The 67,096-nt window shown below is 29.3% G+C and overlaps 4 protein-coding genes across 5 annotated transcripts; 2 read left to right on the top strand and 2 right to left on the bottom strand.

Annotated features, from left to right (window-relative positions):
* Positions 1-4,573: 4,573 nt before the first annotated feature.
* LOC8276919 lies at positions 4,574-8,549 on the bottom strand. Its single transcript, XM_015723411.3, has 6 exons — positions 8,363-8,549; positions 7,540-7,653; positions 7,193-7,445; positions 6,798-6,912; positions 6,498-6,647; positions 4,574-4,748 (listed from the first exon to the last, which is right to left on the bottom strand). The coding sequence occupies exons 1-6, from the start codon at positions 8,453-8,455 to the stop codon at positions 4,712-4,714; spliced, it is 762 nt and encodes a 253-aa protein (XP_015578897.1). The 5' UTR covers positions 8,456-8,549; the 3' UTR covers positions 4,574-4,711.
* Positions 8,550-12,849: 4,300 nt separating this feature from the next.
* On the top strand, positions 12,850-15,718 carry LOC8276918 (heat stress transcription factor A-4a). Its single transcript, XM_015723409.3, has 2 exons — positions 12,850-14,071; positions 14,304-15,718. The coding sequence occupies exons 1-2, from the start codon at positions 13,847-13,849 to the stop codon at positions 15,381-15,383; spliced, it is 1,305 nt and encodes a 434-aa protein (XP_015578895.2). The 5' UTR covers positions 12,850-13,846; the 3' UTR covers positions 15,384-15,718.
* A 17,923-nt stretch (positions 15,719-33,641) lies between these two features.
* On the top strand, positions 33,642-46,175 carry LOC8276917 (probable sugar phosphate/phosphate translocator At1g06470). 2 transcript variants are annotated; one of them, XM_048374429.1, is made up of 12 exons: positions 33,642-33,844; positions 34,082-34,878; positions 35,021-35,190; positions 37,248-37,333; positions 37,451-37,500; positions 41,157-41,224; positions 41,325-41,425; positions 41,593-41,605; positions 42,105-42,289; positions 43,614-43,700; positions 44,687-44,781; positions 45,561-46,175. In XM_048374429.1, the coding sequence occupies exons 2-12, from the start codon at positions 34,322-34,324 to the stop codon at positions 45,679-45,681; spliced, it is 1,533 nt and encodes a 510-aa protein (XP_048230386.1). In that variant the 5' UTR covers positions 33,642-33,844; positions 34,082-34,321; the 3' UTR covers positions 45,682-46,175. The 2 variants fall into 2 exon arrangements, with proteins under 2 accessions (XP_048230386.1, XP_002525884.2); XM_002525838.4 differs by having other exon boundaries at positions 33,647-33,844; positions 34,082-34,905.
* A 10,884-nt stretch (positions 46,176-57,059) lies between these two features.
* Positions 57,060-63,829, bottom strand: LOC8276916 (probable metal-nicotianamine transporter YSL7). Its single transcript, XM_002525837.3, has 6 exons — positions 63,097-63,829; positions 59,313-59,476; positions 58,932-59,029; positions 58,699-58,833; positions 58,342-58,531; positions 57,060-58,261 (listed from the first exon to the last, which is right to left on the bottom strand). The coding sequence occupies exons 1-6, from the start codon at positions 63,557-63,559 to the stop codon at positions 57,158-57,160; spliced, it is 2,154 nt and encodes a 717-aa protein (XP_002525883.1). The 5' UTR covers positions 63,560-63,829; the 3' UTR covers positions 57,060-57,157.
* Positions 63,830-67,096: the final 3,267 nt, after the last annotated feature.

The following is a 67,096-nucleotide window of genomic DNA, read 5'->3' as shown; positions in this document are numbered from 1 at the left end:
GCATAAAGCAAAATAAAAGTGCAAAAAATTAAATCTAGCTATTACAACCTTTCCTACAACTAAAACAAAAGAAAAAATCTAAATATTGAGTACAATGCATAAAATCACTAAAAGTACATCAAAAACTCAAAAATTATTTTAAACTACTTAGATTCATAACCCATTAAAATCAAGAACATTTTAAATAAAGAAATTCTAATATAATAATGCGAATCATGTTATTCATTCAAAAATAAACCTAATCATGTTTCTAGATTCATAAATGAACATAAAAAAACTAGTGGAGAAAATGGATATTGATGATGTGGATATAGAGGAACTCTTAGATTGTCATTGTTGGTTGTTATTCTGCGAGTCTCAGGAGACGAGAAAGCAGTTGAATCGAAAATAGGTTGAGAATCTAGTGTGGCTTGAGATTTAGAAAAACTATTCTCGTTATAAGAAAAAGGTTTCCTAATATCAGTTCTTTTTTAGTGACTTGCAAAAGAACTCTCTGGATATAGCAGCTAAATAATGAACTTAAATGAATGCCTAATAATTAAAGAGTGTAGTTTAAAGAATGCAGCTAACCCTAAACATCTGGTGGTCTCTAAAATCCTCGTCGCTAACGAAAATAGCGACCAAAAATTAAAGTAGTCGCTATTCAGAAAGTGGTCTCTAATCATCTATTCAAAAAGTTGTTTCTACTTGGTCTCCAATTGGTCGCTGATGCACTAATGTAGGAGACCACTTGGAAACCAATTAGCTTCTAATCAGCAACCACACGGCGTGGTAGCTATGTAGAAACTACTTATTAAATTTGTAACGACATAGAACCATATCACATATGAGATACTATCCGTTTTAGCCTTTACTGGCCTCGTGGTTTTATCTCCTTGGAGGATTAGAGAACTTCCCAAGAAGTCACACATCCTGAAATTTCTTCGAACTAAGCACATTTAATTTTGGAGTTCCTATAACTTCATATCTAAACAATCAAACAGCGCCTCATGTGATTAGTTCCAACTATTTATATATATTTTCCGCCCCATTAGACAATTTACTAAAATTTCTTTTCATTCTAGTTTTCTTTTATTTTGATTATTTTAATTTACCAATTTTTGAGGGTGAAAGAACTTTCCTAGCCCTTTTCTTTTTTATTCAGTCCTGTCTTTGAAGAGTATGAATGCTTATGAAGACAGTAGATTGATAGTGCTCCACAGAATTACTTGATATCAATTAATTATTTGAAGTGTCTACAAGGTTATGATGCAAACACCCAAAAGAACAAGCAAAAGGACTTTCAATGGTATGCCATTGGAGTCGGAGAGAAATGGAAATTAGTGTATAAACAGTGAATTATCAAGTCCAAAAGAAAATAACGGAAGTGAACCATCAGGTTTCTTTTTCCTCTTACAAGTCTAATTAGCCAAAACATCTTAAAGAAAAAAAACAGAGGATTATCCACTGTATGTTGTAGTGCTGGAGAAGAGTCTATCTTTCGCTCTGTCGCCATGTTCAGGGTCCTATTTTCTGCAAGTTATCTAGTTCTTCCTTTTTTTCTTTCTATTTTCTGTAACTTGCGGGGCTGAGAAAAACCAGTATCTCTGTGATATTCCACTTTCCTGTGGCAACTTCCAGAGCATTTCCTACCCCTTTGGATTAAAAGGGGGTCCAAAAAATTATGGCGACCCTAACTATCTTCTGACTTGTGAGAACAATAAGACGATATTGTACTGGCATTCAGGAAAATACTTGGTGCAGGAAATCAATCGCCAGAAGGAGACCATCCGTGTTGTCGATCGCCAGAAAATTCCTCACAGTTTTCAACTGGTTATATTTCATTTTTCTTTACACTTACCAACATGTAAAATGTCATATTAGTCTTTTTTCATTTTGATACTGCTGAAGGAATAGGACACCATAATAAAGTATATTTTATAAACAAAAGTACAAAAACTAAAATTGAAAATTTTTTTAAGTCTCTATTTCCACTGTAATTAAAAAATTGTATAAAAAAAATTAATTAACAAATATTAGTATAAATTAGAATTTGTAGAATACTACTAAAAAAATACTAAAATATTAAAGTATAGTAGTCAGCTTGACACCAATATAAAACGGATAGGACACTAAGATAGATGGAATCCAACACAGAATGAAAGCCAGAACATCATAATTACTAATATTAAAGGAAGTTTTATTAATAATTATCAAAATGAGTTTTAGAGCTAATAACTTTTCAATCCATTTTTATTTTTCATTAATACATATAACATTTTTATAGCATTTTATGATAATTTTTGGCCAAAGATGTCTAAAGCTTGCCACACGGCATTCTACTATTAGCTTTTGAGAAAATATTCAAGAAAATGCATACATTTTTATTTATTTTCTCTTAGCTTTTAGACTAAAAGAAATGTGTTTTTTTTTTTTTTGTAAATTGCATAGTCACTAATAGAAATAATCAAGTCCTTGTTAATGTTTATTAAATTAGTATTAATTATTTACCACAAACTACGTATAAAAAATATGTAAAAATAATATATAAAATAGATTAAAAAATTATTAGCCATTGAACTCATTTTAATTGCTAGTAACCAAATTCTTATTGCAATTAGTAACTCTAGTATTCTAACTTTACTTCATCAGCATAAGATTTTTCTCTACCTGAGTGTCTCAAATATTTTATTTTGGTGTTATGTTGAGTATTATACTTTGAAATATCGTTGTATCTTAATTCATATGCTTTGATGTTTTAGTATTTTTCAAAGTTCTATAAATTCTATTACTAATAATATAAATTTAAGTATACCAACTCAATTTAAAAGTAAATTTAATTTTTTTTCTTATTCTTTTATTATAGCTAATCATATTTATCATTTTTAAATAATTGTTTTAAAACTTACATTACTTGTTTATAATTCAATTTAGAAATAGTAATCTTTAATTACACTAGAATATTTTCTTTTACTTAATTCAAATTTATTTTTTACATCTTAATCTAAAGTATAAATTATGTTATCTTATTTAATTTAATGTTCATGTAAATCAATATAAAGTTTTTAAACATTTCTTATTATGTCTAATTTTACTCTCTTTTTTTTTAATTAATAAAATCTATAATTTTCTTTTTCATTTCAAAAGTTATAATTGATATGCTTTCTTAGTGAATTTCAATAACTAATGCACTTGACTTTCAATATTTGAACTCTTTATTACTCACAATTCAATTTAAATTTTTTAACATTGTACTATTTTAGAATTTCATAATATATAAAGTAGAATTAGTTCGTTTAAATTTTCTAGGAGACTGACATGCTCACTTGTAGTTTAAAATAAATTAAAAATAATTTTAATTTAAAATAAAATACAACTCACAAATTATAATAGTATATATGATATTTTAATCTAATTAACCTAATTTAAGTGAAGTACAAAATAAATAAATTGAAATACAATTCATAAATAAGTTTAAACTATATAAAATTCATAAATAGAAATACTTACATCATATTCAAAAAATTTACTTTAATTTTTCACGTTCATGTTATTTCAGCTAATAATTATTTGTATTTTTTATGTTTTAATAAAAAGCTTAATACCCAAATGAAGATACCAAAGATAAGTATTTGAAATTAATTAAATAGAATTATTGATCCACTCTTTATATAATTTTATTTTTATGTCATTTATATTATTTTCTTAATTTTAATTTTATCATAATAATTCTATTCTTTTTCTTATTTATTCTTTTCCGAACAGATACAAAAATTAAGAGAAGAATTTCATATATAAAATGAAATACATACAAATTAAATTGTAAATGAAATATTGTTTTTACTTATTATGACCTATTAGCAAGCCAATGCACCGTATCAAAAGTCTAAAGATTTGCCATCGAAGTTAAATTAAATTAAATGAGGTCAGTGGTTGATCTTTTTCTTTAATTGGATATGGTACGCAAGTCTTACTTGCTGCGTTAAAAATGTATTTAGAATTACCGTTCGACGTTGAAAAATCACATTTGTAATCTTTTATTAGTATTTTAATTTTTTATAAATTAATTTTCTCAAACCTATTTATCCACTCTTGAAAAAAGTATTATTGTAAAAATAATTTTTAAAATTCTAAAAATAAAATAAAATTAAATTAAAATTAAAACTGAAAATTTTGACTCTTTTTTTATCAAAGAAATTTAACTTTTCTGGTTGTTCCTTTAATAAGAAAATAATAATAAAATTACAAGTTATGAGGAATTTATAAAATTTTACTATTTTTAAGATAACTAAAAATGAGACTTCAAATTTAACAAAATTAAATTTTCAAAAATATAAGTTCAAATATATAAAAAAAACACTCTTAAAAACTTTTTAGTTTGGGACTTTATAAATATTATTCTAAATTTTTAAATGAAATTTTTAACTTTTATGGTCGTTTTTTATATGAAATTTTTAACTTTTTATTTGAATTGGATTTTTTAATATAATATTTAAAATTCTAAGAAATAAAAATTTAATAATTAAAATTAGCAACTTTTTAAATTGTTATCTGCCTATCTAAAATCACAATTGGCTATGCAGGCAAGCAAATGTTTTAGTTCAGATAAATTACTAGTTATTTAATTATATCAGTATATGATGAGTACATATACACAATGAGATTTTTATGGTACAAATCAGTATAATTTACCCTGCAGGCACAGTGAAGTAGTAGTGTATGCAGTGAATCCTCATACTTTAGGAATAATGATCTCTAAAATCCCATCCCTGCACCAATAGCAAAGAACAGATACACACATTAAGAAATCACAAGCATTCAAGATCAAGAAGCAAAAATTTAAAACCTTTAAATCTATTAAGTGAATTTTATTTTTTATATCAAAAGATAACTACTCGTATTGCAGCCCATATTTATTTATCTATCCATAAATAAATAAAAATAAAATAATTCCTCGACAATTAGAACCAAAAATAATTAGTAGAAAACTAATCAATACTGATCACATCAATGAATTGCCAAATGTATCTGATTTATATAATGGCAAATTACTTTTAGAACATGTTGATACAAATTTTTCCACCCTTGTGCATACCACTGAGTCTATTTTCTGATTCTAGAATGGTTCACATTTTCAAACAGCATAACTTTCTTTATCCACTAAGACACCAACTGCCTATTTGGAGGATAGAGTCAACCTTAATCAGCCAATCAACTTTCCATTCATGCAAGAAAATTTAACAAATCAAACCACAAAATGATTGGGAAAATACTCATCTTTTTCTTCCCTCAACAATTGCATGAAAGGCCTTTGAATTTCAAACCCTCTTCATCGAGTCATTGGACAATGGTCCATAAAGTCTAGTCAAGTGAGGGACATAAATATTGCAATATCTTCAGACCACCATTTAACCAAGTTGTTCAAGACTTCAAATTGACACATAATTAATTATATTCTCTTCCTTAAAATTTTCTCTTGTTATTTTGTCTTCTCTTTCTTTGAAAATTAGCAGGATTCACTATCATCTAGAAAGGGAACCAATAATTAAGGAAAACAACTATGAACTATGGAATGGATTTAAGGTAATGATTCAGAATGATGTTCACACAACATGGCAAATATTGAATCTCTTACCTTTTACTAGTAAAAGATTCCAATGCACAAAATTTTTCTAGATTGTATGGAACACCTTTTCCGGGTTCTTAATGTTTGCCATTCATATCAAAGCTGTGGAGTAACATAATCTTAGGATAAATTACTCCATTGATACTAAATCTTTGGGCTTCTTTGATTTTTTTTTTCTTTTTGGTATCAATATTTATATTTTTATTTCAATTTTAGAGTATTTATAACTTTTACAGTTTATTTTTGCTGACGTGACTATCAAAAATAGAAATTCTGAATTGATTTGCTACATCAGCAATATCAATTTATTAATAACATATCTTACTAAATACATGTGGTCCACTTCAAACGTGTGCAGTATAGAAAAAAATAAAGATAGACCCTAATTGTTTAGTTAGATAACTTATTAGTGAGTTAACATTACTAATGTGTCGAATCAATTAAAAACATATCATTTTTAAAGACTATGTCAACAAAAATAGACAGAAAAAAAAAATGATAGGTAACCTAAATTAAAATAAAATTAAAAATACTAATACCAAAGAAAATTAAGGTATTAATACCAATTGGTTATTAGGTCCAAAAGTTTGATGCTAACATTCCAATTCACCTTATAAACTTTACAATTGCCAATTAAAAAGTTGCTTAGTCCATATTCTCACTTGCAAATATTAGAAAGATCTTGAGTGCTTGCCTCCTAATAACAGTGAGTATCAAAATGCATATAAATAAATAACGATATCATATTTTCTAGCTGGCCATGCATCAAGCTTTAATGAAAAAAAAAATGTATTAACTTACATAAATCTATAAACAATCTAATAATAGATTATGCAGTGCTTGTAAGCATTGAAAGAATCAAGAAAATGGAATGATCTAAGGTGTGACTTACAGAAACTCAGCAGAGATCCTGTCCTTGTTGATATTGGAGGGAAGTGGCCACACAACCTGATAAGGCCCTTGTAAAATCTCTCTCTTATGATATGCTGAGATTGAATCGTTGGACCAGCTCTGAGTGGAGCGTTTCCCCATTATTGTTAAACTGACAGCAAGCCAAAATAGAAACCAAACAGGAAATGAAACTCATGATCAACTCCAGTTTAAGATGCTATAAAATAAAAAAGTATGAACAATCGACACATTTGAAAAAAAGAAAAGAAAAGAAAAGGTTAACTGTTTAGAAATAATTTACTTTTGGTCATTGACCTCCACTCTGATGTCATTGACATTAACTCCTGGAAGTTCGACTGTCACAACATAACTGCGTCCAGATTCTGCAACATCCATCCTTGGTGACCACTCAATTCCTGCATTTCTAAAGTTTTTAGTAAATAAATGACTGAAGTGGGGTAAGACAACCCAAATGCATATTTACTTTTTGTTTGATAGACTTGTAGTATAAGAGATCACAAGAGATAAAGAAGGAGCAAATGTTTTTACAGGTGAGTCTTTTTAGGTTAAGTAGTTAGTTGATATGGTATTAGAGCTTTTTTATTTGACCGACCTACTGATTAGTTATTTTAAATCCTTAAGCCAATAAGAATCAGAAGAATATATATCCTAATTAATTTTAATTAAACTACTGACCATTAGTCTGTGATGGGGAACATATTTTCTTCTTGGAATCAGATTGCTTCTTTCTGCCAATACATGTACTTGGTCTTGCAAAATTTGGAAGGTCACTGGACACAAATGACTTGCAAGCTTTAGCTGGAGACTGGATTGGTTCAGCATTTGACAAGTTTTGCCCCATCTTTGTTGGCCTAGAATAAAATGGTGCTTCTGAGGCAGAACAATTGAAGGGAATTCCTGGCTTTTCTGGGCTGCCCTGCTGGCTCAACTGTTAAAGCACAACAGAAATACTAAAAAATAACTCCTGAAAATAGGAACCCAGAAACATAATGGTATATACACATATAATTAAAGTCAGGCACCTGTTCAGTTGAAACTTGTCTCATAAAGAAAGCTTGAGAAGCAGAACCTTGACGTGCGAAATACATTCTATTATCATACCTTGGCATGACAAAATTCAAACTGCTGCTGCAGTTCTGAGATAACAAACACAAAACAAATTGGAAAAACTAAGTCAATTGGAGAAAGAATTAGGATATGAACTAATACTAGCTAATGTGTTTGGAAAATCAAAAACATGCAAGAATCCAGTTCAGTTGAATTTTATTTAGCTAAGTTTCAAGTTTGGAAAACTCATAGTTGCTGATGTTCAATGTTTCAACTTCAGAAACAAAAAAGAAATGAGAGAAACAAAATCTTGCCAGAAGTGGCATGATGTTGCAAGAAACCAAATTCAAAAACTCTTGCGTCTAATTTATTTCAGACAAAATTTGTATAAAGAGAGCCAGTGTTTTTTGAAGACTTTAATTTATGAATGCCTGGCAAGTTCACCAACACTAAATGCTATAACTTGCAGATTCTCATGGTGCAAATTTCTAACATGGTTTGCTTATCTGCTATACCGAAAGTCTTAAACTACACTTCAAATTTATCCAGTATATTCAAAACCCACCTCAGTTTTTACCTAACTCTTTATTTTCAATCAAGAACAAAATATTTAAATGCGTATAATTCTACAAACATACTGTTTAAGTCTCCAATATCACAAATATAAACTTTTGGCTAATAAAATGCTACCATCCATTAGTGATAAAGTTTTTAGTTACAAAGTAAATGAACTAATAATAATAATAATAAGGCTTAATTTGTTATAAAGAACTAAAAAATAAAGCTATATTAAGTTACCATGGGAAGGAGGTGAGTGGGAGACATATCTTCAGAAGGGGCAAAGTGGGCAGCAATCATGTTCATTCTTCTTCTCACTGCTTCAGTCTCCATTATTTTTCTTTATCTGTTATCTTTTGAAATGTTTTGGATGGACAAAGGAGTATGTGATGCAAGATATCAAAGTGGATTATGCAGTTTTAAAGTAGTGTAAGATTTTTTTTTTGAATATATATATGTGTTTGGGTAGGGAAAAAGGAACATTAGTAGTGGGACCAAAGAGCCCAAAATATCTTTAAGAAGATAATATTGATTGCCAGTGGCTTAACTTTCAATAAAAAATATCTGTTTGGGGTCTTGGTGCTGGATTCTGTAAAGTTTTTAGACCCAAACCTGCTATCAAGCCCATGAATGGCAGTTAATTAAAAAAAAAAAAAAAGTTTATAATTTGAAATATGAAATCATTCTTCAAACATGAAACAGGAAAAGAGGTAGTTGAGTCATAGGTAAACAAGAAGCTGCCAAAGACTTGGAGGCTGTCAATGCAAGGTTTTCTTTAAATAAAAAGGACTTCTCTATGATTGAGCTGCACAAAGTTTCCAATTTTATTTTTCTTATAATAATAATAATTGTACAACCAAGTTAACTCATCCTTAAAATCTTATTCAGAACAAGTAAATGAAGCACTTTGTAAAAAGGGTATGGATTGGACATGCATCTCAGTTGTTATTTGGAGGTTTATACTGAATTGTATTTAGTTCTTTTGAATTTGAATTATTAATTTATTTTGGAATTAAATATTTTGACAAGGGAAACCTCTTTTTTCTTAATCTTTTTGGAGAATTAAGAAAAATTGTACTTATCAAATGGTAAGAGATGCAACCTTTATGTAAGCTTCCTTAAAGAGGAGTGTAAGATATCCAAACTTTTATCATTGGGGCCCAAATGACAAATTTTCATTTATTCATTCATCAAAGAGTAAATATTGACAACACAAAGTAGACAGACACTACAAAAGCCAGTAAGCCCCAGGTTATACCTATTTGAAAGTCTTATAATAAGAACAAGGCTGAATATAAATAATAATAATAATAATAAAGCCATGATTGAGTTTCTGTTTTATTGTACTTTGAAAATTATAAATAAGAAATCAGGAAAAGCTTTTGTTATCTGAAGAAAACATGAAATTAGCTTTTTGGTTAATGGCCAATTAATTATCCAAACTCCACATACCAGTAGTGTCCTCAACTAATCAATGTATATTATTGACTGACTAAGGAAAATGACATACAGAAGCACCTCCAATATTTGGAGACTTGACTTTGTTTAATCATGCACCACTGTTAGTCCAATTAACTTTAGATATGAATCCTATATAAGTGATTTCCAATTTTAAACTCATATGCATACAGTATTTCATTGGAAACCTAGCTAAGACTGTCCATTATGATACCACTGTATAAGTATATCATAATTATCTCGAAGAATTATATATATATATAGCTTCTAATTATTTAGAAAATTTTAGAGATTTAATAATATATTTTTTACATATAATATAGTAAAAATAAGTGTTTATGCTTTTCCTTAAACTTTATTATATATTTTTAAGTAATATTAGTTAAAAGAGGGAAAATATAGAGAATAATACTTAAAAAGAAGTTTAATTGGACATGTTTGTGTCAAGTGTGAACTAACTATTTTACAAAGCCTAGCTGAAATTTATATGTCTAGGGGTAATTTAATTATTATGTATTATTATTAAAATTTATATTAAGAGTTATTATGAGATAATATTTGGTGGAGATAAGTATATCTATAGTCTTATCTATTAGATAGATTTATCTTTAGGGAGATTTATTTTGATGGAAGACTCTTATATATATATATATATATATATATATATATATATATATATATATATATATATATATATATATATATATATATATATATATCTGTAGATATAGATCTAAAAAAAAAGCAAAAGATATCTCTCTTATATGATTTCTGCTATATCTTCCATCCGCAACTATTTATTATTCATCTCTCTGCAATATTCTCTGCATTCTATACAAATAAAAATTTTATAAATGAAATTGACTGTGTAAATTCTTTCATTTTCTATTTTAATTTTAAAGATATATATATATATATATATATATATATATATATATATATATATATATCTGTAGATATAGATCTAAAAAAAAAAAGCAAAAGATATCTCTCTTATATGATTTCTGCTATATCTTCCATCTGCAACTATTTATTATTCATCTCTCTGCAATATTCTCTGCAGTTCATCCTCTCAAAACACTTTAGATTTAGTTTTGTTATTCTTTCAAGATTTAAGAAATTTTTTAAAAAGTAAAGAGTGAGAATCAATCGTCTTTTTAACTTGAAGAAAATTTTGGATTTAGAAATAACTATAATTTTTAGTTTTATTTTTATATTTTTCTATTTAATTATTATTGATCATTTGATTAAATATATTAAGCTAGTTTTCTTAAGTTTTTAGTTTAGCCTATTTACTTATATAAGAACTTTGTTATTTTTTTTAATGAGTGATTTATTTGCTTTCATATCTTTATTAGTTTTGATTATTATTATTGGTTAATCATTATATTAATTTAATAATAATTATTATTTTGAAAATATTTATGTTGAATGTATTAGAAACATCATATTTATTTCAATCATATTGGTATAAAAAACTTTAGTTGCATCATTAGTTTAAGCAATTAAAGGAAAATGAACATCAATATCTAATTCATTATATATATATTTAAGATTAAAATAAAGAGATTATGAAGTAATTGGCTAGGTTAATACTATCTTTTATCATGTAGATATTTACTTTACTAGTTTATTTTATTACTTTATAAACATCATATGCTCTTAAAATATTAGTTTAGAGAGTTTAGAATTTCTATTAGTGTTTTTGTATTGATAATTAATCTATATAATAATAATCTCATACTTATTTGAAAGATCAATCTCGATATGAATTTATAGTTTTACTATAAAAATAGTTCATGCACTTGCAAGTACTAAATTAGACACACTATTTTAAAATTTTTAATGCAGCTACATATCTAATAAAATTTGAACTTTAATTAAACTAGAAAATATTCTTATCATTTAATATATATGTATATAACAACAAATTCAAGAACGTATAGATGAGTTATTAAGAGTATTTTCTAGCATAATTAAGATATGAGTTTTATTAGATATGGAGTTGTATTAAAAATTTTGAAATAGTATTTTATCATTTGTAAGTGTTTTGCATATGATGCGCTCTAAATTATTTAAATTAACTCTCAATGTTGAATAAAAATAGAACATATATACATATATATATATATATATATATATATATATATATATATATATATATATATATATATATATAAAATGTCCGATTCCATGCCATATCGTTGAAGGTTTGGTATTGATAGCTTAAGCACATGCATCATGTTGCAAAATGACCAGGCTGCCTTGCTTCCCAAGGTAAATTTAAAAGTATTTTCTGTACATTGTATGTGTATATCTTCAAGGCATCTGATTCTGATGCATATATACACTTTTGACCATGTTTCCTTGAGGACAATAAAAGCAATAACCCAAGTTTTCAATAATAAAATCTCAATTCAAATCTTCATAGGTGAATAGAACAGGTTATTACAAAAGAGAATACTATCCTATCTCATGATCCAATTCCATTAACCATTTAACTTAAATTTCTTAAAATATATTATAATGAGTTTTACTGTCTATTTTATTGTTTTAAATTATATTGTTTCGATTATAATAATATACTAATATAATTTTTTTAATCATTTAACTTAAAATTCTTAAAAAAAGGTATATAAAATCTAACTGTCTATTTTATTATGTTAAATTACATTATCTCAAATCATAATAAGTGTCTAATAATTAATTTTTATGTATATAAATTTAAAGTGCATTATAAAATTTTAAAAAGTAAATTAAAAAAAAAATCGGATATATAGAATTATTAAAGATAAATAGAAATTGATTCCGAACACACATGAACTTTTTTTTATTTTTCATATAAATGATATAATAATAATAATAATTATTATTATTATTATTATTATTATAAAAGCATATGACATGATAATAATAAATAAAAATAAATTGAATTTTCTCGTGAAATCCATTAATAAGATCCGCCATCATTTCAGAACGGAGATGCCTCATACCAATATTTGAGTAAGGGAAAGAGAGAGGGAGCAGTATCTTTCATTATTGGTCCAACAGGATACCCCTCTATTCTATTTTAATAATCAATTTTTATTCTATATATGAATTAAGGAATTTCTTTTTTTAATTTGTTGTTCTTGAAATTTTTATTTTATTAGATGAATTATTTCTCAGTAGACACTTATTAGTTATTGAATTCAAAATATTATTCAGTAAAAATTAAAATTTTGAAATAAGAAGGAATAAATTTAATTATAACTAATGATAATTATATTAATTAGTAAAAAAATTGGCTATAATTACTAATCTGAAAGACTATAAAAGAAGAAAATCTATCAAATTGGGAAGGGTAGCAATACAAATAATTTAAAAAATAAAATTTACAGACAGAAGAGGTGTATAGATTTTAGACTTGTTGACTTTCTACTAAAGGGGGATGCAATAAAAAAATTATAAAAAGAAAATAATGATAAAAGAAATGAAAGTGTTGACTGGTCCTCTCTCCCCATGTTTGAAGTTTGAAAGTTGAAAGGGCAATGGCTGCAGTCAAACCTTTTACCACCACCACCACCACCACTATCTATGACAGACAAACCTCCAACTATTACATTACTCTCACTCCATTGTCCAAAACTATGACCACTTCTCTCTCTCTCTATTTATATATATTTATGTATGTGTTGTATTATAAATAGAACTGGGTTGATATCATCATCCTCTTCAAAACTCTCAAGAAAATTTAATAAATCTTTACTTGTATATTTCACTTCTTGACAGGTCTTAAAGAAGTTAATAAAAGAGTTAGCTTCTGGATCCCTTCCTGGTCTCAGATTTCAAAATTGAAGGCCTTTGGCTTAATGGTCAAAACCTTTGATTTTCATTGTCTTTCTTTGCTTCCTCTCCAAGTTCTTCTAATTCTTTGGTCGCATGACATAGCTTTCTTGATTTCTTAATCTTCTCAGTTCCAGTATTCACATGCATTTGATACAAAATCAATCAAACCCAGTATCGTTTTTCACTAAATTTGACAGAATTCAGTTGTTTTCAGCTTTCTGTGATTTGGGTTTATGATAGTATCTAAGAAATACAATTCTCGGGCATATCTTAGTTTTATAATTCTCTTTGTGAGGATCTAATTTTCCTTCACAATCCTGGGTTTTATTTTCATCTTATGATCTTTGTCAAACTTGGTTCAATTTCTTAATCAGTGGGAGCTTTATTGGTTTACAAGAAAGCGGAATCAGAGTCTGTTGGCATACACAGATAATAGGAATGGAGAGTTCACATGGTGGTAGTAGTTCTTCTAATGCACCAGCCCCCTTTCTAATCAAAACATATGAGATGGTAGATGATCCATCGACCAGCTCTATAGTTTCTTGGAGTCATACTGGATGCAGTTTTGTTGTGTGGAATCCACCTGAATTTGCTCAAGATTTGCTCCCAAAATACTTCAAGCACAATAATTTCTCCAGTTTTGTTAGGCAGCTTAATACTTATGTAAGTTGCGCTCTCATGTTCTTCCTTAATCCTTGTGCAAATTAGTATTATCTTTTCTTTTTTAAGGATGTTTGGCTTCAGGAACATTATAGTGAGTTTATATTTTGGCAATCAACTATTTTGCCTTGCAGTCTAGATAATTTGTTAAAGTTCTTGCTCTGCGTCTCGCACTGGTACAATCTACTGTCTTTTTTTTCTATAATGAAATTATTCTGTTTTTGTGCTTGACCAGGGATTCAGGAAGATTGATCCTGATCAATGGGAGTTTGGTAATGAGGAATTTATAAGAGGGCAGAGACATCTTCTAAGTAACATCCGTCGACGCAAGCCAATTCATAGCCACTCTTTGCAGAATCAAGGCAATACATCTCCACTGACTGACTTGGAAAAAAGGGAATATGAGGAGAAAATTAAGCGACTAAAACATGATAAAAGCTTGCTTCAGATGGAGGTACAAAGAAATGAAATGGAGAAGCAAGCCTTTGAGTGTCAAATTATGTCATTAGGTGAGAGGTTGGTGAGCATGGAACGCAGACAGATGCAATTGGTTTCCTGCTTAGCTCAACTTGCAAAGAAGCCAGGATTTGCCTCAGCTCTCATGCAGCAATCAGATTATCATAACAAAAAGAGAAGACTACTGGAATTTAATCACTTCAGTAGCGAGTGCAACACGGAAGATAACCCAGGTTGGAGATTGGCGAAAGAAAATCCTGACAGGTCCCCTGCTTCAACATTGAACTTTGAGATAGTTGATAAGTTGGATTCATCCATAAAATGTTTTGAGAATTTTCTTTTGGGGGTAAAAGAAACTTCTGCTCAGGATATGCATGATTTTCGCATAGTATCACCGCCTTCTCCTGTCATTTTTCGGCAGTTAAGTGCATCATCACTAGATGCAGATACTTGTTCCCCAAGATCCCTTCCTTCCTCACCCCATTCTATGGACATTCCCTCATCTCCAGAGCTAGCTGGATGTATCAATCCTGTCGACAACTTGAAGACTTCACCACCAAGTTTCTCCGACCACGATGCAGATTTCAAGCCTGCTTGTGCTCCTGTGGATGAAGCTGTGCAAGAATCAGCAGTAGAGGCCACAAATCCTACCGCCGCGCGGCCTGGAGTGAATGATCATTTCTGGGAATATTTCCTGACTGAGGCCCCTGGTTCTACTAGCATACAAGAACTCAAAAAAAATCAGTCAAAGCAAGCAGACGCTAACAATAGAACAGGTGATAGACATTGGTGGAACACGGACGGCATACATGATCTTACAAAACATATGGAGCATCTTGCACCAGCTGAAAGAACTTGATTATGCAAGCATGATTGTTGTAGAACTGCTTTTTTCATGTAGCAAATAATAGATTCTCGTTTTCAATCGAATTTTTGTAGTGCATAGCAGATAATTGCAGGTTGGTTTCCTTTTAATGTTTAAAGATGTTCTGTACAATATTGTTTTCTAGTGCTGTTCCATTAGGTTATAGCTTTATAAGGCAATAGTAGCTTCATGTTCAAGACATTAATTCAAGTTGATGTATGGTCAGAAATGGAGAGTTTGATTGTAAACTAGCTTCTTGTACAGGATAGTGTGACTTCACTTTGAATAGAAATCTAGATGTGGATAAATAAATTACTCTTCTGCAGAAATTCATTTCCGGTCACCTTGGCTTTATGATTGTACTTTAGTCCTTGCTGCGGGCAAGATCTTGTTTTCTTTTTCATTCAAGGAGGTTCAATAGTACATAGGCTATAATAATTAAGATTAATCATCCTGTTCAGAGGAGCGCAATTTAATCGCGATCTCTGGACCAATGTGCTTTCTTTGTGGTCTAGGAAGTACCTTGCACGTGCGGGGACAACGTTCCCGCTTTGTGGGATTAGCTGCTTCCTTTCTCTAAATTATTGATAAAATTAATTGTAAAATTAATATTATATTAAATAATTATATATTAAGTAGATTTTTATATATTTATAAAAATTTATATTATAAGTAAATAAAATTTAAAAATTAATCTAATAGTTAACATTTTAAAAAAAAAAGTTAGTTAGTCATATTCAGAAAAATTAAAAATTGATATACTTTTAATAAATAATAAGTAAACTTTTATTAAAATTAATATAATATAATTTTTAGGATATCTTCGGATACTCAGAAAATTGCATTATTACTGAAGGGAACTAACTTGTATGTATTTGACAAATCCAGAATTACATCTATATATAATTAATAATTTCATAACTAAAAAGTTATATTATTATGATGAACATTATTGTGATGTTCATTTTTTATTGTGAGTTCATTTTAGTATTCATCATTCATTGATATAATATTCATTTTTATTGTGAGTTCATTTTAGTATTCATTATTCGTTGGTATAATATTCATTTTTATTGTGATGTTTATTTTTCATTCTGTCAATTTTTAGATATTTATTGATTTTGTGAGGAATGTTTATCATTTATGATTTGCATGTTCATTAATTGATTATTGTTTATTCAGTATCATAACTTTATATCCGTTTCTCAAATTACTATGAAATATTATTTTTAGATGAAAAGGATATTCATTCTTTACGAAAGTTAGATTCACTGTGTTTGTGATGGATATTAATATTTTTGTGATAAACATAAGTATTTATCATTGATAGGCACAATAATCATTAGTTTGGTAATGGATATTCATCAATTGATTCAAGCAGACATTTCTAACATATATATATAACATTGACATAACGTAAATCATCCTTACAGTAGTAAAAAAAAAAAATCAAACTAAAGTTATACTGTAAATATTTATATTATGATATAAATATATTTTCAACAAAATAAAATTAGCAAATTATAAATATTTAATATTTAAACAATGAATATTTAGTGTAGGTTTATTAAACATAAATTATTTTAAAAAACCGGGCATTAAAAAAAGATGCACGTGAGGAACCTAGTTAGACCATAATACATTACGGTTTAGAAACCATGATATATTGCCTCATGGGGAAGAAGACGATACGGAAAAGCTTAAACCCAAAACTTCTTTATTCCAACTATAAATGCTCTTGCCTTTTACAGGAAAGTTTTAGTTAGCATCAAATTTTTTTCGTAAAACAATTATAAAAATTTGTTAAGGAAATATACAAAAAATTATGTGTGTGGTTTAACTATTTTTAACTTTATATATGTGATTTTTTTTTCTTAACAAACTAGTTTAGTCCATTAACAAAATTAGATATATTATCATAATATTATCAGTTGGTGATTTGGTGCTAATACGCAAAAGAGAAAGGTGTGTCATGTCAATAAAGAAGTGACTATCGGTGTCAATTTTCAGATTTAAATATCGAGGAAATTATAAAAAATCTGATGATAAAAGTTACTGCCTTTCTCGAATCTCGGGAGGTGGAGGACGGGCCAACCCCAGTTATGATTAGTAATAATTGTACCAAAATTGCTTTTCTAGAATCAATTTGGCCTAATTAGCAAAACAATATTAAATTTAAAGGAATGAAATGATAATTTTTACAAATTCAGAGACTAAACTTAATTTTTTTTAGAATTTTTACCCTATGAGCCAATCGGTTCTACATACAGTCGAATCGGTTGTATATAGAGCCGATCGGCTCTATGCAGACCCAGTTGGCTCTATACAATTTCGATTGGCTTATTTTTCAAAATTCGATATCGTTTTATGTACATTTTGACCTAAAAACACCAAATTGATAAAAAAAACTTCTAGAAGATATATAGTGATAATTATTGAATTTTATTTTTAAAGATTTTATTTATTTATTGGACACTATTCTAAACTTAAGAGATTTAATTATCTCATAAAGGGAATAATCGGTTATTTTAAATTCAAATAAAAATCAAAATTTATCTGCTCCTCTAGGATTTTCTAAAATTCTACTGTTATAAATAGAATAGTACATCATAAGTCTAGTGTTAGCTGCTATACGCATTTATTAATTAAAAAAACTACAATTATTAAAAAATGGAGTTTAGATAACTGAAGGAGAGATCACTAAGGAAAGAACTTCAGATTAGGAAATTCTTTTTTGCAATGACATAAGCTTTCTCAAACTCAAGCAGCACTGGATTCCTAACCGATCTTTGATTTCACCACCTCATCATCTCTAGAGACTCAAAGATTAGTACTTTAAGATAACAACCTGAAGGTTCTCCAAATTCAGCATCATTAACATCCCCTTCTTCTTACTGGTTCTTTTACTTTACAATTTTAGAAACATGATTAGAATGATTTCTTTTATTGTTTTATATGATTTACATTATTAGATTTAGGCTTTTTTTTTTTGAATCAACTTGCTTTTGTTATATGTCGGATTTTGAGTATGATAACATTGATATATGTTGGGTTTTGAATATGATAACGTGATATATGCTAGATTTTGAATATAATGATTTGAATGATTAGGGTAACATGTTAGATTTATATTTTTCTCACATAATTATGTGATTGTATGTATTTTCTAGGGTTACATGTTCAAATCTAGAATATGCCACATGAAGTCTTTGTCTTCTATCAATTTATCCTTTTTCATGTTTCATTATTTTTATATATTTCGGTCTAGTTTAATTTGTTTTTATTTCCTTTATTTCATATTTTTCGAGTTTTAATCATATTTTTATCTTCTATGCATATGTTAAATTGGCTTTTTGGCAAGGAAGATGAAGAAAAAATGCAAAACTGATTGTGACTAGGCCATAGTGCAGATTGCCTCTGTGCAGTGTTGATTCGGCTTTATGACCCAGGCCAATCGACTCTACTCCAATTTTGACCTATTTAGGATTTTATGTAATTTTTGCCAATTCTTGTAGACTGTAACTTGCTTTATGCATTTTTCTTTTGATTTTTAGTTATAGGAAGGTTGTAATAGTTAGATTTAATTTTTCTGCACTTTATTTTTGCTTTATTTTAGATATATGCCAAATATCTGCTATCTGATTGCCTAATTAAAATTGGACTTGGCATGAAAATTACAGTATGTTATGTTAATAAGATGGTAAATTAGGCTTAAACTAAGACTTAGTGGATTGTTACCATGCTTTTAATTAACTAATGCATTAGAAGAAGATCATCCAACCTCGCTAAGCATGTTCCTTCTATGGTCTCTAATATGACTTACACCTTTGGCTTGGACTAGTAATTTGTCCAATGATTCCAAATCTCTTATGACAGAGGATCCTAAGTGAAATACTTCTACAATGAAAAGGATAACAAAAACTTATTAAAGTATTTCTTATAAAATGATAGTTCAAATAACTCCACATCAAAATCACAATTGTAGCCAAACACCTCAAATATCAAAACTCAACTCACACATTAATATATGGATATTAATTGCTAGTTGTTAATTAGTTATTAGTTATTAATACATCAAATTCAGTGAAATAACCATTTTTAGTCTCTTTCAACATAAACCTATATGCATAACTATCGTACTCAATCATATTCTTAAAAACTTTTGTGATCCTAGTAAAGCACGCATGCGATGATACCAACCCATACATAAAAATAATATATTCTTTATTTAAATTAGAAAGAACTGTAATGAGTTCCTTCTTTTTATTATACATATAAGTTATAACTTTCATTTTCAGTTAAGGTCTATAACAAGCAAATAATGATCTAACTACACAGAAAGATGAGGATGGTGCAATAGAAGTAGTGGTAGATAATAATCCACAAGTGATAGTGTAGTGAACTATGGCATATGAGAAGGTAAAGATGATAGAAAAAGGGATAGTGTAGTGGATGGTGAAGATGTTAGAGTAGAGGCAACAACAGATAGTTGTGGTTGGAGAATTAGGGGAAAGAGAGGGTGAACTGGCCTGGGAGAGAGGTCCACAAGTGGCGTAGGTAAAAATAATATGGATGATGTCCGACCTTTGGGCCTAAGAAAGGGGATCACCATCTCGTCTATACCCGCATCCAACTCACCGCTCCTTGTAAGCAACGATATATGCTATTTGAAGTTCAAGACACATGATATAAAAAAATTATATGATGACATTACAATGTCAACCACACCAATTACTAATATATATAGTAAAAATAATGCAAATTATATATATATATATATATATATATATATATATATATATATATATATATATATATATATATATATATACTTCACAATAATTAGCACTGGGACAATTTATTTGAGAAAATGTCTGTATGGCCAAAAACGGACCACATCTAAAATCGGGTCAAGTTATAATTATTCACATTGGCTCTGAAATAGACATGTCTGTGAAGATGCGGACTACCTGCACCTAAACAGAAAGACCCTATGAAGCTTCACTGTTCCCTGGGATTGGCTTTGGGCCTTTCCTGTGCAGCTTAGGTGGAAGGTGAAGAAGGCCCCCTTCCAATTTAAAACAGACTTTTCGAGTACTTAAATATTATTTAATGGACGAAAACGGGAGAGTTGTTAATCCCAATCCATGCAGTAACAGTGTCCCACAGCTTCGGCAGATCGCTTAGTCCCGTTCATCTTCGGCGTAATAGCTCACTTGGTTTTATGGGGGTGATAATGGAAAAGTTGACAGATAAGTCACCCTTACTGCCACTCTACAGAACCAGTTCGAATTCTACTGAGAGGTTCACTAGAGATCAGAAATTGTTGAAGAAAGAAGCTTTGGGTCCGCTATCCCGATCATGATTTTCCTACCTCCAGAAGGAAAGGTCCTTCCCTTTTTGGCCGGTTGTGGGCGTGGAGGTTATCAACAAAAAAGATTTGTCTAAGTCGGGGCTAGTGTTTTTACTAGAAATCTCTAGCCAACCTTATATATATATATGTATAATGCACATTATATAAGTGAAATTATATAATTAAATTTTTATACAGTTCTTGACAATAATCACATGATATATACTAATAATTTACTATACTTTTTTTTGATAATTACAATATTTCTGACATTATTTACATGATATACAGTAATAATTTACAATAATTCTTTCAATTACAATATAAATTTTGCCGACTTGTAAAGCATGTAACCATAACATGACTTTGTTTTAATTCAAGGTGGCAATAATAATCATTTAGCTCTTCTCAAGATCTTTAGTTTTTGCATCAAGCATTCATCATTATACCGAATACATTATTCAACATATTTGTTTGAAATAAATTTTAATTTGCCACTTATCTTGTCGACCGGATCCAATTTAGCCATTCTCAGAATTTATGAATATTTTAGTTTAAATCTTTTGTATATTTAGCTTAAACTAACCATATTTAGGACAAAAATAAAAGAGTAAGTTACACACTTGAATACAATAAAAGGTAAAAAATTTAACTTTCTAAAATTTAATTAAATTATTTAAATTAAAAAAAGAGGAGACATTAATTTTTAACATAAAAGACAATTAAAACAACAAATTCTGCTATTTGTCGATGTTTTTATTATTATTTTACTTTTTTCTAATAATGATGGTGAAGGATGTAGCTACAATAGTAGCGACAGTGAGGCCAATGAGGATAATGGAAATAAGGTCGGTTGCAGTGGAGATGCTATTTCTAGAAATTATTACAATTTTTCAAAATTATTTTTGTTTATGAAGAGAGAGAGAGATTCATAAATTTAAAAAAAGTCTAGTGTCAAAACTGTTTCTAAATCTCACTCTACTTTTCTTCGGAGACTAAGTTAAGCCAAATATAGAAAAGTTTGAACTAAGAAATTTATATTTTTTTGAAATAAGACTAGGTTAAGTTAAATATAGAAAAATTTGAGCTAAAAAATTCATTAATTTAGAAAAAGAACTTTAATTGAGTTCGTACGATAAAATCATAGTTTCCATCTTTCTTATAGGCATATTGTCAAAGTTGTGCTGAATGATACTAGTAAGATTTACCCACAGAAATTCAACTGTCTTTCACAAATCAAATACAAAATTGTTAGTCCTAATTGATTTTCTAAGCAGCTTGTCGAACCAAATCTTTTATAATATAATTTTATTACCTTATTCAATTCACAATGAATCTCAATTTCTATGACATTTTTATTGACTAATTTTTCTTACATGTACTTTACGCAAAATTTATTATATTTTTTAATTTATAAATTAAATTATACTCAAGGAATAGGAAATAAATCCTTGAGTTTTTGGCAAAGTTGAATTAAACTTTAAACTTTAAAATAGTTCAATTATACTTTTTAAAAATAAAAGTACAACAATTATATCTTTAGAACTAATTCTTTCTTTCTTTTTTCTAAAATTGAAGAATAAAATAATTTTTAGAACTAAATCTTTTTATTTTCTAAAAATGAAGAATAAATTATCATTTTATGATTCTTACCATTAAAAAGCAGAGCTAATATTTTTTAACATATAAAATATATGAGTTGAAAAGAGTTAAAAAAATTTCTTTTAATACTTAAACTCTCATATCATTATATGGTGAAATAGATATAATTAAATATAAAAATATAATTATTTTAAAAGTTTTAATTACTCTTTGACAAAAAATTAAAGAGTTTATATATACTTTTGTTTAAATTATATTACATATCTTTCATAAAAATCAATAATAAGCAATTTTCTACCATTCATTCCTGTTTTCCCTTTTTTTTTTTTTTTTTTCCAATTTTCTTATCAAGCATCACATGCAACTGTAGATTGTGATTCCTCGGGAACCTTCTTCACATGCATTGCTTTTTTGCAAATCAGAATCTTTCACTTTTCTTTTAATGGACAAATGAAAGGTCTAGTTTTCATATATTGTAAATGAATAAAACTTTGATGATTTATTATAAATTTATTTTTAATAATAAATAATTTATTTTCTAATTTATAAATATATGCTTTTAACTTATTTTTATTAAACAATAACTTTTATCTTAGCAAAAATGGATATTCTAATTAGTATATTAATTAATAAATTACTAAAACAACTTTAGAACCGATCAATAATAATATGACACAGATTTTTAAATTTATTTATTTATTTTCCATAGGTTCATATATATACTGAAAATATCTCTAATAGCAATCTTTATTTTAAAGGGTATAATTTTTATAATAGGAAAAAATTTTAAAAAAATTAAACATAAATAATAAAATATTTTATTAAAGTTCAATGGACTCTTTATTTTTTATTTTACTTTCATTTCATAAGCATTAATAGTTTTAATTTATCTTTACTTTTCCTTTTAATTTTCACTAATAGAAATATAAGAATTACAAATATCAATTAATTAAATAAATTTATTAAATATAAAGTATAAAATAAAATTTTACTCTCTATATGTAGAGAGAATCACTTTTAAAGAATAAATAATATATTAGAGTGTTATTTTATTATATGACTCTTTAAAATAAAAAATTTAACATATATAAAAAGTACATTAGAGATGTTGTAAAAGCATTTCCAATCACAAGTGCCATAATTGTCGTTTTCTTATAATTGATTATTAAGAAATTTAATATTATGTTTTCTCTTATATTTTTACGGGCATATTATTTATTTTTAGGTAAATCTAAATATATAAATATAAATGTAAATATAAATATATATATTTTTTCATATATCTTGCGGATAGAGTTTTAGTAAATAATTATTCAATGACAAAGTATTTTGTAAATTAGGATATCATAAAAGATCTAGCAAGTTGATTTTTTTTTTAAAGCTCCTCATTCATGCCAACATTTTCTTTCAATTTGAGTTTTTATTTGCTGAAACCTCATTAAGCTTAGCTACTTCCTTATATTTCATTAGTGCCACAATTTTTTTAGATGGATAATTTTTTTAAGGATATGGTCAGCTCCTAATCTCAAGTTTTAAATCATTAACAAGCTTTTCAAATTTATTTGCTTCATTTTCAAAAACTTTTTTCTTCAAAATCATTTGATCATATTTATGCATGATAAGATCACGTATATCAATAAATTTAGCATAAGTAGAAAAATTAGTATCAATTACCTTATTGTTTCTAGATTCTTCAATGGCTATGTAGTAAAATTGACCACTTTATTCTCGCTAAAGTCATTATTATCTTTGAATTCACTATAGTCATTCTAAGTAGCCTTAAGAGCTAGCTATCCTTTGCTTCTTGGGGTACTTCTTAAGTTTAAGACAATCTAGTTTGATGTGACTTAATTTATTGCATTTAAAGCATACGACAAGATTTTTATGGTTGTTATCATGCTTCTTAAATGATTTGCTAAATTTCTTCTTCTTCAAGAGAATGCTCCTTAAATTTTTACAAATGAGAGAAATGTTTTCATCATAGTCATCACCATGATTATTTCTACTACTACTAGTGATAGTTTCTTTGGCTTTGAGGGCAATAGATTACTTCTTCTCCTCCTTGGCTCTTTTGGCATCCTCATTTTGATCACTAGACATCCTCATTTTATACGTAAGGAGTTTTTCCATAAGTGAGTCGGTAAATATTGTAGAATGACTATTGGCAGCCTCAATCGAGTTGATCTTTGACTTCCACTCCTTCTTAGGAAGGATCCTTCAAGAATTGGTTATTGATTTCTTGAAGTTGGCAAGTCTTGCCAAATTTTTTTAAAGCATTGATGGCTATAAATTTTTGAAACCTTCTATTTTTACTTAATTTGAAACATCTCATATTCATGAACCAAGATTTGGGTCTTCTTGATTTTGACTTGAGTTATACCTTCATACTTGTTGGCTAATAAATCCTAAATCTCCTTTGTAGATAGATAACGTTCAATTCCACCATATTTTTCTCTAGAGAGAGCACAATAGAGAACATTCATGGCTTTTTCTATCTCTTAGGTAAAGCTTCTTTTCTTTCGTGGACCATTCTTTCTTTGTCTTGAAAGTTTCAATGCCATTGACTTTCTTTGTTGGAAGCACGACTCCTTGAAAGTTACAATGCCATTGACTCTATTATATCCCAAAGATTAATTACATCTCTCAAAGAATATCTCCATGTGATTCTTCCAATAAGGATAGTCAATTCCTATCAAGGAAATAAGGCCTATTGAATGTTTGACTCAATCCATCATGGTTTGATATGGTTGCATAGATCTATACTTTAAGATGATTACATTTTTGGACAAGGAATACTAAAGCTCTGATATTAAATATTATTCAAGTGGCAACCAAGAGGGGTGAATTGGTTGGAATTAAAATCTTCAACCAACTAAGGTTCAATTAAGCAAACTAAGCACAAACATACAATACCAGGATATATAGTGGTTCAACCAATTCTTTGCCTATATTCCACTCCTCAAGAATCCTTTTGAGATTTTTACTATAATATAGAATTACAATCTAATTCTATTTGAGCTTTGTATACAAGGTTAAGAATTAACCTAAGTGTTTTTCCAAGGCTCACACATTAACCTACAACCTAAGATCTCCAATCTTAGTTACAAGAGCAATAAATCTTGTATGCAAACACAATTAAGCTAAACAAATAAGTTTTGAATACAATAGTTAATCATTCAACTACCCAAGATGTAAGCCCAATCTTGAATCTTGATTATAAGATATAATTGATAAATTTTTAAAGTTGTTGAGTAAATACAATATGAGGCTCAAAATAAATGTCATTATCTTTATATAACTACTAAAAATAAATTTTATATAGTCCTTAATAAAATAGAGATGTTGGAGCTTCATTAAATGCAAAAGTAAAAGTTCAACAACCATCTTAAGTGTAGCTTCACGAGTATGAACCTTTGTTCACGGGCATGAAGCCTCAGCATGAAATCCATATTCAAAATCCTAGACATGGTTAAAGGCATGAATTCTTATTCATAATAGTGAATCCCTTAAGCATTTTGTCTTTTGTTCAAATTTTATACAATGCATGCATGGAACATTGACTTATAAATTTTTTATCTTTTCTTTGATTTTTATATTGACATTTATTGGTTTTTGGATGATAGTAGGGTTTTGTAAGAATTGTTATTAATTATGTGGATGAATGAACTTTATTACCTTTGAAGCTTCATTTTCTGTCTACTTGTTCTTAATATAATTTATATATGACTCTGCATGCTTGTCGTGATAACTACATGTTTAGTATATATTAATATGCCAACCAATAAAGTTATTCCAAATTCATGCAAAATATACGATAAAAACCAAGGGTGAATTTTTTAAAATTCTAACATAAGATTCATTACATAAATAAAGCAAGAACAAGGGTTTTGATAAAGAACTAAAAAATTCTAAAACTCAAAAAGTACATTGTTCAACCCCACCCATCTACTACATTGTTTGACAATAAAAGCACAATTACAAAGTTCCTGCACCTCCTTGTATCAAGCATAAGGCTTGTAAAATCAACGCCCTAGTTGCACCATAGAAACCCATTTTGAGAAAATTCATTATTTCCTTCATGTTTTCAAATTCCTTATTCTTGATGGCCTTCATTTTAGCTATAGTAACATTCAACATTTCAAGCTTTGATTTTAGCAACTCATTCTCCCTTTCTAGCTTTCTTATGCAATCAATCTCCACCACATTATTCTTTTCACAGGCTATCCTCTCCAAATTAGTATTTTGGTGCCTTAACTCATTGAGGACCAACAATGTCTTCATATTTGCCCAATTGTCATGCCACTTAAAGAAATCACAATTGCACCCTTATAATAAAAATATTGAAACATAACATCACTTCAGTGTTCGATGTTCAAAATCCAACACTAGATATTAACATTAATAATAATACTTACCTCAGTATACGAATAACCCCAAACTTACGCCATAGATTCTTCATAGTCCTTGAAATTATCAATTTTGTTGGTTTCTCGCATTCACCAAAGGCTACTTTATTTTCAATTAAATAAGCTCGATTATTCACTTCAGAAGATGATGATGATAAATCTTGCATTTTGTAACGCTTGGTTTAATCTTCTGAATTAAAAGGGAAATGGTATTAAAATTGGCAAAGAGGAAGAGGAAAACCTAGGTTTTATAAAAATGTAAGAGAATATATAAGATGGAAATAATGTTGTTTTCATCTTTTGTCCTTTTGTATAAATAAAAAAGGACAAGTAGTGAGTTTTGCCACTAATGATTTAGGATTAGAAAAATACTAAATAATTCCATATATACTTGCCATGTCATGCTTGGCACACACTTAATTGAGCTAGGGTACAATTGATAACAAACACAAAGATAATGGATCGAGCTGATAAATTTTTAAAATAAGGGTATATTTATGAATTTGGTAAAAGTTTGTGGTAGATGAAATGGTTTTACCAATTAAAAATCATATTGCATACTACAAAAATATGTTTATATTACGGTATAAAATGCTAGAGTAAAATTAGGCCAAAGTTGTTGTACTTATTGTGGTCGGCGATTTCGGACCCGCATCCAAGTGCCTCTAGCGACTACAGCACTCCAAGCCTTTTCAACCTAATTGGAAACATGCTAACTAGTAACAGAGATTAGTACAAAGAAAGGGAGTCGCCACTTGGGTATTTTTATGGGACAATTTTACTAATTGAGTGGCATACTAGATTCTATAAGATGGATCCGAAAGCCAACTTTTTTATTTGTGTATCCTTATTTTCAATTTTATTATTTAATGGCCCATTCTTTGTAAGTAGAACATGAATATTTTCAACACACTAAGCACTAAGGAAGCTTCGCCACATCTAGAGATGGATCCGGAAGCCACTTCCTTATTTGTATATCCTTGTTTTCAAGTTTATTATTTAGTGGCCCATTCTTTATAAGTACAACATGAATATTTTCTATACACCAAGCACTACAACATATGAGGTCCACCTAAATTTAGCCCATTTTAGTTAAGTCCAATTTTCATTTATGTTGTTAGCATAAGTTAACTATTCGATTATGTACAAAGAGGTCCACTTAGTCTAGCCTAATTATAAATTATACTTTACTTACCAAGTATGTCTCCTAAATGTGCTACATTTTACATGTCAAGGCCCGATTTAGTTTTTCTAATCTAAGTGAATAAATTCATAATTAAACATGGCAAAACCCATCTAAGTATAAGTGAATTTTATAATTTAAGCCCACTTTTCCATCTTTCTAAAACCTAATAGGCTACAAATTACATACAAAAGTCCAATTATAAGCCCTAGGTCTAGATGTCCATATTTTAGTTTTTAATCACAACGTAGGCACTTGATGTCAAATTATAAAAATGTAAAGCAAAAATAAAGAAAAATATGAAAAAAGTGATAATTAAACTAAATTATACAATCCTATTACAACTAATTAACTTGAAAATAGTTAAAATTGCTAAAAAGAAGGCAAAAATCATTGAAATCAAAAAAAACTTGTGACTAATTAGACGAACAGCTATATATTGGCTACATCATAGAACCCACCAGAATATTTGATAGTTTTGGTACTCGAACTCCCAAATATATGAGATAAATGCATGAAAACATGTAAATTCAGTTAGAAAATGCACAAAACATCGAATAATACATAGATAGACCTATCTTTTAAAAAAGAAAGATTGAATTGATGAAAAAAAAAACTTATAGTAAATAAACATGGTAGTTTCCTAAAAGCATAAATATTAGGCTAATCATATAAAATTAATAAAATTTTGATCTAATCATGTAAACACAGGTGAATTATTATTAAAGAAAACCTAACATGTTGATCTATTCATTTATAATATAGGATTATCATATTCAAAATTTAAGAACATAGAAGTTATCAGATTCTAAACCCAAAAACATAAACATTATCATATTAAAAACCGAATATATAAGTTATTAGATTCAAAATAAAAAAAATGTAAAAGTTATCAGATTTAAAATCCAAGAGCATGGAAGTTATTATATTCAAAACCCAAGAGCATAGAAGTTATCAGATTCAAAACCTAAGAACATAGAAGTTATCAAATTCAAAACCCTAGAACATAGAAGTTATCAGATTCAAAAACTAGAAAACATGCATGAAGTAGAAACATATAAATTCATGCTAGAATCTAATTCTAACCATATATGGTATAAAGAACGATCACATAAAGACAATTATATTACTTATAACATGTTTCTAATAACAAAGATAATAAGAAAAATATAAAGAAAATAAAAAAAGAGGAGAAAGATGATGATGTGAATGCTTTTAAATCCTCAGGTTATCACCGTATTGTGTAGATCCTCGAGTCTTAAGTGATGAGTATGAGGTTTAATAAAAAATAGGAAAGACATCCAGAGTGTTTAAAGGTTTTTATTTTTTATTTTTTATTTTTGAGAATGTGTATTACCTCTTGAAAACTTACTGTCGTTCTGTTGAGAATTGTCAAAACAAATTGTTGAGAATTGCTAACCTTAAGTTCAAGGCTTCCTATTCTATTTATAGAGAAGGTTTAAGAAATCCTATTGATATACATTCTCAACTTACAATAAATGTCCATAAGTAAAAAACTAATTTTAGATTTATTAGGAGTGTTTATTGATAAATACTGAGATTTAAAAATCCAAAGATATAAAAGTTATCAGATTTAAAATCCAAGAGCATAGAAATTATCAGATTCAAAATCCAGGAGCATAGCAGTTATCATATTCAAAATTCAAGAATATAGAAGTTATTAAATTCAAAACCCAAGAACATAAAAGTTATCAGGTTCAAAATTTAGAAAACATGCATGGGGTAGAAATATATAAATTCATGCTAGAACATAATTCTAAGTATATATGGCATAAAGAATGATCATGGAAAGATAATTACATTATTCCTAATATGTTTCTAATAACAAAAATAATAAGAAACACACAAAGAAAAAAAAGAGGAAAAACATGATCATGTGAATGCTTTGAAACCCTCGGGTTGTCACCATATTGTGTAAATACTCAAGTATCAGGTGATGATGAGGAGGTTGAATCGAAAATAGGGTAGGAATCCACAGTGTTTAAAGATTTTTGTGTTTAAATTTTGAGAATGTGTCTTGCCTCTTGAAAACTTAATATCGTTCTGTTGAGAATTGCTAACCCTATGCTCATTGCTTCCTATTCTATTTATAGGGAAGGTTTAAGAAACCCTAAAAGCTTTTTGATATATGTTCTTAAATTTTATAAATATCTATAATTGAAAAACTAATTTTGGACATATCAATAGTGTTTATTGATAAATATTGAATAAATCATGAAAAATCATTAAAAATTCAAATATTTATCAATAAAATATTCTAGAAGACGTATTTCTATTAATTTTGACATTTTAAAGTGAAAAATTACATAAAATGACATCATATTCCAAATTTGAAGCCAATCTGGACTCTGTAGAACCAATTCAGCTATAAGGAAAGCCGACTAGCTCAAGGGCTAAAGAGTTTGCGGCTTTTACACTCTAGTCCTTGAAATTTCAAAATTTATAATTTCACCCCTGAAAGTCTTTCCATCAATTAGTCTAAATTGAAATCATAGAATAATTTTTGATTTAATTATTCACAACTCTAATTGAGATTTAACCGTCCTTAACCTTTCAAGGCTCAAAAGAAAAAATAACTTTTATAATTAGATTTTCCGTAATATTTTTTTATATCTAGATCTAGAAAACGGATGCTGACACTTACCATAAAGTAAAAGGTTTTCATATTTCAATTTTTAAGATTCTAACGTTGCATAATTATAACTTTCATCACATAATTTAAAAATTGCGTTCTTTATATCAGTTTAAAGGCATTATATTCTATTTTAAGAACATATAATTTGTATGGCACGAATAATAGTTTATCAAGAGTAAAAAATACTAAGAGGTATTGTCTTAACTATTATTACAGAATTTAAAAATTTATTTTTAATGCCATAACATAAAAATAATCAATTGGATCATCTGAATTATAAAATAATCAACACATTTAGGCTTTGACGCCACTGTTCATAATCCAAATTTCATTTGTCTTGTTATAATTGTAAATAAAGTTTGTTTTATCTTGTAAAGAGTATGTATATGTGTATCTTAAAGTAGTCCCTTCTTTTTATTTTTTATAAGTGAAAAACAGTAATTGAGCTGCGGTTACTAAATAATTAGATAACCTTATATTTTTATTAAACATAAATGAATTTCGATCAATTTATTATAAGCAAATAAATCCAAATTCCAACAAAAATGATTAAAATCGTACCTTAAGCTATCATTGAGAGAGAAAATAAGAGAAGAACTCTAAAGTCTAGATATAGTTTGAAAATCCTCCCTCAAGGTTATAACGACAAAAACTCCATTAAATGAAAATGGATGTTTTTTCTTGGTTACTTAGTATAGAATATTATTGGTTTAAACTTTATTAGAGCCTGTTTGATTCAGACGATTAATGCAGCTGATAGCTGGTAGCTAATTAATTAAACCGTGTGATAAAATCTTATTAGCGGTTGCTATTAGTATATTAAATGACCATTGAAGGTTTAATTTATTATTAAATATTAATCTATTTTATTATATTATATTTAACAATACAAATTAATAAAATAACTTATAATAATTAAAAATATTATAGTTAATTTTCTTTAGCTCAATTGTATTTATTATTAATAATATTTATAAAAGTAATTTTAAAAATAAAATTTAAATTTAAATTCTACTAATATAAAATTTCTAATTTCAAATACTATAATTATAAATATTATAATTATTTAAACTATTAAGAATATTTAAAGTAATAATAATTATTATAAAATATAAAAATTTAATCTTATGAGATCAACTTAAAGTAAGTTATTATTAATAAATTTTAATGAGAAATCAAATCGGCTAATAAGAAAAAACTCTAAAATAGAGCTGATACAATAAGCTCATTGAGATTAAATCAATTATCAGCTATTAGCTGTTGTCTTTTAAGTCTTTACTAAATGCTTTATATATAGATGTTCAGTAAGAAATAACTATGAGCTGTATCAAACCTCTGAACCAAACACCATCTTAATAAACTAGTTGCTCATTTTCTTAGTACCACGGATAAATTATTATTTTGATTATAAATAATTTTTAATTTAAAAATTAAACTAAATTTTCAATTAAGAGATTTTATATATAAAATTTGAGTAATAATAAATTAAATATATATATACTAAATTTTCTAAAGTAGTGTAGTTGATAATATTAGAATCAAATTTATTATTGTATAATTCTTTTCTAATAGAATTTTAATATTTTAAAATTTTCTGTTTTAATTTATTAATTAAATATACTAATTACACTTATAAATTAATGATAATGAATGTATTGTATCTTTATTGTAATATTAATACCATAAGAATGCAACAAATATAAAATTTTATATCATAAATATGTTTTTATTGTAAAATTATGTTAAAATTATACTTATGTGCCAAATTATAAACACCTATCAATTTTTTAAGATTCAACCTTTATATATATAAATTTTAAAATTTTAGTTGAATTTGAGTTAAATATATCTAACTTCATAACTAATAAAATTAAAATTTTAAATAAGTATTCAAGAATAGCACATACAACACGATTTAAAAACTCTATTTATTATTTATCAATTTTTTATTTTTTATTCATCATAGTTCTAACAAATTTATTAATTACAAAATGGTCTTGTATTTATAAATTACTTACTACAAATTACATATCTCTCACTAATTGATGGATGAGAAAACTCGAGTAACAAATTAAAGCACGAGGAGTTGAATATTACTTTTAAGTTTTTTGATAAAAAAGAATGGATTCCAGTTTGAGACTTTTCTTAATACTTACACAAAGGAAAGTAAAATAATTTGTCAAATAATATTTTCTTTGCTTATGGAAAGAAATTCTGATCTAAACATTATAAAAAGAAGAAATAATTATAAGTATAGTATTTTAATGGTTTAATTTTTTTATTTTAGTGTTTGAACTAATTTTTTATTCAATAAATATCTAAATCTATTCATTTAGGTACATTATAGTATCTCTTATAAATTTACAGATTAAAAAATATTTTAATTTATTTTATATATAAAATAATTTAAATATTCTTATTTTTTTATTTACAATATTTTTCAATTTTTTAGTTTTTTAATTTTTATCTCTTTTTATTCTTTTTATTAAATTTTCTGTTAATGTTAAAATAGTAAAGATTTTAGATTAATTTTTTTTATTTTTATTTATTTGTTTGAAATTTACTCATCATTTTTTAAATATTTTTTCAAAAGTTTAATAGTAGCTCTTTCTTTTTTAATTATTTTGAAGTGGTAGGATATATTTTATTTTTACTTTATTTTTAAAGTGAATATAAAAAGTAAAATAATAATAAATATTATTAAAAAATTATTATTATTTTTTAAATTTTAAAATAATAAATAAGTTTTTGAATGATAATGTAGAAGATAGATAAAAAATAAGAAAAGATAAAAAATAAAAAATTTAAAATAATGATATTCAAGTTAATTTATCTCTTTAAAATAACCTGCGAAATTTGCCAGAAATATTATATTAAATATTTTTAATAAATCTAAATATTTAATTAAATAAAAATAATTCAATCATCGGAATAAGAAAATAAAAAAATTATAAATTCGCATTTCTTTGTAAAAAGAAAATAGGAGTGGTGGAGTAATAATAAATAAAGAGAAAAATGAGTCTTGTGTCTTTAAATCTACGCTTTATAATTTCAATAAGAAACAGCACCGGACAGTACCCTTCAACCAAATATCACACTACCAAACGTACCACCTAAATATATTTTGTACTTATTTTAAAAAGAAAAACAGATCTCAGTTCTCTCTGATATTATTCAACACCTATAAATAAAGTACGTTCTTGAAATATCAGATTCAGAGGGCTCTTAGATCTGTCTGAATTTGAATTTTTTCAGGTTTGTTCAATGTCTCTTCGTTCTTTGTCTTTTGTTTATTTTTTCTTGTTTCTTTCTCGTTTTTTTCATTCTGTATATTCTTTTTGTTGATTCTTGTATCAGCTGATTTTATCAGTTATATTCGTTCTTCGAGAATAACCCTAAATTTGTTTCTAAAAGATATGAATATTGTGTTCTGGTTGTAACAAAGATTATGCATTTCTTATCTGAAATTTGTCTACTTTTTGATTTGAACAGGTTGCGTTTCAATTGAATTCTTCTTCTTGATATAGTCCATTGTACTGAGTTGATTTTATCTTAGTTCATAAGGTCGATTTTTTGTATAAAGTTTTGATATTTGGAATAAAGAATATTTATTTTCTTGAAATGCTGTGATGGCTTTTGCGACATGCCGCAGCCAAATATTGATTCACCATTAGAATTGTATTGCATTGGGTTGGAGTATGCGGATGGATTTAAGTTACAATTCAAAAAGAGATGCTAGACGATTGTTCCAGTAATAATCGAGAAGTTATTTACAATCCTAGTGAAATTCAAAATTCACCTATCCAGAAAGACCCTTTTTTCTCACATTTGTGTGATGAAGTTGCAAACGGTAATTTTGAACATCAATTAGAAAATTCTGATGCAACTGTCGAAGACTCTGACTTCGAGTTGCCTTTGGTTCACCAGCCCATGATTGAAAATGGAAATGTAGATACTGATAGATTTCAGTGTAACAAGACGTCTCAGAACGAAAGTGCCCACTCGAATGATAGTAATACCATGGATCAAGAGATCAATATAAAGACCTTGGATCATGAAATTAATTTTCACACCATGGATCATGAAATCAATATACACAACAGAGGAAAGGAAAAAGAGAATTATGTGCCCTTTGATATTGAAAATGGGTCTTCTGCCGAGATGCTTTCATCAAATACTAGTGATGATTGTGCCAATTCTTCCTACATTCCTGAAAGGTTGCCACCAAAGTCTGAGAGCCCTGTATCTCCTGCTGATGTGTTGAAGACTTTGTTTTTCATACTTGTCTGGTACACTTTCAGCACATTTTTGACATTGTAAGTTCATCTTAGACGTTAATAATCCTGAGCCTTATATCTTCATATTTTAGGTTGAGACATAGTTCTTTTTTTTTTCTCTATTCCTTTTTGTGATGTGTGCTGGTTTGTGCAGGTATAATAAAACTCTCTTAGGAGATGACTTGGGAAAATTCCCAGCTCCATTACTGATGAACACTGTCCATTTCTCCATGCAAGCTGTTTTATCGAAGTTTATCACGTGGTTTTGGTCCCACAGATTTCAAGTCACAGTTACCATGACATGGAAGGATTATTTTGTGAGAGGTAGTGTAGTACTTCTATATTCTCTTTTGCTTTATTGCTCTAAGTAATTGGACTTTGTTCTCATAATATTCCTGAACAGGCCAGTGCATGATATTCTTATGGAATTTTTATTTGTGCCTTATGTTGTTTCATATGGAAGCTTGAAACAGAGATCTTGGGGCTTTAATTCAACTATTTAAGTGTTTGGGATGGGGTTGAATTTTCTCATAACGAGTTTCCCATCTAGAATAGTAATGAGAACTTGCATGATGCATTTAATGCTTGCACTTTTGGTTCCGGACTTTTTCTTGATTGGGAAAGTTAAACTGGTCACGGGACAAGGTGAAAACAGAATTGAGAGATTCATTTTGGTTTCAGGAGGTTTTTACTTTGTACTGAAACCGTTTTTTGGGGAGTTCTGGTGTTTCAGTTCATTGATATGCTTATCATGTGCAAAGCTTATGTGCATGCTTTATTGTATTTATACATGTGATCCATGATGCTTGTACTTGCATGCCTCATTTACTCCATTGTATGAGGGTCAAAGAATTCACATTAAAGACAGGTGAATGAGGACTTTTCTTTGTGATAATAAACCTTAAGAGAACTATTAGTTGATTCGTATCAGTGTTATAACTGTTGTCATACCTAGATTGGCCATGCGATTAAGAGTAAACATTGGGAACCTATCTAGTCTTTGGATATATCTGCATCTCAAACCTCTTCTAAAATCCTGCTCTAACTTGCTTGAATTGGCTGGTAACTGATAGGTTGAGTGACTGCTCATCGTTCAAATAGATAGACAATGAAATCAAGGGAAAATTGGCATCCTTTTAGTTGCTATGTCCTCAACTGAAAAATTCTATATTAATTCGTGAAAAAGTTGAACTTGCCTCCTAAAAATTGACACCAACACCACCTTCCATCTAACCAAATATTGATATATTATGTCATATGCATTGTATTTTTAATTAAATTCGCAGAAATAATTCGATCTACATTTTTTTTTGTGCATCTTGGTTTTTTTAAAGATTAATTTGTCATGTATAATATAACTGCTTTAGTTTTGTCTTTTATTAAACAAAACTATGAGAGAAGTTCATATTTTACAGTTTAGCATATATATATATATATATATATATATATCAGAAATGCACGTAGAGTATCATCTATCAAAAGTGAAAAGCACAACTTCTTAGTACTAAAAGTATAAAAAGAGTATCATTTATTTCAATTGTGAGTTTGTTTATATTATAAGAATAAATATGTAGGTAATTAGATATATAATAAGTATTATTAAAAATAAATTTACTTCTATTGTTTGAACCAACCTGAATCTAATGACAAATTTATATTTTTGAATTTTAAATTCAAATATCTTAAGAATTAAATATTTTTTGTTAACTTATAAAAAATTATCATTTTTAATCCCAAAAAACAGTTGTTATGATTTCATAATTACAGCTTTTTATACCGATTAAACATGTATTACTCTTATTTCATACATCCTGTAAAACTTGAAGTGACTACTTCCTTCAGCATTTCCATGAGGGTTTTATTGTTTTGGTAATAACCTCTTTCTTTGTGGCCGTTGCTGAGAGCTTACACCAAGCCTTCGTAGCTTTTGATTTCAAATAAAAAAAAAATCAGTGTGCCATAGTTCAAGCCATTTCTGCTCTTATTTTCTGTAAATAGGAAAAAAGGTTCTATGACATAAAAGCATTAGCTCAGCAAAACTGAATCTGTGTAGTCCCATTTTCTTGACTAGGAAGTCTCCCATGTGAATTATGTAAATTTTTGTCCAAAAAGATATGACATAAACATGTTTTGCAACACTGGGAAAGATTTATTAAAATGCTAACTTAATTAACATATTTGAGGTGAGAAGTTCCATAGATATTTCAGACCTAATTGATTAAATTAATAAAGGTATTTAACTGCTTCTCTTTTTCTTTAGTTCAAAATATTCTAAGTAATGATTTGCCGTTCTTTTATATTTTTTGCTGCGAAATTCTATATAACTTGTTTAATTGACTTTTCTATCAACTAATGCTACAGATGGACTTTCCCTTTCACAGTTGTACCAACAGCTCTTGGAACAGCATTGGACGTTAACCTGAGTAATGCATCCCTTGTTTTCATCTCCGTTACATTTGCCACAATGGTTCGTTCCTTTAGGTGCCATCTGGAATTTCTTTGATCCTTCATAAATATTATTTTGTGAATCTGGTGGTTCTCGACTTGTATGCTGGGCTAAAATTTTTTATTTCTGTACGTGCAGTGTAAATCTGCAGCTCCTATTTTTCTTCTCCTATTTGCTTTTGCATTCAGGTAAACATCTTACTCATTTTTCTTCATGTTAAATCCCGAAACTTCTAGCTATTGCTACATGTGTCCTATCTGACTTTTGTGCTCTTTTTGTCTTAACACTTGCCATACTCTTGTGCTCTTTTTGTCTTAAAGCTTGCCATCATATAGTTTTCTTCAAATATCTTTACTAATTTTAACTTCATTATTTGTTAGTGACTGTGAAGTTTATTTCTTTCAAAGTTCATAAATCCATGATAGATAGTAAATTGCCTATCTACTTTCTGTCTAAGGGGGTGAAATTTTCTTTTCAAAAGTCAGCAATGGCTATGGTTTGCAGTAGTAATTTATTTGGACATTGAAGCTTGCCTTTGCCACGTCTTCCTGTTTTTGCAGTAAAACAAATTTAGTGTTCCCTGGTCATCAAAATTTCTTTATAGATTCCCTGGCCATCAAAATTTCTTTATAGATCAATGTGCTTCACAAAAATACATTCTGCATTTTCTTGTGCTTGGGCATGTATAGAAACATTAAACTAAGCAATTTTTAAGGAAAATTTATGACCTCTTGTTTCTTTTATGGAAAGTGCTTTGGAAATTCCCACAAACTTGTAAAATGTGAAGGAACTTACAAGAGAATCATATACGTATGTACTCATTAGTCCATTACCTATGGTGGCAGCTATTAGCTGTCATTGTCCTCTATGTCTTCCACAGTCTATCTTTTAATTTCTTTTCTTCTTCTTCTTCTTGTTCTTCCTTTCCCCTTTTTTTATAATTTTAATTTGTCTTCAATCTTACTATAAATAAAAATAGGTAGTTCATATAGGTATGAAAATCTCCAAGTCATGCAAGAAATTCATTTGTCCGATGTACTTCAAATACTAAAGAATAACTTCTAGCTCATTTCAAATTTACACTAACCCACGGAAATAATTCATTCCTCAAAAATGTTTTCCATATGCAAGTTATTTTTGGTGAAACATTTGAAGTCTAAGGGTATTAGTCTATGAAGAAGTGACATGCACATGGATACAAATAGGAGTACGGGTACGGGAAACAACATTTTCTAAAAAGTCATGACAAGGATACAACAATTTTGTTAAGGAATAAATACAATGAGAACTATTACAACGCAAATTTATATAAATAACATTCATGATTCATAGAAATTGTGGGAAAGAATTAGAGAGGAGCTGCAGAAAAGAATTTGAGGGGAAAAGAAAGCTACAGATTGCAGAGTGATGGAGCAGAGAGTAGAGAATTTCTTTTTCTTTTATGAATTAAGTGTGATAGATAGAGATTAGAGCGGTTAGAGTTTTCTTGGAAAATTATGTTTTCTATTTTTGTACTTTGACCCAATATTTTTTGAGTTATTTAAAAAAGATCCTTTCTTTTTCAAATTTGCTCCAAAGTTTTGCAAACTTTTAAATCGTCATGTCCTCTGCATGTCTCTATGTGGCCCAAGCATAGCTTATAAATAAGTAAAAAAAGAAGAAGAAGAATACGTGTCCCATATGTGTTCCTGGAATACAGGAACATACATGTCAACCCTCGGGAAGTGTCTGTGCTTCATAGGTTTTTAATCAAAAAAATTCTCTTTTATGTTTCTTGGCTGTTGTAGTGTTGGCAAGGATATTAACTTTCTTCTACTGTTTCGTGTGGTGGACAAATGCCTCCAACTAAGGGATAAAAGCATGTAAAATGGCTAAGAGACCACTGCCTCACCATGAGGGCATCAACCAATAATTGGAAAAGATAGGTCTAGTAATAAAAAGATCATAGACTTTTAACGAATTCTCAATTCTATCACGAAATCTAAATTTTTATCAAAATTAAATATGCCAACTTCCAAATTTATTTCCATTCTATCATGTAATGGTTAGACTGATTAATCTTATTCATTCGATTTTATCAAACATTATGATTTTGGTCTCAAAAGAGAGCCTATGAGCCCTTGGATATAATTATTTTCACTTGCCTCAATATTGCTAGAAATAGTTTAAAAATCCTTTGATCACTTGCTCTCTCTCTTTCTCATCTTATGTCGTCAGTCCAACCACTAATAAGACTCTTTTCAACTTTAGATTAGCCCTCTTTACATTGATTCATTTAAAATTAGTGCTTCTTCTTGACATCGCTTGGAGATGGAAATACAATTCTTATATCATTGGGCACCACAATTGAAATCTCATGCTAATTGGTTACATGGTAAACTTGAAATATATTTGAGAATTCGTGTATTTAACTGATTAAAACAAGTTAAAAATTTATGATAAGATTGAAAATCCAGTAAAAGTTCATGTCTTCTTTTGTCATTAAGCCAAAAAATATGATCGGTGGACTCAATAATGCTTTCTGGTAAGGAACCAATAAAAAAATTTCATCTCTTGAGTGATTGGAATTGGAGAGATTGCAGCCCAAACTACAATCTGAAAACACATAAATAATTGGAGGATTAGGAGATGAATGATTGGTGAAACTAAGGTTTAAATGCCAAAGGAGTCTTTTATTTTTATTTTTTAATTGTTTTAATACTTTAATTCCAAGCATTAAGTTGGTGCTAAAACTAGGCTTTAATTATCATTAGCCTTAAATCGTTGATGGTTATCCGTCATGAGCCTTTTTTGTTGAGCCTGGGACATTAAGGCATAATAAAGTACTTTCCTAAGTTAGATTTAAACGTAAGAAAGCTCATTTCTTGAGGGATATTATACAACTCCGGAACAGAGTTTGGTATTAACCATTACCTTTAATGGTCCTCAATATATATACTAATATCTGGAAAACAATGACTGACCATTGGTGAAATAAGATGAGAACGGGCGCACAAATACGCGAGAATTGGTTTTCTTGTACAATTAATTTATCGTTCCATGTTAGTTTTATTCATGGTACTGAACTTGTTTCTAAAATTTTGATATAGTAACTAGCCTTCAACTTACAATAGTAAATTACCTCAACTTAGGTTTTGTTTCAATAAGGTCACTACTGCCAAAATCTGAGAGTGATTTAGCCAAATTCTTGATAAGCTGACTATATAAGAGAGTGCTGTACCCCATTTTAAATCTAGGGCCACATATGAAAATTTTCACAATTGTGTTAAAAATCCGGTTGACATTCTACCAAATATAGCACTAATGATCTATTACGACACAAATTCAAAGTTGGAATGTAGTATGAATGAAAGTTTAGTGACTATGGTGACATTATATGGTATGCTTAGTGATCAACTATGAATGCAATTAGGCCGTAACATTCCTGAACTGGAAATTCGGGGCTGGTCTTGTGCGTATCTTTGAGAATATCTTAATAATTAATCACCTTGCCATACGGTGAACCCCTTCTATGTCAACTCTATCCTTAAGTCTTTAGTTTAAACACTTTGATGGCCTCAACAGTACCGTCTGCTGCAGAAAACTTGTGCTCCTGTAAATTTTGTCTAAATTTTTTGATAGATACTTAAGTTTATAAAAGGTCACTTAAAAGGATGCAGTCCAAGTTAATAAGAACGTGGGCTGTATCTTTCTGCCCATGTAAAATAATGATATATATACTTTTATTCACTTAAAACACACACACAAGTATCTAGTCTGCAGTTATATTTTTTCTTTTAATTGGTGATTGTGTTTTTGAATTTCATATTTCTGCCTCTTAAATTTTGAACTACATTTCTGGAAGGTTGGAGTCACCAAGCATTAAGCTTTTAGGTATCATCATGGTAATCTCAGTTGGAGTTTTGTTGACAGGTAAGCACATTTTCTTTTATTATTTTATCTTTCCTGTGTTTTCTCCAGTACTTGTCATATTTCTCTTTTCATCCAAGCTTGCAATATATTCTTTCTCCAGTGGCAAAGGAGACAGAGTTTGAGTTTTGGGGATTTGTACTTGTTATGCTTGCTGCTGTTATGTCTGGGTTTCGCTGGTGCATGACTCAAATACTTCTACAGGTATGATCTTATTTACATTTATTTATTATTAGTGACCAAAATTAGTGACAAAAAAGATATTGCTTCTTACTCTCTTTTTCTGTTTTTGTTTTTGTTTTTGTTTCTTTCCTCCGCTTGGACTTAATTTCTCGATTTGGTGATGCATGGAAATCCAAACCGACATAAAGAAAGAAGAATATGGTAGTGCTTGTCTGCCCTGCCCTTGCCGCTCTTCTCTAATTGCTTTCATCATATTAGTAATGTTGAATGTTCTTTGATTGATGTGCATCATTAATAACATCCTTTTGGGCCGTTGGTTGATTGATAATTTTATTTGATGTTTTCTTTCTTTTAAAAACTGCTGCTTTGCTTAAGAATGAAAAAAGTTCTTTGAGCAAGTAATGTCCTCCTAGATAATCATTGTCAGAAAAGAATAAATATAACACAATCTAGATATAGCTGGTCAATTCTCGGTCCGCTGTCTTATTACACTTACGGTTGGTATCTTAACTAGGATAACTAATATGGCTGCTAAAGGAATTTAATTCATGGTGTCAATCTAATTTACATCTGAATACCAAACCTTCATTAAACCTATGTTCTCTATTTATTTCCAAGTTACAAATGTTACTTATATGTTGTTTGGAGCGACTTCTATACTGGCATGCATTATTAAAGTGTTTCTTTTGGTTCTTTTAAGGTTTGAAAAATCCCCTCACATTGATGAGCTATGTGACACCGGTGATGGCAATGATAACTGGACTTCTTTCTCTTATGTTGGATCCGTGGCATGAATTTAAAATGAGCAGTTACTTTGATAATCCTTGGCACATTTCCCGTAGCTGCCTGTTGATGTTTTTTGGCGGAACACTGGCCTTTTTCATGGTATGAATCTAGATTAAACTTTGTTCTTGGGTGCTTCATCTTCCTTTTCAATCTTTTTGAGAATGGTCAAAGTTTGGTTTTTGAATCTTAATAATACTTGAGAATGAGGATTTTAGTTGACATGCCGTTCATGCTCCAAAGTTTCTCAAACTGTAGCTATTAAGTTCACCAGTAACACTATAAAGTTTGGGAGAGTCTTTGAGCACAATTAAGAGATTTCACGACAATTATGGATAATCATTTTGGATTTATGCCAGAAAGATCCATTATGGAGGCAGATTTTCTCTTCATAGATTGATGAAAAGAATCCACATAAAGCACTTCTGGATCTAAACTTAGTATATGATAGAGTGAGGTCCTATAATGAGTTCTAGTATGTAAAGAGTATCCATTAGGGGTGTCGAAGTATATGTAGGAAAGGGCAACCATTGGTGCTTGGACTGTAGTGGGTGACACAAGAATTTCCTATGACAGTTGGGTTGCATAAAGGATCAGCCTTTAGCCCTCTTCTTACTTTGGTCCTTGAAGAGTAGGCAAAATATATCAAAAGGATTCCTTTTGTTATTTGACAATTGCTTATAATACAGTTTTATCAGATGAATCCCGATTTGAAATGAGGTATTGAGAAGCACCCTGGAGAAGGGTCTGAAAGTTAAGTTGAAGTAAAATAGAGTTGATGCACTGTGGAAGGGAGAGGAAGTAAATGAGGTTGGTGTAGATGGTGTAGTGGTTTCACAAAGCATACATTTTGAAAAACTGGGCCTTGTCAAAGAAAGGGTGGGAATGACGAGGATGCCAGCAATTGTGTTAAAACATGATGGGTGAACATGAGAGTACATTATGAGTCCTGTATGATTGAACAATGAAACTACATATGAGCATGATTAATGAAGCAGATATGAGAAAACTAAGTTAAATAAAAAAAATTAAGGATGAATTGGATAATTAGTGAATGCATTTTGGGAAAGTGGAAATCCATTTTGGAAAATTTGAGTGAAGGAAGATCCAGATGATTCAACATGTGATTTATAGACATTAGCAAATGCAATGAAGAGGAAGGTCTGGCATTTTGAAGTTGGAGGAGAAAGGAAAGCAATAGACAGAGTTTCAATGATATGGGGAGAAGTATTGAAAAAGATGTGACCAAAATATTTCTGAAAATGTAGCTCTGAACTGAGTGAAATGGAGGAAAAATTATCTGTATAGCTACTATCCGACCCACATAGTTGGGAATTTGGTTTAGTCGAGTGAATTGAGTAAGTTGCATTTCTTTTCTTCTATGATTAAGATGTTGACGAAATTAAACTGTTCTCTCATGTTGCAGGTTTTAACGGAATACGTTCTTATTTCAGTAACCAGTGCTGTCACAGTGACTATAGCTGGTGTTGTCAAGGAGGCAGTCACCATACTGGTATCGACTTTTAGCATATCACTGTTTTCTAACTGCATTATTTAAAGGGTAAACTTCAAAAAACTACCCGTGGTCTAACACTTTTTCACTTGAGGGACGGAGAAATATTTTGTATCAAAAGAATACCATGTGTTTAATTTTCTTAGCATTTTTAGGTCCACATTTATGTTATTATTATGTTTTACATAGTTTTGCATGTATTTAAGTTGAATCATGATTAAATTATGATTTTATAAATAATGCAGTATATAATAATGCATCATAAAATTTATAAATATATTAAAATTTTATTAAAAAATATTATTTCTTGAATTTGATTAAAATTTAAAGATATATGTTCTAACAATTTGTTATGATCACAAAATATCTAATCGGATTCCAAATTATTTAAAAATACTTATTTTTTTAAAACTTTATGTTTCTATTACTATTTTACAATTTAAAAAATGAGAGAAACATTGAATATACATAAAAAGTGCTAAAAGAAAAAAACACATGTTACTCTTTTGATACAAAAAATACTTTTATCCCTTAAGTGTAAAAGCACTAAATCACATGGTAATTTTTTAAACTTTACCCTTATTTAAATAAAATGTTGGCCAATTGAAAAAAGCTTTACTGCTCACTACTTTCTTTCTCTTGTCTGTGGTAAAATCTTTAAGCTATGTCTCATTCATATATGAACTATGCTTTTTTTCTTTGAACAAAATGAATTACACTTTATCACCATAGTTAGAATTGCATCATATTAAGACTCTTACCTGCATGGTTTTATCTTTTTGTAGTCTTTTGTGCTCATTGATGTCATCAACTCTTATCTGCAGTATTACCTTGGAATCAGATGTTAAATTATTCCTTTTCCTACCTGGATACTAAAATTTGTTAATCATTACTGTACTTGTACCCCTAATGGTTTTCAGTTCAGGTAATAACTGCTATTTGCCTAGCACTCACACGTGTTCTAATTATTTATTATGCATAATCAGGTCGCAGTCTTTTACTTCCATGATGAATTTACATGGTTGAAAGGTGTTGGCCTTCTTATCATTATGGTGGGCGTCAGTTTATTCAACTGGTACAAGTATGTCATCTGCCAGCTTAGTCTGGTAACACTTTAATATATCTCGTCATTGATTAATCCATTCTCCACAGTCAGGTGAATGTTATTCTTTTCCTTTATATATGAGTCTTTAGTATTAGACAGCATTCCAAAAGGACGATTGGTTGTCTTGGTCCTTCAGTGCTGCATCTGACTTTCTGAATGGAACTTAAAGTTAAACAGTTGCTTTTTATATGCAACCCAAACAGACGAAGTGTAAACAAATCTATACCAATTTCCTGAAAAACAATTTTTCAGAGGTCAGTTTGAGTTGGTCTGATCATGTAATATTTTGAGGAGCCGTAGTTTATCTGGGTCAATTTTATAGTGCATATAATTTGCTCATGATTGTCTTTTTATCTGATTACAATCTCTTATACGACCGATCAAATTGATCATGTGGAAACCGTTGCTGGAAGTTTGTTTTTGACTGATGGAATCCTTTTTTATCTTAAATTAAAGAGACAATTAAATGGTCCATTGAAACTATTAATCCCCCTAGAGTTCCTCATTGTGAGTTTCTGAAACCTAAAAAAGATCAGATATGTAACTGGTGGTGGAAAACTAAAGCCAAGAATGTAAAAAGATCCTGCAGCTTTGCGACTCCTAAATTTGATTTGTAAATTTTTTGTCCTGAATTTTACTCCCACTAGAATCGCTTTGAATTTTTAGTATGTCCAAATTCTATTGAACCTCCACTTGTAATTTTGTAAGGTTATCCGCATTATCCTATTTGTAATGTTAATTTTATGGTAATTCAGATATCACAAACTCCAAAAGCATCAAATTGGAGAAGATGACTTGGCTGAGTCACCTGAAGCAACTATTTCTGCAAAATATGTTATACTTGAGGAGATGGATGATCAAGATGATACTAGCTAGAGTTTCTATTATTCTGGGGTACGTCTCTAAATTCTTGAGTATTTGCTCGTTTGTTCAGTCATCAACCATTGCACATCTACCTCCACTTTATTAGATTGGTTGTGGATCAAGAAATTTTTGGGACATTATAAGAATCGTCGTTTGTTTCTCGGCTTTTTTTGCCTTGCCATTATTATCAGAAGAGCCTATTCTGTACCAATGTTTCCTCAAGCTTTCGGTAGTACAAATAGTTTATTCTGCATTAAGATACAGTTTTGTGGATGCAAAGTGTAATATTTGATTCAATTTTAGTACTTATTTCTTTTCTACTCCAATTCTTTCAATAATTGTCTTTTAGACATAGGATGTAACTATTATTTAGGTACGAGGATGCCGCTCTTCTCATGAGGAAGAATTGTTAGTTAATGTGTCAATGTGAAATTCCTGACTAAATGTCAGCCTAGAATGTCTTCCTGTGATACTTTTATTTATTTATTTATTTTTATTGCTGCTCACTCTGTACTTTGGATGTGATTTTACCAAACGGATTATGTCCTTTTCCTGCAAAAGTTGAGTGGAAAATGGTTATATCTTAATGTTGTCCATAATTCTGTTTATGTTCTTTGCTTGGCAAAACCGGATCTTTTGATTTTATCTTAACTTGATAGCTTTCAGGGTTGGGTTTTGGCAAAACCAGATGTTTTGGTTCCTTGACATTTCGACTTTATTTTATTTAGTTCTTATATTCGGTTGTGTTTTGATTTTAATTTTAATTTATTAGGTCCCTAAAGATTTATATAATGCTTTGTTAGTATATATTTCTTATTCAAATGATATTTGGTTTTAATTTGCCATTCCATTAGATTTAATATTAAAAAAATTGAAATTTGTATCAGAGATCTATTGTTCATTTATTCTATCTTATTTTCATTATTCTGTATTTTTTATTTTTCTTATTTAATAAGAAAATAATTTTTTAGAAGTTCAATATGAGATGTTCCATAGCTCTCCTAACTGGCTGATGACTTGTGATGTAATACCTTCTTGGTGCTGGATCATGTTGTTCAGACTTATGGTCCCTTAGTAGGATGAAAATTGGTTTGGATTCTGGTTGTTTGGTGTAGCTAGTGTTTGGTAGCTCATCATAGCTTGATTTAGAAAATTTTAGTAACATTATTGCATTGCTTGCATCTGGGCATTAAATTGAGCCATAATGACTTGGGGGAAAAAAGTTGGATGGGCTATGAGGTGTTAGTCGAAGTAATAAAGACTATTGTCAAATTTTGTAGGTGTTGTAGAGTATGTGGCACTTGCATATATGAGTGCATGGGACCAAGAGGACCAATATGGGAATTATAGGATTTCGAACTCATAACGACTCTAAAGTCCAAAGGAGGAAAGGAGACCATTGGAGGATTTGTCATGTAAGGCCAAAAAATTTAAGAGACTCCAGCAAGTGGTGTTTAGTAAGGATTTGGTGGTGCTGGTGGCATAATTGGTTGAATTGTGACAATATCAAGTGATGATGAAATTACTAGTGGAAATGAGATCATAGGTTGAGATGAAACTATGGCTGACATGCTCTTGGCTACTCGGAATTGCCAATATCCGCCGGTGGTGGGGATGATGGGTGGTACCGGAGGTGTTAAAGTAGAATTAACTCCTAAAAGATTCGCTGATACAACATCAATTGTAGTAGAAGACATGGTTGTTTTAGAACTTTTTTCCATAGACGAGCCACTTGATAAATCACCTAGCAAGGTAGATGAACATTTGACATGATGATCCTCAAAGATGATTACCTTTAAACAAGTATAGCAAAAAAATTACCAAAGGTGGATCTCCTAAATCCACTCAAATACTTAAGTCAGGGATTTGAGGACAGGTAGAAGAATATAAAATCGTAAGATGAATGTAAGATATCTTAATCGTAGGGCTAACCCTCCTTATATAATGTTAAGTTGGTCCTTATTCATATAAGAATAGGACTCATCTCCTTGTTTGTAAAGTGTTAGTCTTCTAATTAGATTCTATCTTTTTATATTCGGATTTGGTTCCTACAATCTCGAAATGTTATTAGGAATTCCTCTCTTTCATATTTGTATTGGACTTGTGTGATGATTTATCATAGGTGTGAATTATTCAAATTTCCTCACTTAATTAGACATATGTAATTTATACATAGTAATCAGTATTGAATATTAAGAACTGTGGATAACATTTTTGAAAGGCCTAATTACCAATTACATCTTGAACTCTATATTTTTTAACAATTTTATTAAATTATTTTAAAATTTTAAGACATATTCATATTTTTAATTTGTTTTCAAAAATACTTTCTGATAAATTTTTTTAAGATTTCACGGTAAGAAAGATGATGTGGGAAGTCGACTATGCTTACTAAAAGAATAATAATTATGAATTAGTAAAAATAATTTGTCTTAGACTTAATAACATAGCCATTAAAAGTCTCACATATGTGCATCATCATATTTTATATCTAAATACAACAAATTCTGTCTTAAACTTAATAACATAGCTAGTAAAATTGACTTGCCATATCTTTTTTTTTTTTTAAATCTAAAAATTTATTGCTGAAAAATATTTTAAAAATAAATTAAAAATATAAGTATTTATTTTAAAATTTTAAAATAATTGGATAAAATTACTAAAAATTTATAATTTAATTAGTAATTAGGCTTTTCTGAAAAGGGGCACATGAAAATAGTAATGGAATATTGATGTGATTTTCTGAAAACTAATAGTAAGGAATAGTAATGGAATATTGATGTGATTTTCTGAAAACTAATAGTAAGGAGTGGAAAAGTGAAATTTGCAAGTGTAAATTCACTTGTATCCAGCACTGAACGGAAGAACTAATCCTTAAGATCCAAGTTTTTTTGGAGATAGAATGATCAAATGAAAATGTAAGTTGAGCAGTTACTGTTTTGTAGATGTGGTAGCCTAGATTAGTCTTTACTAAACTAATATTAAAGTGGTGACATTCTCTTGCACGATATGATGATCACTAATACTATTCAATATATTTAACATAGTTCAATAATAATTTTAACCTATAATATCTTTATTTTTTAATATTTTGGTTGCGGCCCTGCCAAGTAATTATCTATCATTTTGTGCGCTCAGTTAGTTTTATTTAGAGTCGCCACTTTATATTTTAGTGAAAAATAAAGAAAAGCCAAGTTTTAAATCCATTTTAACATTATCATTTGAATAAAACAACTAGTCTAGTCTCGAATTTGAGGAGGATTCAGAGACTATATTTAAATTTTAGATAAATTATACAATTAATAAGAAATAAAATTGCTAAAATTATAACTTTACTGATATTTTATTGAAATTACATTTTCACAATAAAATGAAACAAAAGCTTTTGAGAAGTGATTTCTAGCCTAATTGTTTAAAATTCTAAAATAGCTACACATTCTAAAAAGGAAAAAAGAAGAAATAATCACGAAAATATCATCAATTATTAAAAAATACAATATTAAAAAATAACACGAAAGAAATTTTATCACACTTTAACAAAAGAGTTCGATTAGGAATAAACATATAGAAAATTGCTTAAATTAACCAAAAAGATAAAAGATATGAACCCCATTGATTTAATTTAAGCTTTAACATGGAAAATTGCATATTGAACCTAACTAATATGAGATGAACGTAATTAAGAGAAAATGAGATGAATTTGATATAGATAAACTAAATGCAAATGTAATAACATGATTAATCTGTATGGCATTTTAAAAATACATTAACCAAAAATGGATAAAAATGACATATTAAGCATACAATAAACATAAAATGAATTAATCAAATTAATTTAACATGAATATAAAAGAAATGATCACGTGGAACATAAAATAAAACATTTTTAACGAAAAGAATAAAATTGAAAAGATATGGACATATTAAAGCAATTTTATTAACTTATAATTAAAATAAAAGAAATATAAATATAAATTGAAAGAAAATTGAAAAACTTCATACGTCATTTGTTGACTTAATTACCTATTTAAACATGAACTTTGAATTTTTTCTTTATTTTGTCTCATTTTTATAAAATTTTAATTTTAGTTTCAAACTTTCACAATTGTTTCTATTTTAGCATTCCGGAGAAATTCAAATAAAATCCGGTTAATTGAGATGGGTGGCACCGAAAGCTATTTAATAATCAAGTTAAAAAAATTGCTAAGTTAACTTTGCTTACTTAGCAAACTCCCTTAGAAAAAAAACTGAGTCACTCATTCAAAGAAAAAAATATGAATGACTCACCACCATAAACATCACCTAAGAATTAAACATAAGAAATAAACCTAACTTAAGAGAACATTAACAATCATCAATTTACTTTTCTTATTCGTTGTCCCTATCCCTCTCACGACCACTACTAAAATATTGTGCCTCCGTCCCATCACTATCACAAAAAGTCCAAATATTGCAACTTACAGAAATGCCAAGAAGAAGAAGACAAAGGTAACAAAATCCACAATAAGAACCTAATAGTGAATTTCATTTATAAGAAACACTCTGATTTCAATCACCACTCTCTAATCCTAATCCTAATCTCCATCTTGAACCTGCCACTATCTCCGACAACGAGGACGAATTCGTTAAAGCTTTAACATGCCTTTCTGTCACAGTTAGATCTTGTCTCTTATTACTCACCACAGCAACTACCTACGATAAACTCTGATTATCTGGTTTAATTTTTATATTAAAAATAAGGCTAAAAATAAAGAGAGAGTGGTTAGATTCTTGTCTTTGGGCTTTTTCTTAATTTAATACATTTAATTTTTTTTTTTTTATCATTTTAGAGTAGAAATAATCAAAATTCCGAATTTAAAGTTGTTTTAGAAACAAATCCCTTCTAAAAGTAAAAAAAAAAAAAAAAAAAAAATTGGTCCTGTCACCAAACTTCTTTTTTTTTTTTTAACTGTTTCAGCTATTTTGCATGCATGCAGAGTAGCTTACTCTGTATTAAAAAAATTGAAAATAGAAATTGAAAATAAAATCTCACCGTTTCCTACACAATCAAATACGTATCAGTCATTTTTTTCTCAAAATTCATATCACTCACTTCTTCTCTCACTCTCTCTCTCTCTCTCTCTCTTTCTTTCTTTCTTTCGTTTTTTCTTCTTCATTTCTCTTCTCTGTTCTTTCACTTCTAATTTTCTCTATTTCTTTTTCAGTTATTTATTTTGTTTCTTTCTTTACTTCTTTCTTACTTTTTTCATTTCTTTATTTTTTTCTTTATTTATTTCTATTTTTTTTCTTGCTTTTACAGGTGAGTATTTTTCTGTGTTATTATTTCTTGATTGGTGTAGAATTTTTTTACATCTTTTTGTGTTGAAACTGAATTTTTTTTTTTACTTTAAAAAGATAACAATTTTATGTATATTTTTTTACCTTATATGACGATTTTTAATAACTGTTTATAATTTTTCTCACTTTTTAGTATGCTAATATACTCATAATATTTTTTTTTATTTTGTAGGTATTATTGAAGTTATACAAGAAATCGTCATACAAGGTAAGAAGTTGTATTTGTAATTTTTTAGATTAAATTTTAAAGTACTTTTATGATAAATTATGCAAATTTACATTAGCAAAACATATCTCTTTTAGGATTAGCTAAAATCATATTTGATTATAATATGAAATTTATGTAGAGTAAAAAAAGGATAAAAATAAATATCTAAGTTTCTGTAATTAGAAAAAAATAATGATTGTATATTTGATAATTAATGTTGGAATTGGATAAGCACTTTAATTTGTGTTAAGATATTAGTGTCTATTTGTTGCAATTAATTAATAATTAGTTTAGATTCTTTTAATAATGTATTTATTTGTTTGTTTAATTATGTTTTATGTTATTAATTATATTTATATTATTGATACAAAAAATTGTGATGGGGCTTACCCAAGTTCTTGTGATTATATGTACTAGTGAACAACAAAGAAAAATGTGAGAATTATTAAGCATGTTAAAAAATATTAAAATGAGTCCTGAGGACAATAATGATGACTTGCCTCTTTTGGTAAATTATATTATAAAAATTAATAATTGTATACAAGAGATTATTGAATAGCTACGAAGGTAGAAGAACTTATAAAAGACTTGTTAAAAAATTTATTAAAGAGTATGTGAATTGGGTAGTAAGGAAGACATCTAGTTATTCTATTGGCAAGCGAAATATATCACGATACCCTATATTGCCAAAAGTGAATTATGAGTCACCCGAGAAACATAAAGATATATTAGAAAAATCATATTCCTATCCATAGAATGGATTTGTAATTATTATCATGTTTATGTTAATAAAGTTTGTTATGTTTGAAACAATTTATATTTGAAGCATATTTGAAAGCGTAGTTATATTCATAAAAATTTACATGACAAAAAAGATGCCTACTATACCGTCGTTGCTTATTTATTGGGGTGGTGATATCATTTATACTCCAATGGGTGTGTGTTTTGTTAATGGATATTAAAAAATGGTGATGCTTGATGAAGAGCTAAATTTTACCGTATTGCTATACAACATAAAAATACCTTGCATCTCAATCGCAATGCGAAAATTACTAAAATTTTATTTAGAGCACCATCTTTTAACTATGGTGGGAATTTGATATTTACAACATGTCAAATTTGAAGGGAATATGATATTGCGATTATCCATCACACTGCTAATCAATTTTTGAGGTTGCAATTTGTGGAGTTATTTGTCGAATATAACGATGGTAGATCTATATAACAAGTAGTGCAACCAGCTGAACCTCCACACCATAATTTTAGTAAAATGGATGGTTATAGTCAGAGCGTAACTAAGCTGGAAATGATAACGAGGATGAGGACATAGATGACGACTCACATGATGATGAAAATTTTGAGACTGAATATAACACGAATAATGAGGAGGATAAGGATGATGATAGTTATGAAATGAAACAGTAGATGAAGACGATGAAAAAAACTACTATGATGAGAATGAAGAAGATGATGACAATATAGCAACCTTCTGACTGAGATTAAGCCTACTCATATTTTAAGGCAAAGAAGGATAAAGAAGAGACTTAAAAAGAAGATGAAAAGGAAGACTTGCCTCCTTAAAGAAAAAGAGCTACTTAAGTCTATCTTTTTTGAGGCAATTGTAAAAGATGAATTCTAATTTTTGAAAAAATAAAGGAATAAATGAAAGTGAGATTTTTGTTGATGAACTTTTGTGTTACACTTTATTTGGTTGGACCTACTTTAGAACTTCCTATATATCTCCTTTGTCTTTCTTTTTTTCTTTGTAACTCTTAATTTTTATCTAAGTCGCCCTTTCAGGTTTTCTTTTTTCTTTTCTTTTTTTAGGAGCATTAAGTCCATATAGTTCTTAAAATTACATTCATACAAAGTGTTTATTCAGTTAATGAAGTTTAGTTTGATTGCTAACTGTATTCCATTGAAATTTGTTAGCTTAATTGCTCCAACTGATAAAATCTTATTGATGATATATGCGCATGCCTAGTTTGCCTCAACTTCCCTCTTAGATCTTAAATTGGGACAAATTTCATTATATGCCTTAACCCATTACATCTCACCAATATAACTTTCCTTGATAATTCTGGCAGACCACCTTAACTTCAATAACAAGAACTACTTCCATTCCATATACTAAGGAATAAGGAGTGGCCCCCATTGGAGTACAAATTGGAGGCCAATACCCCCATAATGGAAAGGGTAACTGTTCATGGCAATCCATATGACCTCGGTAAGCTTTCTGGAGAATATTGTTTATAATCTTACTGGCTGCCTTCAACTACCCCATTAGTCAGTGGCCTATAAGATGAAGAGCTATGTTGCTGTATCGTGTATTCTTTCATCAAATAGACTACTTCTTTTTGAAAATATATGCTTAACATATATCTCACACTTGTGCCATTTTTGGACATACTTAGTATAGTCATCATGTAGAGTCAACCAATAATATCCCAAGTTCATAATTTTTTTAGCCAAAGCATTTTTATAGATATGTGGTCCCTCGGCTTCTTCATGCATCCATTCCATTGTTCTTTGTGCTTTATCCTTTGTTACATGTCAACGGTGTATATTATTCCATGAACTCTTGTACAGGACATCACCGTTCAATATGTAACTTTTGGCTAAGAGCCTGATGGTGTTCATATCTGAATTTGAGGCTCTCTCTTGATATTGGTCATTCATAAGAAGGTTTAAATTGTCTTAGAACCAGGGTTTACCATTAGCAAGCTGTGCACAAAAGGCTGGCTCTCATCGAATCTCTATGACCATTGGTCTGATTATTGTGTCATTGCTTATAAATATAATTGAAGCCAAAGTTACTGGAGCATCTACAAATTGGTTCTTTGCCCGTGGCAAGTAATGGAAAGAAAGCTTATCAAATTATTGAGTCAACATGTCTAATCGCTAGTGATATTGGACCAGTGTCTTTTCCTGAGTTTTCCATTTTCCTTATGTTCAAGACATTATTAGGAGTGAATCTCTAATGACCTCTAAATTTTAAATCTATATGCTCAGTGTTGCTTTTAATATGGAAATGCATGTTGTATATTCAGTAGCAATATTGATGGCTTCAAAGGTGAGCTTAAAAGGCCATTGGAATATGTTCACTCTTCAAGTGTTACTAACTCTACTGTAATTTTAGTTCCTTCTTATTAGTAGCTCCATCAAGATACATTTTCCAGACATGAACATCGATATGCAATGTTCTGATCTGAAAATTTAGGCTCATAAGGTTCTACATCTATTAGTTTTGCAGCCAGATGATTTGCTATGACACTTCCTTTGATGGTTTTTTGAGTGACATATTTGATATCATATTGTGCCATCATTGCCATACATCGAGTTATTCTGCCTATAAGAACTAGGCTTTCCACGAGGAATTTCAAAGTTTTCATAGATGAAAGCACATGAGTTTCATAAGTGCTTAAGTAATGTTGCAACTTATGATGAACCCACATTAAGGCTAGACAGACTTTCTCAATTTGGTTATAATTCAGCTCATAATTCAACATTTTTGCTTTCTTGGGTAGTAGATGGAATGTTCTTTTCTAGAACCCTACTGATGTTATGCGAGCATAGGTCCTAGAGCTACATGGGTAGTGGTGAGATACAACAATAATGGTTCTCCCAACGAGGAGGTTGAACAACTAGAGGCTTAAGGAAATATTTTTAGATTTTATCAAAGGCCTTGTGATAGTCTTTGTTATGTTCTCTCAGATTATCTTTCTTTAACAGCTTGAAAATTGGACTACAGATGTCAACCAATTGAGCTATGAAGCGACTTACATATTATAGCCTACTTAAAAACCCTAGAATTTCCTTTTCTGTTCTATGAGGAGGAATTTCCAAGATAGCCTTCGATTTTGCTAGGTCAATTTAATTCCCCTTTCACTCACCATGTACCTTAGAATCTTTTCATGGGGTGCTCAACTAAACCCTTAGCTGATTCAGTTTCAGATTATACTAATGAAGTCCTAGGAAAAATTCCTATAATGCACCTAAGTGCCTTTCTACTATCTTATATTTGACTACCATGCCATTAACATATTGATCGATTTATTTTTCTGTCTTTCAAGGACATTTGTTAAAGATTTTGAGTGTAAATTTAGTTTCTATTATTTTTATAATTTTTCCTAAAAGAGACAAACAACTTATAAGTGATAAGGTCCAACCAACCAAGCAACTAGTTTTAATCATTTTGATATATTAATTCAAGTCCAAATTTATTAGTAGGTTCTATACTTCATCTATTTACTTAACTCCTACTTCTCATAATTTCATAAATTAAATTAATCAATCAATTCAATGTCGAATATCAATAAGGAGCATATTTTCTATCGAAAATGACTAAAATTATAGAATAAAATGCTCATATATAATACATATTCTAAAATATTTGAGAAATAAGATTATGCTAATGCTTGATGCATATGGGCTCCGCTATAAATGAGTCCAGATGTTTAGATTATTTGAAACTTGGCTTGACTTAAATTCATTTGTTTAGGTTGTTCCAAAGAAAAGAAAGAAACTCAAAATTAAAAAGAAAATGCGATTAATTCAGCTAAATAAAATTTAACCTGATTAGGTTCATTAAGCTAATGGAATTCATAGGTATAGGAATAAGAATATTTATAACCTTGAGAGTACAACAAGGGTATATTACTTCGTTGGTACCAAACATTTGGATCTTATATCCAATTGGTATTTATATATTTTTTTTAAAAAATTTGGTACTATGAATTTTTTTATATTTTAATTCAGGGTACCTACAAATTTCTCAACCTATTTTTGTGACATGGCTGTCCAAACTAGATATTATCAATTGATTCACCACATCAACAATGCTAATTTACTAATAACTTATCATACTAAGTACATGGGGTTCAACTCTAAATTTGTAAAAATTGGAAAAATTATAAAGGTGAGTCTCACATGGTTAGTAAGATAAGTTATTAGTGACCTGACCTGCTCATGTTACAAATCCACATTAGCAAAAAAAAAAAAGGTAAAAAAATGGTAGGTACTCTGAATTGAAATAGAAACAAAATGAACTGGTACCAAAACGTAAAAAGAGAAATGGAAGTATTTGTATCAATAAGATGCTAGTTCTAAAGTTTAGTACCATCGAGGTAATTTATCCGAAACACAAGGTTGTGAGCTTGCAATTATGTTTACATAATTCTAAGGAAGGAATACACATGAATGGCTTGCTACTTTTTTTTATCTTTCTAATTTTAAAGATTATACTGTAATTTTGCTAACTAAATTCTTCTCAATCATTGATAACTTGTCAAAGAACTGGCAACAAGCTCTTGAATTCTTGTAACACATTTATAAGGTACCAGATGATGTTTTTCAATCACTCATTTTGATGGCTAAAGGGACCTTAAAAGTAGTAGATAATTGAATTATGAATGTGTTATGTACCTATTAGTCTTGTAGAGATGTGTTTATATAGGGCTTCATTGTCCCAATTGTAGTAGGACAATTAGTATAAGGAACTCGTGATCCTATATGAATTGATCTTGTCATATTGCTAGGATATTTATGTATTCTGATAAAATCTTTTTATTTGAGTTCAACTAGGTTAATTTTTTATTTCAGACATATAATCCTAGCAGGATATAGATGAAGTTAAATCTAGTTTACTCGGTGAGGTTTGCTTGATATATTATGCTCAGTTATGAAGCATTGCATTTGAAATTAATTTTAAGAAATATACTTTTGTTGCAAAAAGTAGTTTGTAGCTCTTAGAGAGTTATATTGTCGAATTTCAACACTATATGATGTTGGAAAATGGATCTAGATGTGGGATATGATGCAACTTTAACAATGAAAAAGCTATGAGTGAAGACAAAAGAAGTAATACTAAAGAGGAAAAGAAACAAAAGGTAAAATAATTTAACCGTTCAAAAGAAACAGCAAAGCTACTTAGGTAAATAAGTATTAGGAGTTTAAGAAATTGTCCACCCTGCCATTTTGCTTGCTGGACAGGAATTTCATGCAGATTGGTGGCCTGACACCTACCAAAGCCAGTATTGAGCTAGGCAAAGTCCATATGCCATCACCACAAATCAACCCAGAAGCTACAGCAGGGCCATATGCATCAGCCTTGGCCTTGTTAATCTTCCTCCACATGAACAATATCAAGCTCCCAACACACATGTCAATAGCAAAGTATCCTCCGAGATAGAAGGGTATTGCCATTGCCATAGGAATAGGGATATATTGAGCTCCTCTCTTTCCAACTATATCTCTAATGACATTAATAACTATAGCTGCTATGAAGAATACGTAACACAATGTAAGGCAGTGCTTTGGTAAGGCTGAGAAACCTTCCACACCAAGTATTGACATGTTACGATAAACAAGAGCATATGGAGCTGGGTATTCTGTTCCAGGAATGCCAAGATCATGGAATGCCTTGTAGAAGAGCCAGAAAACACAAGGAGAAATTACACAACCCATTGCAGTTCCAATAATCTGGCTCACAAACATTGACCTTGGTGAAGCCAATGTCATATAACCAGTCTTAAAATCTTGCATAAGATCAGATGCTGTGGACACAATATTCATCATCACCCCACATGCTGCTAAACCTGCAAGAACCCCACCATGAGCAGCTCCTGCCCATGCCCCAATTGTGAAGATTGCTAGCTTTCCGTAAGTGGATGCCAAGGACCAATCTGTGAGCCCACATCCATAAGCATTACAAAAAGCTAGTACTGGTGCTATGATATAAATGACTACAATATGATACCACTTGAGCTGATGGAAGATGTGAGGAACTGTGATTATTGAGATAATTGCAATAATGACGTAGCCAGTAATAGCAAACCATGTTGGGATTTGGTCTTTGAGAAATAATTCAGTACGTTTTTTATCATCATAAGACACAGTTGAAGAATTCATAGAAGGTGACTTATTGTTAACTGGGAGAACGGAGTCTTTAGTACTGAATTGTTGGTATAAACCAAGCAGGGTGCGGCTAAGGACTTTGAAGAAGTTGTAGGCACCATCACCAAGGATCATAGCTATAGCTATAAAAACCTGAAAGAATAATATATAATAAAGCACTATATTAGCCATATATCGATCTTTTCGAGTTATTCAGCCTGAAAGAATGTTACCTTGTAACCTTGTAGGCCATGGAGGCTGCTTGGGCTGAGGTCTGCAGAATACCAATGACCTTTTCTAGTATCGATGAGAGGCCACATAATACCCCATGATAGAATTGCTCCAGCTAGTAGAGAGATGTTAATTAGATATGGGCAAATCATTCCCACACCAACATATGTAGCAGAGAAATCAAAATAAAACCTGGATTTCAAATAGAAAATAACAATATTAATAATCAGAAGGCATATAGGAAAAACGTCCAAAATGTGAACCAACTTTAGATAGAAGCTTATAAAATCGTAAAATAATATTTAATAATCTTTAATTCACAAATCTAATCAAGTAAGCAAAGAAGAAATTTAAAGTACTTGTGTTGATAGGCTTGGAGACCAAATGTCGGAAAGTTGATAAATCCACAGTCATCTCCAGCAGTGAAGAACCATTGGAAGAAACCCCACAAGAAACTGAAAGAGAAAAACTTACCTAATTCTCTCACTTGTTTCCTGCAATATAAGTCCACATAATTAGACCAGATTACTGTCTCACTTTCGCTTATATATGACAGGAGAAAAACTTAACAAGAAAATGGGTCAATCCTCACTTTGCTAACTTGGCACCCTGAGGGGTGTGGAAGCTGTTGATAAGGTGAGCAGTAGCAGTTCCACTTGGGTATATCAATTTGAAGTCTACGATCATTATCTGAAACATATAACATTTCAATATCCTCAAAATCAAAGGATACATACATCTAAGTAGTATGACCATTTTGCTTACAATAGTCTTTTTTCTCATGCATGGGCTATGCTATCAAATTATTCTACAAAAATGACATCTTTGTAAAGAATTGAACTTTTCAAACTTATAAAGATATAGTAAAATGTATTAATTTAAGGAGTTTCAAAACTTGCAAGTGCACTCCTATTAAGTTCAGTATGCAAATTATAAGAGTTATTACTGAGAGCTAGGTATAGTTTGAAAGTACCTTTCTAAGAGGCACTACAGAAAAGAGGCCAAGAAAGCTAACAACAAAAAGAAAGCCAATCATCCATCCCAACGATGGGTTCTTTATGTTTCCTGCAGTATTGGCTTCTGTTGATTGTTTAGCAACCACTTCACTCATACCAAAGAGATAGCTTCCAAAACCACCTGAATATTTAAATGAAACATGAATAAGGAATTTTTTATTTGAACAAAAGGAATATTGGATATCAGTATGTTAATAAATAACCGTAAGAGAGAGAGATATATACATAACTTTATTCTAACCTTAAAAAGTAACAAGAATTTGTCTCATGAAGTTATTGATTCATACTAGAGAAGGCCACAGACAAGTTATTATTGACAATTAAATTTGTAACTGTAAACTAACTGCTCTCAAAATAATTAAATATATTTATAAATTTAGTCCGATAATAAATATATATTTTAATTTAAATTAAATTTTAAAATTCAAATATTTTTTCTGTTTATATAAAAAAATAATATAAATTAATAAAATTGAACGCAAAATTTATTTTAACTAAATTAGTCACGAAACTCTCAAATGTTAATCTTTTCTTGTCTTAGTTTTATTTTCTCTTAAGAAATATATTAAATATTTCATAAGATTTGTAAAGCACATGTGCACGTGGTTGCCTATACTTTGCTTCTTTCTAATACCATTTTATCTTTGTTTGCAATGCATCAGCAGGTCAACTCTATAATTAAGAAAACGCCAACTCTTTTAAGACTCTATTTATTTAAACTGTAATCTCGAATTTAAATCTTAGACCGAAGTAATTAATTTGGAGTTATTATTTTGAATCCCTTTTTTCAACATTAATAATAAAAAATAATATTTTCGCTGAAAATATTATTTATAACAATAAAATAACATAAATACAAAAATAGAATTATGCAAAATGTGAAAATAAAAGGAAAAAATTAATTGCATTCTAAATTCTCCAAAAGTCAACTCTTACATATGGTTGGCTTTGACTTGTAGTAGCAACTTTCTTGATTCGCGCATGCAGCATGTCCGGATGCCTAACTTTCCTCCTATATCTTTGGCTCTAACGTTTAAACTCTATAATTTTTTTAGAAGATTTTTTATTTAAATTTAATATATATATTACAGTTAATAGAAAAATAACATATATACAATATGTGTATTAATATTTTATGTTTTAATATTTAATAATTAATATATATATTATTATTTAAGATTAATAAATATTATCAATCATTAATAAATTTAATATATAAAAATATATCTTTTTTCATTTATGGGAATATGCATGCTTAAAGCCTATCCACATGAACTCATACTAATATAAGCAATTGTGTTGGGGATTCCACCTCACACCTATATTATTATGGGTTCATGTATGGATCTCATTTAAGAAAACAAATCACTCTTGTAAATATTAAAGTCAAGGTTTTAACTTTTTTTTTTTCTAAAAAGAAATGTCATGGCAATATGATATTATCAACATCCTTTACACAATTATTGTATTTAAATACTTAATTTCTATTTTTATTATTATTGTTACTTGGGTAGAGAGATACCTACAATAAATAGTTAATTAAATACAAACAATAATGATTATGAATTGATGACAACAATTCTATGTAGAATCAATATAATTTTGATGGTCATGCATTTTAAAAGTTATCAGAAAGGTTTTCAGTTTTGAGATTTATCTATCTAACTATTAGGTTTTTTTTTTTTTTTTGTCAATGTATAACTAAATTTTTAAGCTTCAAAATAGCTTAATTACACTCCTAAATTTTGAAAGACAGAATAATTACATATTTGAAGTTAATTTTATCTATTTCACTATATAATGACAAATATAATTATTTATAAGCGCTGAAAAAAATCACTTTAACTTTTTTAATTCACATTTTCTGAATGTGAGAAAATATTAGTAATCTTTAACAAATAAAAATCATAAAATGATAATTTTTCTTTATGTTGAAAAAGAAAAATTAATAATATCATCATTAATTAAAAAGAAATTAGCTCTAAAGATAAACTTATTTTTACTATTTTAACTTTAAAAGCATAATTAAACTACTTTAAAAAAATTAGGAGTTTAATTACACTTGAACTAAAACTTAAAGGGTTATATGTACTTTTTATCTTTTGATATAAACAACTAATAAAATTAATAAATAAAATCAGTACATACATCATCTTCTTAAATGTCAAATTTTTGCTAAGGTTGCTTATTCTTTGACAGGTCCTAAGTAGAGGCTTAATAACTCTCCTGATTTCTTCTGTTGGGTTTGTTTTGGCAGAAAGTTATTACTAATTCTTGCTAAGGTTGCTTGTTCTTTGACAGGTCCTAAGGAGAGGCTTAATAACTCTCTGATTTTATCTGTTCTGTTGTTTTGGCAGAAAGTTATTGCTAAGGAAAGTCTAATTGATTTCCAAAAAAAAAAAAAAAAAATCAAATTCAGAATAAATTCAGATATTTATGAAATAAAATATATGAGCTCAACAGTATTCAATTATGGGTGTGTGGCAGCTAACGTGAAGTCTTAGTCGCAGTGCCAAAAACATGTTGAATGTGAACAGAGGAAATACCTTAAATTCCAAACAATCCAAATTCATGGCTGCAATTCAGTAGCGGTGAAAGTGTGCGTTGAATGTGGATACCCGTGTCGTTTAGGTAAAGATAGTTATTAGGTTTCCAAGAAAGAGATGTGGATAAAGTTTCCAATGTTTCTACTTAAACTTGGCTTTGCATGTTTTGATAAGGATTGACATGTGACGCATTCACTTCCAAAGATGTGAATATTTTCTTATTAAAGAGACGACTAACAAAAGATAAACACCAAAAACATTTAAATATATATATATATATATATTTATATTTATATATATTTTCTTGAATTTTAAAGACTATTCAAAAAAGATAAATTAACATTTTAAAATAATAAGTTTGATAATAAGAATCTTTATTTAAAAAAATATCAAATTGGGTAATAAGGAAAAAAAATACTAAATATGCTCCAACTTTTGTTTCTAATTAAATTAAAATCTGTAGTTAAAAGAGATCAATAGAATGTCATCAGTCTCCCAAGAGCTAAATCAGCATTAGTGAATTGAGTTTGTGATATTGATATGGTGTGTGGATGTTATTTTTGGAGTTTAAATTGAAAATTAAGTAAAACATGGTGGGTCTTTTAGTGTCTTTTAGTGTCTAAAACTAGTTATTTTTACTCCCAAAATATATAAATAGAAATATAATCTTTATTTAGATTTAGATAAGTTATAGAAAATCGGAATTGATTATTTCATGTAAGAAAGTTAGAGAAAGACTGCCCAAAAAAACATATTCTTTTAGTTTAATTCTCTATTGAAATATGTCGAAATAAGATTTCGAGGCAGCAGCAATAATAATAATAGTAATAGTAATAATAATAATTATTATTATTATAGAATTAAAAGAATACTTGCACATCACAAGTCTGAAAAAACCTTTGAAGAAACACAAAGAAATTTCAACACCAGATTTGTAAAGGTAGGTTATATCAAACACAACAATTACGATATATTTGTTTTTCTCAAGTATTTTTAGAGAAAAAGAAACAGAAGAATCTGATAGCTAAGCTCACTATTTAAACATGCAAGCAAATGAAGGTAAATTGATATAACTTCAATTGAAACTCGAGTCCTGTCTAGAAGACTGAGATCTCTAAAGTTCGAACCAGAGTCAGAGAAGATCATATATATATATATATATAAGAAAGAGAGAAAGAGATAGTTATATACGTACCACTAAAGGCAATGCCAGAGGTAGCAACAACGCAGGTTTGAATCACAGTATTCTCTTGTCTGGTGAAAGGTTGTTTCAGAAGGCCAGATTTACTTAAAAACTTTGTCCAGGTTTTGACGAAGAAGAAACCCAGAAGCCCAGCAGAAACATTCAGCGATGGAATGATACCAGTAGTAAGATTTAGTTTCATTACAATGAAACTAAACAGTATACCCAACACAAAGCTCACTACAAATGCTCTTATTGTCAGCTGGTCCTTCCATGTTGGGACCTCTTTCGCTTCGAATATCATCTCAACAGAATCGTCTGCCCCAGATTGATCATCTCCTTTCGTCTTCATTATGTCTTTGTTACTGTTTCTTTCTTCGTAGTTTGGATCTTCTACAGGATCTTGATAAGAGGACCCATTTGTTCTGCTATCCATTCTCTTCAACTCTCTGCTGTCACTGCTCTCTGTGGTCATTTTTCAGGATCTTAGAATCGAAATGAGAATTAATAAAAGAGAGTGAGAGTTAATAAAGATGACACTTTCTTTGTTTCTCTCCTTTGTTTTAGGTCTTGTGTAGTGTTGAGTTATTGAACGTGTAAGAACAACATGGCAAGAGAGAGAGAGAGAGAGAAAGGGTAGACTATTGAGAGAAAAATGTGCTAATTAGAAGGCCCAAACAAGTAACCTTATTATATAGGATTTATAGGGAGGATATGGTTGTAAGTTCTTGAAGTGATAACCAATGGGTTGTCTGGTTTGTGCTGCTGTAGAATTTGAATGTGAAGGATATTCATTATTATTTATATTGTTCTGTGGGTCAGACTGCAAGTTGCAGGCCCAGAGTCTGAACAAAAGATAGTCAATTCGGTAGTAGAAAGTCAGCATTTTTGAGCCATTGGATCATCCACTTTATTTTATGTTTATACGTATTCACATGGAATTTCAATTTCTTCATTTTGTCTTTAAATATGTAATTGGAATATTTATGCAACTCACGTCTCTAGAGTTGTAAAAATGCAGTATAGCTTAGTCCCCACTCCATAAATGAAAGAAAGAAAGAAAGAAAGAGTTGCCCAGTTGACAGTAAGATGAGCTCATCATATTACACATAAATTACCACTTCTGTTTTAGGCAAAACACATAATTTGGCCTTAACTGTTAACATTTATTTCAATATGCTCGTCTACAAATAATTTATTTGATTGACCCCTCAAACTATTAATTAGGCTAATTTAAAAGATTTTTTTTGATAATCCTCTGGTGCGTGTTCAAATGCTCTTAATGATATTAAAAACCTAATAAAAAATATTAGAAAATGCCAACATGAAAAATAAAATATATGTGTGGAAAGTTAGTTTTGGGACTCTAAAATTAGAGTTCCTTTCAAATTGTAGCATCTTATTTTTTCTTTTCGTCTACCACCATCGAATCCTAGAAGAAAATAGAAGGTAGCAGTGCAGATGGGTCTAATGGAAACGATCTCCTTCCCGATGATGGCCATTTGAGAGCGATTGAAGATCACATTGTTTATTGCTCGTGTGGAGCTCGTGCAAAACTATTTGTTTCATGGGGTGAAACTAACCCAAATAGAAAATTCTAGAGGTGCTCCTTTAGGGTATATCATGGACTTTGAAACCTCTTATTGACTTTTTCTTCTATGTTTCTTGGACAGGATTAGACATGTTTTTTTTTTTTTTTCATCGAGCCATGGAGGAAATCGTAACATTAAGAAAATAAATTGGTCCTTTGAATGAAGCTGTGACTGAAGCAAAACCAAAAAGCCAAGTGTTGTAGGTTTAGTAGGAATTTTTAGAGGGATGTGTCTATTATTGTTATGGGATTATTTTTGTTTAAATTATTTTTTGTAGCTTTTGGTGTTTGGGTGTTATATCCATGGGTAGTATTTTAATCAATGTTTAGGACCATAACAACCTAGTATTTTCTATATTATATTTATAGTAAGTTAATTAAGAATGAACAAAGAATTATGGAATATAAGACTGATCAAAATGCATTGAAAGCAACACTGATTTATATTGAATAAAAATCACTAAATGTTAGAACAACATCCCAAATACTACAAAATAAAGGCAGTCTAGCTGCTTGAGTAATATAAAAATAATAAGTGCAAAGAAGTTATCTTTGGATGCAAATAAGTGCATAGAATTTATTACAATATCAATTGCTTTGGGTGTTCTTCCTATCTTTATTTTTTTTTGTGCCAATGTTCGTCTTTAATAAACCAATCTACACTTTGATATTGAAACTCTTCCACTCATCATGCCTTCCATAAGGACTTCCTCTTTGAAACATACCATTTTTCAAATTTGCTATCAATAACTCCCTCACCAATATCCCTAGAACTGTTGCATGGATTTGTTATAGTCATATTAGAAGGAAAAGTTCTACCCCTGGCACTACAACCCACATGTTCTTTGTTAATAGCTCCCTTATCAACTTTAGCATTTATCCCTGTATATAAAATCTCAATAAACACCCAAAATATGGCTAAAAATTCTTGAAACAGAAATTATAATGAGTGAATGAGCTTAACTTTTACTTTTCTCTTTCAACTTAATATGATTGCAGTATTCTTTCACAAAGGCATTTTCTACCTCAATTTCAGTTGGTTGTCCACCATTTGAAATTTCCTTGAACCTCTCCTCGTCCTTTTCTTAATCAGAACCTGTTAATAGAATTTAATTCAAAACCAAGCCACATATAAATCATAACAGAAATATCATAAATAGACACATATCTCAATTTTTTTCTCTCTATTAGAGCAACATCTTACATTATGTGAACTACTTTTGCATAATTTACAATGCATTATTCTTTCTTGTCTTCTTAACTTACCAATTTTTTTCATTTTATCCTTATCCTTCCTCCTTGCTCTCTTTGGCCTAATAGGCATCTTTCTAACTTGTGATGGAGCTATTAGTGTAGCTTCTAGCTTAGGCCAGACCTCTTTACCCCTTAAAGGCTACAATGAATGTGAGTATACTTTTAGGTAGGTCTCTTTGTGATACCAGTGTGCTACAAAATTTTTTGGATTCTTGTCTTGATTGTAAACAGCACAAACTGCATGTTGACATGGAATTCTAGTTAATTACCACTCCCTGCATGTATATGTTTTGTTGTCCAAATGCACCGTGTGCCTAATAACAATATTGTGAATGAATGTGATTTCAAATACTTCATCTCCATTGGAATTATTGTACCATATATAACTCAATTTCTTATTCTTTTCAAACTTCTCTAATGCCCTAGGAGAGATATTTGATATCCAAGTGCTAGCAAAACTTTTTTTCTTCCAGATCCTGTTCATTATCTGCTTTCTAATATCATCTACCATAGTGATGATGGGCCTGCACCTAGATTCTAAGATCCAACCATTATATGTCTTAGTTAGGTCATTATCAACCACATCACACTTGGGTAAGTCCAAGGGAAAAAATGTCTGAACTAATTGATGCATTAGGTGCTCAAATAAAAATCATCCACAATGCCTTGCTAAGATTTTCTATCTCCTTAATATTAGTCTTCAACTGATTCTGGAATGTGGACTTTGCACAGGTGCAAAATGCCTTTTTTCTCTCCTCTCCCTTTCATTTCTTAGCCTAAGCAGCATAAATCTATCTAGCACACATTCAATGATGCATATTAGGCAGTTCTTTAGATATGGCACTTTCCAAGCCCTGAAAATATAATATAAGTTAGCTCAAGGCATTAAATAAATTTAATTTAAAGAAATTAAGCATAATTAGAAAAGTAAACAGATTTACTAACGTTTTGCATATCAGAAATAATTGTAAATCCTTTTCCATCTCCTAATGGCAAGTCATACTTCAGACATTCTAAAAACTAAGCCCATGTATTTTTGTTCTCAATATCTACAACTGCCCGGACTAATAGGAACATCTAATTACTCATATCCCTCCCAACGGCACATAAGATTTGTCCATTGCAAAGGCATTTCAGAAAACACCTATTTAGGCCCAAAATTGGCCT

This window comes from Ricinus communis, chromosome 5 (genome assembly GCF_019578655.1).
Source record: "Ricinus communis isolate WT05 ecotype wild-type chromosome 5, ASM1957865v1, whole genome shotgun sequence".
Classification (NCBI taxonomy): Eukaryota; Viridiplantae; Streptophyta; class Magnoliopsida; order Malpighiales; family Euphorbiaceae; genus Ricinus; species Ricinus communis.
Note: the sequence above shows the minus strand (reverse complement) of the source record. Positions and strands in the feature narration are given on the sequence as shown.

Coding starts and splice junctions, on each gene's coding strand:
- LOC8276919 (XM_015723411.3), bottom strand. CDS start 8,455: ATGGAGACTGAAGCAGTGAGAAGAAGAATGAACATGATTGCTGCCCAC. Junction 7,446..7,539: donor GACAAGTTTCAACTGAACAG/GTGCCTGACTTT, acceptor GTGCTTTAACAG/TTGAGCCAGCAGGGCAGCCC. Junction 4,749..6,497: donor AGGATCTCTGCTGAGTTTCT/GTAAGTCACACC, acceptor CTATTGGTGCAG/GGATGGGATTTTAGAGATCA.
- LOC8276918 (XM_015723409.3), top strand. CDS start 13,847: ATGGAGAGTTCACATGGTGGTAGTAGTTCTTCTAATGCACCAGCCCCC. Junction 14,072..14,303: donor TTAGGCAGCTTAATACTTAT/GTAAGTTGCGCT, acceptor GTGCTTGACCAG/GGATTCAGGAAGATTGATCC.
- LOC8276917 (XM_002525838.4), top strand. CDS start 34,322: ATGCTAGACGATTGTTCCAGTAATAATCGAGAAGTTATTTACAATCCT. Junction 37,501..41,156: donor CTATTTGCTTTTGCATTCAG/GTAAACATCTTA, acceptor CATTTCTGGAAG/GTTGGAGTCACCAAGCATTA. Junction 42,290..43,613: donor GAACACTGGCCTTTTTCATG/GTATGAATCTAG, acceptor CTCATGTTGCAG/GTTTTAACGGAATACGTTCT.
- LOC8276916 (XM_002525837.3), bottom strand. CDS start 63,559: ATGACCACAGAGAGCAGTGACAGCAGAGAGTTGAAGAGAATGGATAGC. Junction 58,834..58,931: donor CAGGGTGCCAAGTTAGCAAA/GTGAGGATTGAC, acceptor CTTATATTGCAG/GAAACAAGTGAGAGAATTAG. Junction 58,532..58,698: donor CTCCAAGCCTATCAACACAA/GTACTTTAAATT, acceptor TTTGAAATCCAG/GTTTTATTTTGATTTCTCTG.